Source organism: Spermophilus citellus (genome assembly GCF_964194105.1).
Source record: "Spermophilus citellus genome assembly, chromosome: 10".
NCBI classification, from domain to species: domain Eukaryota; kingdom Metazoa; phylum Chordata; class Mammalia; order Rodentia; family Sciuridae; genus Spermophilus; species Spermophilus citellus.
The window spans coordinates 97,284,692-97,356,780 of NC_138197.1; positions in this window are offsets into that span (position 1 = coordinate 97,284,692).

A 72,089-nucleotide genomic window follows, 5' to 3' on the forward strand; every position below is an offset into this window, starting at 1 on the left:
AGAAAGAGTAGAGAAGATAGAATGTTATAATTATTCAGGATTTAGGGTACTATTATTTGTATGTGTATGTTTTTTTAGGCAGGTATAAATGATTTTTCTTAAAAAAAAAACAAGGTCATAGGGTAGCAAGAGTAGTTGAAGTCGCAAAAATAATACTAAGAGTACATGGCTTTTGAGAAGATTCAAAAATTCCAAGAGAAAGCCACAACACTAGTTTTTCACATGAGCATCAAAGTCACTAGGAATTATGTTGGGATGAAAGATGGAAAGATAATCTGGGTCAGCCACTGAAGGCTTCAGTGACTACAAATTTGAGCAAGTTGGCAGATAATAGTATCAAGGAGAGAGAATAATGCTCTATAATTGGATACTATGTATCTCAGTGGAGAAACATCCTTGACATCAAAATATAAGTTGTCAATGAGGAACAGGAGCTAAGTGAATGTGAAACTAGTCCTGTCATTGTCACCACCAAAACAAGGCTAATCGTGATGAGGAAGACACGTGTATGAAACCAAGAACAAGAAACTGGAGTGAGCATATTGCAAAATAGTTGAAGATGTAGGAAAGTTCATTCACCATGAAGAGACCATTCTAAAGGCTAGAGTGGGATGAGTTGCAAGAAAATGTAGCAGTGGGGAAGAAATTGACCCAGGAGAAGATGCTCAGGAATGTAGAGACAAGGACACAAGAGAAGATGGATGTCAGGAAAGGCAGGCGTTTGTGATGATGTTGAAGGGTGAGGTTGAGGTATGTGATTATCACAGAATGTTTTGGTCTACAAGACCCCAAACAAACTTTGGTTTATTTATTTATATTCAGCATTTCTCAGGACCAGGTGGTTCTGGTGGCGAGCTTTTTGCTACAGAGTACAGTGTATTGGTTAGATACATGTATCCTGAAGTCACAGCATCAGTTGCAAATCTTCCTGCAGTGTTTACTAGCTGTGCGACTTTATCAAGTTACTTAATCTCCCTGAGACCTAGTTTTCTTACCTATAAAATGATCAACAATAGCCCTTATGTCATGGAGTTGTAGTAAGGATTGCATTAGATAATGTGTAAGATATTGAGCATTGGACATGGTGAATAGTAAGTGCTCACTAACTGGTGAATTTCTTTTGCTATTAGTATTTTTGCATGTATAAGAAGACGATGACTTTTTTGAATGTTAAAATAGACCATTTAAGAGAAAGTTATAATTTCTTCTTCACTATTAGCAATATTTATTTTAATTAGTTCCCAAATTCTTCCATCAGAATACAACAGAAAAAGTTTTTATAAAGAGAGGATTCAAGTCCCTCTGGTTAAAAAACAAACACACAAACAATCTTTGTGTAAAATGAAACTAGTTTCCAGGATAATTTCCTTTATCATTTGTTGTCTAACAAACCACTCTGAATTTAAAGGCATAAAAAATAACAATTAAAAAAAATTATCTTGCATTGTTCTGTTCTGAATTCAGCCATGTTTTGACCCTTTGGGGTTCTGGCATGTGATAGAGATCACACAATTAATTCAACAGGAATTGGCTTTTATATATATATATATATATATATATATATATATATATATATATATATATATATATATATATTCATTTCATTGATCCCATATGAATAATACAGAAGAATCATCCCATGTTAAGGTCAACTTGTTAGTGACTTTTATTTATTATATAATAGTTTTATATTTACAAAACAATTCCAAAGACAGTAGGATGTTCTTGGATGCCCCATACTCAGTCTCCACTATTATTTACATATTACATGACTATGGAACTTTTATCATAATGAAAGAACTAATATTGGTTATTAGTCCACAATTTATTCAAATGTCTCAGTTTTACCATTTTTTCAGGATTTCATTCAGGGTAATATGTTATATATTACATATATAAAAAATCTCCTCAAAATCCTTCAAGTTTCTCAGGCTTACTTTGGTTTGGATGGCCTTAAAAGTTTTAAGGATTGCTGGTGAGGTCTTCTGTATAATGTGCCTTAATTGTGATTTTCCTTATGTTTTTCTGATGAGTACACTGGCTACTGTGGTTTGGGGGAAGACTACAGAAGTAAGGTTCCATTCCCATCACACAATGTCTGGGATACATACTATCAGTATGACTTCTCCCTATGGGGGTTACTTGTATTTATTGTGTTTTGCTGCTGTAACAAGTTACCACAAACTTAGCAGCTTAAACAACAAAACCAATATATTACAGTTCTTTAGGTTACAAGTCCAACATGGATACTTCCAGGCAAAAGTCAAAATGTCTGCAGAGCTGTGTTCTTTTCTTGAGGCACTAGAACAGCATTCCCTGCCTTTCCAGCACCTAGAGGCTTCCCCTACACTTCTTCTTCTTCTTTTTTTTTTAATAGAAAGGAAGATTTTATTTAGGACTATTGCAAAAAGATAAAAGCTATTACAATAGGGGAGATTGCATTCAACTCAGGGGAAAGAAAAGGCAAGAGAGTTTTTAAGTGCTAAGATAAGCTAGTAGAAAAGCACTGGAGGACGTTAGGAGGGACACTGATAAATGTGCTTAGGTCTTTCATGTTTGCTAATTGGTGTTTATTTTTTTTTAAGGTTATATTGTTTTATTTATTTATTTATTTATTTTTATTGGTTGTTCAAAAGACTAACATTATCAAAATGGAGATATTACCAAAAGTTCTCTATAAGCAATCATGAAATCCATATGGAAAAATAAAAGACCCAGAATAGCAAAAGCAATTCTAAGCAGGAAGTGTGAATCAGGCGGTATACCGATACCAGATTTCAAACTATATTACAGAGCAATAGTGACAAAAACAGCATGGTACTGGTACCAAAACAGGCAGGTGGACCAATGGTATAGAATAGAGGACACAGAGACTAATCCACAAAGTTACAACTATCTTATATTTGATAAAGGGGCTAAAAGCATGCAATGGAGGAAGGATAGCATCTTCAACAAATGGTGTTGGGAAAACTGGAAATCCATATGCAACAAAATGAAACTGAATCCCTTTCTCTCTCCATGCACAAAAGTTAACTCAAAATGGATCAAGGAGCTTGATATCAAATCAGAGACTCTGCGTCTGATAGAAGAAAAAGTTGGCTCCGATCTACATATTGTGGGGTCGGGCTCCGAATTCCTTAATAGGACACCCATAGCACAAGAGTTAATAACAAGAATCAACAAATGGGACTTACTTAAACTAAAAAGTTTTTTCTCAGCAAGAGAAACAATAAGAGAGGTAAACAGGGAGCCTACATCCTGGGAACAAATTTTTACTCCTCACACTTCAGATAAAGCCCTAATATCCATAGTATACAAAGAACTCAAAAAATTAGACAATAAGAAAACTAATAACCCAATCAACAAATGGGCCAAGGACCTGAACAGACACTTCACAGAGGAGGACATACAATCAATCAACAAGTACATGAAAAAATGCTCACCATCTCTAGCAGTCAGAGAAATGCAAATCAAAACCACCCTAAGATACCATCTCACTCCAGTAAGATTGGCAGCCACTATGAAGTCAAACAACAACAAGTGCTGGCAAGGATGTGGAGAAAAGGGTACACTTGTACATTGCTGGTGGGACTGCAAATTGGTAAGGCCAATTTGGAAAGCAGTTTGGAGATTCCTGGGAAAGCTGGGAATGGAACCACCATTTGACCCTGCTATTGCCCTTCTCGGACTATTCCCTGAAGACCTTAAAAGAGCATGCTATAGGGATACTGCCACATCGATGTTCATAGCAGCACAATTCACAATAGCTAGACTGTGGAACCAACCCAGATGCCCTTCAATAGATGAATGGATAAAAAAAAATGTGGCATTTATACACCATGGAATATTATGCAGCACTAAAAAATGACAAAATCATGGAATTTGCAGGGAAATGGATGGCACTAGAGCAGATTATGCTTAGTGAAGCTAGCCAATCCCTAAAAAACAAATACCAAATGTCTTCTTTGATATAATGAGAGCAACTATGAACAGAGTAGGGAGGAAGAGCAGGAAGAAAAGATTAACTTTAAACAGAGACATGAGATGGGAGGGAAAGGGAGAGAAAAGGGAAATTGCATGGAAATGAAGGGAGACCCTCATTGCTATACAAAATTACATATAAGAGGTTGTGAGGGGAATGGGAAAATAAACAAGGAGAGAAATGAATTACAGTAGATGGGGTAGAGAGAGAAGATGTGAGGGAAGGGGAGGGGTGATAGTAGGGGATAGGAAAGGTAGCAGAATACAACAATTACTAATAGGGCATTATGTAAAATTGTGGATGTGTAACTGACGTGATTCTGCAATCTGCAGTTGGGGTAAAATTGGGAGTTCATAACCCACTTCAATCTAATGTATGAAATATGATATGTCAAGAGCATTGTAATGTTGTGAATGGCTTAGAGCTGACTACAAAAGCAGAACATAAATAAAAAGAAACTGAGGACACATGGCTTAACCATGTAATATGTGAAATGAAAAAAAAGTAGTATAGGAATTTATAGGAGGAAATAATTTAGGAAGGCTTTTGCATCTATGTCATATAGACATTGGGAATGATTGGTTGTGCTAACAAGTAAATTACCTAATCTCTCTGGACTGCCTATTTTCTAAATTATTAAATGAGCTAATGATAAAAATTGCACCATAATTTTGTGATAATAGTTTGAAGTACCACATGCGCACAACCTACTTTGGTACCTAGCACATAGTGGGTCTCAATTAATGCGAGTTCCCTGCTTCAAATTTTTCATCTGTATCTTAAAACTGGGGAAGTAAAAAGTAGTTTCTCTGTAATTAAGGAGAGCGTGATGGTCTTGGACAATTGATCGAGTTTTCTGTAAAGGGTCAAATAATATATATTTTCAGTTTTGTGAGCCAGATGACCTCTCACAGCTATTAATCTATGCCTCTGTTACTCAAAAACCACATATGATATATAAACGACTGAGTTCTGAGCAAACTACAAAGTTTGTTTACAAAAACAAGCAGGTGTCCAATTTGGCCTGTGAACCTTGGTTGAGGGCCATAACATTAGCACAGTTGCAGGGGAAGAACCACACAAGTTGTTTTTGAAATAACTCAACAGAATGATGACTTTCGATAGGGACATATGTGGAGCAAGACTGAAGGGAAAGCTGTGAATAGATCCTCCTGGGAGCTGAGAGTTTAAAATTTATTGTGAAAGTGAAGTTACAATACTCAAAAATATTTAATTGGTTATTTATCATTAAATAGTATAATAACAAGGAAAAGAATAATTTAAAAACTAACCATAATCTCATTCCTTCAGTGACATGACTCTGCGCACTCCTGCATTATGTTTCCTCCGTGTTCCCACAGCTCTCTGACCTCCTGAGGTTGTCTTACAGCAATCTGTTCATAGGCCACCTGGTACCTGGTCCTAGAATGGGTCCATTTGGGAAGGAGAAATTTAACTCTATTTTTATATTTTTTTAAATCCATGTGGCTGAGTACAGAATATGCCAATAGACAGAGAAACAACAACAAATACACACACACACACACACACACACACATATGTGTATGCATGTGTGTTCTGGGATGTGGCTTAGTGGTACAATGCTTATCTAGAATGTGTGAGGCGCTGGGTTCAACTCCAGTTCCACAATGAATAAATAAACAAACAAAATATACACACATCTGCATGTATACATGAATGTACATATATGTGTATTTTTACAGGAGCAATTAGTAATAAAGCAATATAAAAAATTAAAAGTTCTATGTAATATTGCAGCAAAAAATAGCCTTATTAAGAATGTGGTATCAATCCTTTTAAATACTGTTCTCTGCTCACCCTAAGTGACTTCATGTCCATATAATATTTTAAAATATGAAAAAATTTCACATACAATATACATCTTGCTTTAAATTAAGTATAACATAGCAAAATTCATCTTATAAAATAGTATAATTAGTTTCATCATGTTTACATCAAATTGCATTGAACTGGTAACTCCTAATTAACTTAATGATTCTTCTATTGTATGGCATTTATTCCTTCCAAATTTGCCATTATTAATAAGGTTTCAGGAGTCTTTAAGAATATAACTTTAAATAAATTTAATTAGTATTTTAAAATATATTCCAAAGAGTTAAGATTAGTTGCTTATAATCAATATCACAAATTGCATTATCACTAGTTAGTTATGGCAGTGTTACACTACTATAATAAGCAGTGCACATATTCACCTATGTTTACAATTTAATTTGTGACTTTATTAATGTAAAACTATGCCTAATTATTATGTTATCCTGGGTTATTCAATTAGTAATGTATACTCTTTTCTTTATACTGGATTGATTTATTTCTCATTTGTGTTTTTCATATAATTATCCAATTCTTTATCACTATTATGATATTCATACACATAAAAATACACTCCTTATATACTATAGGTATTAGTCTTTTTGTGTATTTTATTAAATTTCTTACCATTTGGTATCCTATAAAGTGATTTTTTTGTTATGTCCCCCTAGGAATTTCATACCATGTCCCCATTATCCACATTTTCTGAATACTTAGTTTGTATAGGTCTGACCTCTATTTAATTTGATGCTGGGAGATTATGAATTTATATTCAGTTGTCTGAGTTTTTTCTTTCTTTTTTTTAAATTTTAGGTTCATTTGTGCTACCATCCAAGTTAAGCAATCCTCAACATATTTTGATCTTTATTACTGTAGATAATATTGCTTGTGATTTTTTGCGTGATTGTTTATTAGAACACATTAAAACATTCAATGCCAGTCAGAGAAACTCATAATATTATAATGACTGTGGACACAAGAATGTAATTATTCTATCAAATAGTTAAATCAACATATTTTTATTTGCTAACTTACATAATAGTAATACCAAGTAAAAACAGTAGTAATTATAAATAATAATTTTCTATTTTATTACCCTTAATTTCTAGTAAAAGAGATGATAGATTGTATAATTTGAGGCACATCCTTTTACTTTGAGGCTATCTATTATAATTTAAATATTTTTTCAGAAACATTTTAATTGACATATAATGAGCATATTTATGGGTTATAGTGTATTCAATAAAAGTATACAGTGTATAATGATCAAATCAGGGTAATGAGTATGTGCCTCTCCTTAAGCACTTAGCATATCTTTGTGTTGGAAAATTTCAAACTCCCATATTCTAGTTCTTTATAAAATGCATTAAAAATTGTGAACTGTAGTTACCCTACTGCACAGTAGAATACTAACTGTATTTTCATACCCAAGATCCAGCCTCATCCTTCCTACTCTTTCTACCCCCTTTAAGGACCCCTATTTTACTCTCTATTTCTTTTAAATAAATTTTTAAAATATTTTTACTCATATGTGAAAGACATTGCCTGTTCTTGATTTCATATGAATGATATCATATTTTGTGTGTGTATGTGTATTTATATATATATTTGTTTGTCTTGGTTATTTCATTCAGATATGATTTTTGAGATGCCTCCATATTGTTGTTTATATCAGTAATTCAATATTATTGTTGAGAAGTATCATATTAACATAAACTAGTGTTTATCCATTATCCTGACAAAGAATATTTTAGTTGTTTCAAAGTTTGGACTATTAAAATTATTAGCAAAAATTAGCTACCAAGTTGTTTTCCCCTGTAGTTGAACCATCTCCTTGGCAAATTTTGGTATTGGTAGTCACTTTAATTGTAATAAAACATATAGAGCACAAAATTTGTCATTAGTGACATTTATTGTATTTACAATGTTACACAATCATCATCATTATCTAGTTACAGAATATTGTCATCACTCCAGAAGGAAACCCCATGCCCACTCAGTAATATATTAAGCAGTAATTGCCTCTTTTTGGTTTCTTTCTGGATCTAAGCAATCATTAATCTGTTTCTGGATTTGAAGCATTCTTTAATTTTAGTTCTTTTAATAATGAGATGACATCTATTTGCCTTAAATATTTATATATTTTAATTGGTCACTTTATCTACTGATATAAAGTCTGCTGAAGATTTTTGCCCTTTTTTTTCTTCTTTGTGTTATAGTAGTGATTTGTTAAGAGTTCATTTAATTTTGATACAGGCTACAGGTAAGGTAGAATATATGTATTGACCATGTTTTCTTGAAGTGTTGCTTGCACCAATTTTTCAATACTGTCTTATGATGAACAAGTTTTTAATTTTGATAGTCCCACTTTTAAGATTAGTGTGTTTTTGATTGTTAGAACTATTTGCTACTCCAAGATTAATGAAGATATTGTACATTTCTTTCTAGAATTAATAATGTAACATTTTGAGTATAAGTTTGAGAATCACACAATAGAATACTTCCAGGAGCTCCTTCCCCTTGGTTGTACCATTATCATACATTTTACAGAATTCTATGTAGGTTATAAATATCACAGGAATGCCATCAATATTTAAAAGTTCAGTTGACTTTTAAATAAATAAAGAGAAGGAAAAATATATTACTTCATAATTACCCAGGTATTTACTATTCTGGTACTCTTCATTTCTTATATAAATCTGAATTTCCATCTAATATTGGTTTCTTTAAATCTAAAATACGTTCTTTAGTACTCCTTGATATATCAATCTATTGGTAATTTATAAGTCATATTTTGCCTTTTGAGGAATGTTTTAATTTCACCTCATTTTTTACATTTAATTTCACCTTCATTAGGTATAGCCCCCAATTGCTTTCTTATTCATATATTTTTTTAATTATTTTATTGTTGGTTGTTCAAAACATTACATAGTTCTTAATATACCATATTTCACAGATTGATTCAAGTGGGTTATGAACTCCCATTTTTACCCCGTATACAGATTGCTGTGTCACATCAGTTACATTTCCATTGATTTACAAATTGCCTTTCTAGTGACTGATGTATTCTGCTGTCTATCCCATTCTCCACTGTCCCCCCTCCCCTCCCCTCCCCTCCCCTCCCCTTCTCTCTCTCCATCCCCTCTACTATAAATCGTTTCTTCCACTTATATAATTTTTCTCCTACTCCTCCTTTCCTCTTATATGTAATTGTGTATAACCCTGAGGCTCACCTTCCAATTCCATGCAATTTCCCTTAACTCTCACTTTCCCTCCCGCCTATCATCCCTGTTTAATGTTAATCTTCTTCTCCAGCTCTTCGTCTCTACCCTGTCCTTGGTTACTCCCCTTATATCAAAGAAGACATTTGACATTTGTTTTTTAAGGATTGGCTAGGTTCACTTAGCATAATCTGCTCTAATGCCATCCATCTCCCTCCAAATTCTATGATTTTGTCATTTCTTATTGCAGAGTAATACTCCATTGTGTATAAATGCCACATTTTTAATCCATTCATCTATTGAAGGGCTTCTAGGTTGGTTCCACAATCTTGCTATCGTGAATTGTGCTGCTATACAAAAGAAACAATAAGAGAGATAAACAGGGAGCCTACATCCTGGGAACAAATCTTTACCCCACACACTTCAGATAGAGCCCTAATATCCAGAGTATACAAAGAACTCAAAAAATTAGATAATAAGATAACAAATAACCCAATCAACAAATGGGCCAAGGACCTGAACAGACACTTCTCAGAGGAGGACATACAATCAATCAACAAGTACATGAAAAAATGCTCAACATCGCTAGCAGTCAGAGAAATGCAAATCAAAACCACCCTAAGATACCATCTCACTCCAGTAAGATTGGCAGCCATTAAGAAGTCCAACAACAACAAGTGCTGGCGAGGATGCGGGGAAATGGGTACACTTGTTCATTGTTGGTGGGACTACAAAATGGTGCAGCCAATTTGGAAAGCAGTATGGAGATTTCTTGGAAAGCTGGGAATGGAACCACCATTTGACCCAGCTATTCCGCTTCTCGGTCTATTCCCTAAAGACCTAAAAACAGCATGCTACAGGGACACTGCTATATCGATGTTCATAGCAGCACAATTCACGATAGCAAGATTATTCATATTTTTATTTTGATAAATTAAAAGCATCATTCCACAGTGACAGTATCACTCTATTGTCTTCTAGTTTCCCTAGTGCCCCTCAATCAAAAGTCTGCTGTCATATTCTTCCATATTTAATGTGTTTGTTTAATGATTGGTCTTCAGAATTTGATTATGATATAATAAGTGTAGTTTTCTTCGTATTTATCTTCTCAGAGTTCACAGAGCTTCTTTTAAGTTGATAGTTTTCATTGAATGTAGGGAAATTATACTGTTAGATCTTCAAAAAGGATTTATTTCTTTCTCACCGTGTTTTCTTTCTTGGCTACAAGTATGCAATGATAAACCAGCTGATCTTAATGGATTGGTCACTGAAGCTGTTATTTAGTTTTCAATCTTTATTTTCTTGGATCTTCTCGTGAAATAAATTTTACTAACTTAAGTTCGTTGACTCTTTAGTCTTCAATATGTTGTTCTTCCTACTTATTTTTTTTAAACTGTCAGATATATTAACTTTCAGTACTAGATTTTACATTTGCTTCTTGTTTATATTCCCCATTTCTGTCCTGACATTTTCTATATGTTTATTCATTCTCTCATTCTACTATGTAAATCCTTTGTAGCTAAAATATTTGCCTGCTAAATTCAGCTTCTAGGTTATCATGATGATCTACTCTCTCTGTTTCAGGCATATTTTCCTACTTCCTTAAACTTCTAATAATACCTTGAAACTATATTCTAGACATTGTGGTTAATGTGCTATAGGTAATCTGTATATTTTCTTCCATAAAAAACATCACATTTTGTTTCTTTGTGTAGATCAATCACTGTCAGATAATTAACTTTAATTCATTGAGATGCTGTGTGTCAACAGCTCTAGCCAAGAACCCAAGGGAATCTCTGTGTACAGTTCTATGCTGACCACTTGTGCAGCTCATTGATGTCCTGCTCAGTAAATTTCAGCCACCTCCGAAACATCTCTGACACTGTCTCCTCAGTTTAGCAAGTCTTCTGTGCCTGTTCAGGATCCATTTCCTTGTAGCTTGTTATAGAAAGAGACCACAGGCAGAAAGCAGGCTTAAATGTGAATGTGTCTCTCCTTTCCTGAGAATCAGGGTTTTGTAGTATCTCTGCCTAATGCCTGTAAACAGCTTTCTCAAATATTCTGTCCAGGTTTATAGATGCTTGCAACTATAAAAGGAAGGGCAAATGTGTTAGCTATTACATGTGAGAGAAGTTTTCATTAGGGACCTTTTATCATTTTACAATCACACTGTATTGTAAAATGATAATAATTCATATTTATAACAATATTGCTTTCTCTTTCCTTGCAATGTTTTCACTCCAGAGTGATCCATATTTACCCCAATTTTTTAGCCTTGTTCTCTTTTTTTTCCTATGAAGAATATTGTTGGTTAAAAATCAATTTAGAAAAGCAATTTAGAAATCCCATAAAGGGCTGTAATTATATGCCATAGTAATAACATGTTAAAAGAAATATTAAATATTGGAGTGGTAACTTAAAAACAATTACAATGATAACAGGGGAAGTAGTGTTAAGGGGATTAATATAAAGAAAACCTATTGAAGGGACCATTAAGTGTGTAGGTTATTGCAAGATCTAAATAAGATATTGACATGGGAATAGAGAAAATTAAAGGCTAAGAGATGGGAAGAATCTGCTGGCTCAATATGTTTTTTTTGTACTGCACCTCATTTCAAAGACCTCTTTTACATATAGGTTGTAGAAATGTGAACACGGGCATAGAATAAAAATAGATTACTGAAATAAAGTATAAGGGAAAAAAATGAGGTAAAGAGGTTAAAATCCTAGATCACATGTGAAAGTGTGGCTATGAGATTACAATAGGAAAGAGGAAAAGAGAACACAGTATGCACAATGGCAAATGTAGATGTTTAAGAGACATTATCAATTAGGCACGTCATAATGCACATATCCCAACATCTAAGAAAGACATCTCTGGTGGATTCTCACAAAGATACCACATCTAGGCATATTTCTGATTGTGCCTTTATTTTAAAGTCAAGAATACACTTTGTTTGAATCACAAAATTGCATCTTCTGATGCTTGAGAGTAATATGCTTTTCTTTATAGTGGTCATCCATTCCAACAGAAATATATTCACAAGAAGTATATTCATTATGAAACGATTGGATGGGCTGGTGTATGATTTGCAATATTTTGTCCTCCATAAAACTTCTCAGGGCTCTTAAGTTTTTTTCCTCTTTGCATTTCCAACCACATTCACTCTTGTCCATGTGTGGCAATCTGTAGACCATGTAGACATATGACCTAATGGTTGACTTATTGACTGACTGAAAAAAAAAATGAATGAATGGACAAACAAAAAGATAAATATCCAAATTCTAAACAATACCTTTTCACATTGCAAACAAAAATCCATTCTGTGCAATGACAAGCATTTACTTACTCTTGTGTCACTTGGCCAAATGGGAGATTTGGGAGCAGTAATCTTGTAGAAAAATACTGGATCTAAGCTTATAATTGACCTTTTAAATATGTGTTATAGCTCAAGCTTCTCACTTCCTAGCTTTCTTTAGACTCTGAAATGTTGGGACTGTGCTAATCTCAACAAGAACTTTGTAGCTTTAACCTTCCCAGATATAAGAAATATTTGCATAGTGTGAACTTTATATTGATTCTTAAGATTCATCAGATAAATGTCATTGATGTATTTTAAAATGAATAGGATCCATCTCACAAAAATGACAGGGAAAATTCAAGAAAAGTTTAGATTTTTTTATTCTAAACATAAAAGTCACCATTTTGTTAGAGCAAAACAATTTCAGAACTTCTGGTTCTCATACCTCTTCAGTCATGATCTCTATGTGAGTCATTTTTACATTGAGAAGTAGTAATAAATATTGATTTTGCTCATTTGTCCATGTACTTCTTCTTTATTTGACTGTCTATCACATATGACTATGAGTTATTTTAGTTTATGGAAAGCATTTAAATGGGGACCGAAGTTAAATGCAATAAAAAGATCAGGTGAGGGAGATGAAGGATTTTAGTAACTGAAGAAAGGTTTTCACAATCTTTTTCATTTTTGCCTTTCTATTTACAAATGCGCTTCAGATGATCTCCTGTTCATAATTCTAAGAAATAAATGAAACCTTTTTCAAAGTAGATTACAAAACAATTTATGTCATGTTGAAGTGACTAGACAAGAGTTATAATTCAGTACCACAGTTGATATTGTTCCTGGTTGGATTAGATAGATGTGATTGCTGAGCCATTGTTCCTTGATTTGATAGATGAATTATATGAATGCAATTCATAAAATATAGGCAATATTTGAATGCATGATAAATAACCCTACCTTGTCGAGGAATTTTTTAACTCTGGATATTTTATTTGGAATTAGGTATCTCTAAATGAGATTAGTCTGTAAATTTTATTCTCAAGCCCTTTTGATAGATTATTGTATCAGTGATAAGCAAAATTCATGATGTTAGCTGAGAAGCTATCAATATTTTCTACTTCCTGGAATATCATGTGGTCTTTAAAATGATAGAAAAAGCTATTCATCAAAGGATCTAGGGGCATTGCCAACCTGGATTGTATTTCCTTAACAAGTTTTTTATTAATCCAATTATTATTGGTTCATTTGTTTTGCTTCTTATGTCAATTTTGGTCAGGCATTATTTTCCTAGAAAATCACCAATTTGGGTTTGAGGAGTAAATCTCAGTGGTAGAGTGCATGCTTAGCATGTGAAAGGCCCTGGGTTCAATCCCAGCACCAAACAAACAAACAACAACAAAAACAAAAAGAAAAGATAAGAAAAGAACAAAATTAAGACAATATTTTTATATATCAGAATAAATAATATACCTAAAAATGGATTTTTGTGATATTATATTTAGGAATTATTAACATATATACCCAGAAGTTAAGTATTCCTTACATGCTCTGACAGGCAAATTATAAATCAGCAATGTGCATTAAACTGTTTATTGGAAAATTCTAGCATCAAATACCTCCTTATTTTTGTTTAATGTAGTTATTTCCCTAAAATACTTGAACCTTGGCAAGTATGGTCAAGTATACTAGTCACACAAAATATTCCTATAAATACACTGTAAAGCAATGATTTGTGGGTCAAATATTTAGAAACATCAGTATACAGATAAAAAAGTGATCTATATTCATCTCTTTATCATATATAATTCTAAAATAACAAAATGTATACAAACATAAATGTGAATGCAGGTAGTGAAATTCTTTATATTTTTCCTCAATTTGGGCTTCACTTCATTTACAAAATTTTGAATGGAATATTTTTCACTTTTTTTCTTCTTGATTGATTATTAAGATATAAATTATATTAATTAGTTGCTAGCTACAAATTTTACTGTATCATTTATGTTTTTGTCTACAGTTTTTCCAATTTCTTGTTTTGACTGCATTTGAAACAGTAATTATTTGAGACTTTTTTTCCTTATTAAAAATGGATCGTTATGGTTTGAATGTGAAGTGTTCCCCTAAAGCCCACGTGTGAGGCGATGCAAAAAGGTTCAGAGAAGAAATTATTTTGAGAGTCTTAATCTAATCAGTGATTAATCCCCTGATAGGGATTAACTGAGTGGTAACTGAAGTGTAGGTTGTGGCTGGAGGAGGTGGGAATTGGGGGGATGGCTTTGGGTATATATTTTGTATCTGGTGAGCAGAGTCTCTCTCTCTCTCTGCTTCTTGATCATCATAGGAGCTGCTTCCCTCTGCCACACTCTTCCACCATGATGTTCTGGAATGGAGGAATGGAGCCGGCCTTCTATTGACTAAGACCTCTAAAACCATGAGCCCTCAAACCATTCCTCTCCTAAAATTGTTCTGGTCAAGGTCCTTTAAGTCACAGCAGTGAAAAAGCTGAGTAAAACATAGAAGAAGATTTTTTTTTTAAATTTTTACCCATAGAATCCAATTTGTACAAATGAGACATTAAGAGCTTATTTAAGTATTCTATGTGATATAATCAGGTTTTTAAATGTTTGCAAAAATATATAGTCTTTGTTTATAAAATACAATAATATAAATCAACCTATTAATAATTTATTCACTAAATAATATTTATAAAGCTTCCTTTAAAAAGGCACAATAAAAATGCCAAGGTTGTAGATGTTCTAGGTGAATATATTTTTTGAAAAAGCATCAAACAATTTAAGGTTTGCAAGGAAATATTACAATTGGTAATTTTTTTTAACAATTTCTATCATCTGATTAATTTTTGCCTAATTGGTCTGTGTAAACTTTGAATGGCATTTTGAACAATACAACTACAGTCACTTGCTCCTCAATTTTCTGTGACTTTATAATGAGTTTTTACTTTAGATTGGTTTAGTCATTAATTCTTTCAACAAATACTCACTGAATATCTATCCTATTTCATGTGCATTTCTTGCTACTGAAAGTATAATTGTTAATTTTTTAAAAATCCCCCAAAGTCCCTGCTTTTTCTAGAATCATAGTATTATCCTTGATATTGTGTTATTGACACTAAAAGATGATGAAAGATATGTATTAATTTTGGTTTATCCTTTTGTAAAGATACCTATTCAATGTTAATTTACAACTTTTAATATTTGTACTTGTTCTTCCTTAAGTTTGTATTAACCCAGAATAATTTTACCTATACTTTGAAGTTTTTTTCCTTCTCTCTCCTTTCTCTTTATGGACTGATTCTTTTAAGAGAATATGCCATTTGATATACTGTATCTCATTGTTTGCTCTACTTTTATACTTACTTAGTCCATTCAGTCACTATGTATTATTGGTATATAACCTGAGACAGGCAGTTTCCCAATTTCTAGTTATAGAATTGTGTATGACACCATTGACATTCCTGCTTCCCTGTAATATACTTTTAAGGGGGTAGAGAGTGCTGTGAAGACAATAAAGTTAAATAAGATAAAGGAGGTGTGTGATATTCTAGATAAGTGTGCAAAGAAGAATTCTTTCAGTAGGTGACATTTGTTGATTTCCAAATGAAGATCCAATACTTCAAGAATTTGAGAGAATAGTGTTCTAAATAGAGGAAACAACAGGTGAATAGATTTAGGAAATTTTTAAAAAGCCATCGTAGAGTGGGTTAAGTAGGCAATAGAATTCTAATATAAGACCACTACCATAAAGTTTGACCTTACATCTGAGAATAATCAGGGCAAAGTCTCCTGTCAATCTAGGTAATAGAACTTTTATGTAAAACATGCAAAGAAGGTGTCTCAAACTGATTCTGCCAATTGTTAACCCATCTCTTGCCACAATATCACCAGAGCAAAAACTAAGAATTTCTTAGTGAGCAATTTCATTTTTTTATTAGTTTTTTATTTATATATGAAGCAGAATGTATTACAATTCTTATTACACATATACAGCACATTTTTTCATATCTCTGGTTGTATACAAAGTATATTCACACTAATTTGTGTCTTTATATATGTACTTTGAATAATAATATCCATCATATACCACCATCATTTCTAACCCCAGACCCCCTTCTTTCCCCTCCCACCCATCTGCCCTATCTACCTTGCTCTTGGATAGGCAGAATTAATATTATCAAAATGACCATACTACAAAAAGCACCATACAGATTTAATGCAATTCCAATCAAAATCCCAGTGACATTCCTCATAGAAATAGAAAAAGCAATCATAAAATTCATCTGAAAAAATAAGAGTCCCAGAATAACTAAAGCAATCCTTAACAGGAAGAGTGAAGCAGATGGCATCACTATACCAGAATTTAAACTATACTACAGAGCAATAGTAACAAAAACAGCATGGTATTGGCACCAAAATAGACTGGCAGACCAATGGTACAGAATAAAGGACACAGAGACTAACCCACAAAATTACAATTATCTTATATTAGACAAAGGTGCCAAAAACATGCATTGGAAAAAAAGATAGCCTATTCAACAAATGGTCCTGGGAAAACTGGAAATCCCTATGCAACAAAAAGAATTATTAAACCCCTATCTCTCACCATGCACAAAACTCAACGCAAAATGGATCAAGGACCTAGGAATTAAACCAGAGACTCTCCATCTAATAGAAAAAAAAAGTAGGCCCTAATCTTCATCATGTGGGATTAGGCCCCAACTTCCTTAATAAGAATCCTTTGTAGCAAGAATTAAATCAAGAATCAATAAATGGGATGGACTCAAACTAAAAAGTTTCTTCTCAGCAAAAGAAACAATCTGTGAGGTGAATAGAGAGCCTACATCTTGGGAGCAAATCTTTACCCCTCACACATTAGATCGAGCACTAATCTCTAGGCTACATAAAGAATTTAAAAAGCTAAGCACCAAAAAAAAAAAAAACCCAATCAATAAATGGGTCAAGGAACTGAACAGACACTTTTCAGAAGATGCTATAATATCCTTCAACAAATATATGGAAAAGTGCTCATCATTACTAGCAATTAGAGAAATATAAATCAAAACTACTCTAAGATTTCATCTCACTCCAGTCAGAATGGCAGCTCTAATGAGGACAAACAATAGTAAGTGTTGGTGAGGATGTGGGGGAAAAGATACTCTCATACACTGCTAGTAGGACTGAAAATTGGTGCAGCCAATATGGAAAACAGTATGGAGATTTCTTGGAAAATTGGGTATGGAACAACCATTTGACCCAGTTATCCCTCTCCTCGGTTTATACCCAAAGGACTTAAAAACAGCATGCTACAGGGACACAGCCACATAAATGTTTATAGCAGCACAATTTACAATAGCTAAACTGTGGAACCAACCTAGATGCCCTTTAATAGATGAATGGATAAAAAAATGTGGCATATATACACAATGAAATATTACTCAGCAATAAAAGAGAATAATATCATGGCATTTGCAGGTAAATGGATGGAGTCAGAGAAAATAATGCTAAGTGAAGTTGGCCAATCCCCCAAAACCAAATACCGAATGTTTTCTCTGATATAAGGAGGCTGATTCATTGTGGGGTAGGGAGGGGGAGCACGGGAGGAATAGATGAACCTTAGAGAGCAATTTCATTGAATAGAATAAGGAATTCTATAAAAGAGCTCTAGTTTCCTTGTTCATCTCCATAGACACAAACCTGGCACTACAACCCAGTCAAGAAAGAAATCTTCCAAGAGTATTTTCAGAAAGACTGACAGATGTTCCAGTATTGGGAAGGCACTGCAACTGGTACCTCTGAAGGCCCAAGGCTGGATGGCTGGGTCTGGCAAGGCAGAGGCGAAAGGTATATTGAAACAGACTGAGGTTTGGTAAGGATCCCATGGTTTTCCTGTGGAACACATGTAAGGAGGATAGATAGGTGGGACTCAGACTGGTTGGAAAGACATCCCTGCGATGGATCAGGGATGAGGACTGCCAGAAGGCTGGGCAGAGGGGGTTAGAATTAATTCCAGAGGAAGAACTGTCACCGGGGTGCGACAGGTGAGAGAAGCCAGTGACAAGGACAACCCAACTTGAAGAGAGAGACAAACTTGGAACTCATCGCCTTTCCTCTAGCAAGGTAGGCCAGGCATCAGTAAGAGACATAGGGAGCTTTGGAAGAAAAGAGGACATCGACTTTTGTTTCAGATCCCACTGGACTTTGTTAAATTAGAAAAATTAAGCTTTTTATCAGTATTTGACAGTGACTTACAATCTATGAAATCAGCATGGTATTCAGGAACAAGGATATGAAACTAAGCCTGTTTTTATCATTTCATTCCCATAAGTTAATTTTGTTCAATAAGTTGACTGCCAGGATTTCAATATATAGATTCATTTATTTTTGTCAATGACATATTTGGTCTTAGATTCTGCATGTATGTAGTCTCTGCTTTTGTAGGTATAATATAACTATATTCTTAATATTTTAAATTACGTATCGTTCTATCAAGAATAACTTTTATCTTTATACTGTTTCAGCCATAGGAATCAATTTTTAGACAGAGTTCTATTGACTTGAATTCTTTTGAAATCACCATCTCCTTTTCTGAATTCTTTGTTATATATCTTTCAGTAAATTGGTATATAACCTTGAGTAATTTTTTTGATAAATTATATTGGCCTCTGATGTCTGAGAATTGCTCTCTATTGCATTTGCATAGGAATGACAACCTGGTTAGATAAATATGTTCTTAATGTACAATTTTTACCCTTTAATTGTTTTTTCCTTTCTACTCAGTATTTCACAGATTCCTACTGAAACTCTGCTTTGGGTTTGAAGAATATTTGTAGAGTCATTTGTTTTGTTTTGACAACATCCTTTTTATTACCAGCCCTTGTCTAGGTTTAGATCTTTCACCCAAATTTAAGTTCTTTAGAATAAAGTTCAAGATTTTTTCAAAACATCAAGGACAAAAATGTTTTGTTTTGATATTTATTTGACCACTTCTTCTGATTTATCTATTCTGTTTCTTAATCTGTATTGTCACAAATGTAAACTCCTTATTCTTTGTACAAGCTGGACACATGTACAGCCATCCATTGCTTCAACAATGAAGTGGCCATGGGACCACTCCATTCCTCCAGCTTGCTTCTCCTGTATGTGCACCGTCACCTGAGAAGCCCGTTCTGCTTTCACCCCAATGTAAGATTAGTAAGTTCCAAACTATGGACAGCTCTAGTCTTCAGAGCTGATTCTAGTTTTCCTCCATGTTTTCTTTTCTTTTAGCCATTCTATAGCAGACATGGGGTTGTATTTACCTGTACTCTAGTAAGTAGTGTATACAGACATCCAAAAGCATTTATTTTAGGTAGTGTTATATCTTACACTCAAAGCAGTATTTTTCTTGCAGTCTCATAGAAATGTTTATATTACTGAGTGTGGATGAAAGAATATATGTAGTGTTATTGAAATTTATCAATGCATCTTATCAAAATACTTTCCAAAAATATCAAATTTTAAATCTCCTTTCAGTACATAGTATCTGTCATTTTTGTTTTGGGGGGTTTTTGGTTGTTTGTTTTGCTTTTAACTTTTTATTTTGATAGGCTAAAATCATGTCTCAATGTTTAAGTAAATTTAAATTTAGCTCTAGTGAAGTTAAACATGATTTCATAGACTTTAGTGTTTTGTAAATTATCTATGAAAGACTTTGGTCTTTTTAAAATGGTTTTTAATATATCACTTATAAATTTCAAGGAGTTCTTTGTATACTAAGAATGTATTAGTTATAGTAGGATTAATGCTATAATGAATAGGCCCTTAAAATATTCTTTTATTCCTGTGTATATATTTAATTCACATAGTCATGATAATTTACTGTATGATTTTTACAATGGTCAAATCAAGACTACTAATAGGTTTTAGGAATAAAATAAGTTGTGATGTCTACTATATTTCTAATAAAAATTAGGTTTCATGGTCCATTATTGTTTTCCTAGATTTAAAAAGAAATCACTAAATCTAATGATCAGAATATAAGTGCCTAAATTCCTTCTCAAGAATTTCCTTTTTGGAGAGAGCAAATTTTTCTTTGTTTCCATAGCTTGGCTAGTGTAAGTTGTGCTGCTATAAACATTGATGTGGCTGCCATCACTTTGGTATGCTGATTTTAAGTCCTTTGGATATATACGGAGGAATGGGATAACTGGGTCTAATGGTGGTTCCATTCCTAGTTTTTTTTAAGGAACCTCCCTACTGCTTTCCAGAGTGGTTCCACCAGTTTGCAGTCCCACCAACAATGTATGGGCGTACCCTTTTCCTCACATCCTTGCCGACATTTATTGTTACTGGTACTCTTGATAATTGCTATTCTGACTTGAGTGAGATTAAATCTCACATTGTTTAGTGTGCCATTTGATAATATTTACTCATTATTTTAAGATTTTTTTCCCATTACTATTCATACATAAGATGAGGGTCATTTTTTTATTGGTTGTTCAAAACATTACATAGTTCTTGATATATCATATTTCACACTTTGATAAAAGTGGGTTATGAACTCCCATTTTTACCCTATATACAGATTGCAGAGTCACATCAGTTACACTTCTACTGATTTACATATTGACATACTCATGTCTGTTGTACTCTGCTGCCTTTCCTATCCTCTACTATCCCCCCTCCCCTCCCCTCCCCTCCTCTCTTCTCTCTCTACCCCCTCTACTGTAATTCATTTCTCCCCCTTGTATTATTTTTCCCTTTCCCCTCACTTCCTCTTGTATGTAATTTTGTATAACCCTAAGGGTCTCCTTCCATTTCCAAGCAATTTCCCTTCTCTCTCCCTGTCCCTCCCACCTCTCATCCCTGTTTAATGTTAGTCATCTTCTCATGCTCTTCTTCCCTACTCTGTTCTTAGTTACTCTCCTTATATCAAAGAAGACATTTGGCATTTGTTTTTTAGGGATTAGCTAGCTTCACTTAGCATAATCTGCTCTAATGCCATCCATTTCCCTCCAAATTCTATAATTTTGTCATTTTTTAATGCAGAGTTAATACTCCATTGTGTATAAATGCCACATTTTTTTATCCATTCGTCTATTGAAGGGCATCTAGGTTGCTTCCACAGTCTTGCTATTGTGAATTGTACTGCTATGAACATAGATGTAGCAGTGTCCCTGTAGCATGCTCTTTTTAGGTCTTTAGGGAATAGACCAAGAAGGGGAATAGCTGGGTCAAATGGTGGTTCCATTCCCAGCTTTCCAAGAAATCTCCATACTGCTTTCCAAATTGGCTGCACCAATTTGCAGTCCCACCAACAATGTACAAGTGTACCCTTTTCCCCACATCCTCGCCAGCACTTGTTGTTGTTTGACTTCATAATGGCTGCCAATATTACTGGAGTGAGATGATATCTTAGGGTGGTTTTGATTTGCATTTCTCTGGCTGGTAGCGATGGTGAGAATTTTTTCATGTACTTGTTGAGTGATTGTATGTCCTCCTCTGAGAAGTGTCTGTTTAGGTCCTTGGCCCATTTGTTGATTGGGTTATTTGTTATCTTATTGTCTAATTTTTTGAGTTCTTTATATACTCTGGATATTAGGGCTCTATCTGAAGTGTGAGGAGTAAAGATTTGTTCCCATGATGTAGGCTCCCTATTTACCTCTCTTATTGTTTCTTTTGCTGAGAAAAAACTTTTTTAGTTTGAGCAAGTCCCATTTGTTGATTATAGATATTAATTCTTGTGCTATGGGTATCCTATTGAGGAATTTGGAGCCCGACCCCACAGTATGTAGGTCGTAGACAACTTTTTCTTCTATCAGATGCCTTGTCTCTGGTTTGATATCAAGCTCCTTGATTCATTTTGAGTTAACTTTTGTGCATGGTGAGAGAAAGGGATTCAGTTTCATTTTGTTGCATATGGATTTCCAGTTTTCCCAGCACCGTTTGTTGAAGATGCTATCCTTCCTCCATTGCATGCTTTTAGCCCCTTTATCAAATATAAGAAAGTTGTAGTTTGGTGGGTTGGTTTCTGTGTCCTCTATTCTGTACCATTGGTCCACCCGCCTGTTTTGGTACCAATACCATGCTGTTTTTGTTACTATTGCTCTGTAGTATAGTTTGAAGTCTGGTATCACTATACCACCTGATTCACACTTCTTGCTTAGCATTGTTTTTGCTATTCTGGGTCTTTTATTTTTCCATATGAATTTCATGATTGCTTTCTCTATTTCTACAAGAAATGCCGTTGGGATTTTGATTGACATTGCATTAAACCTATAGAGAACTTTTGGTAATATCGCCATTTTGATGATGTTAGTTCTGCCTATCCATGAACAGGGTATATTTTTCCATCTTCTAAGATCTTCTTCAATTTCTCTCTTTAGGGTTCTGTAGTTTTCATTGTATAAGTCTTTTACCTCTTTTGTTAGGTTGGTTCCCAAGTATTTTATTATTTTTGAGGATATTGTGAATGGAGTGGTTGTCCTCATTTCCATTTCAGAGGGTTTGTCGCTGATATACAGGAATGCCTTTGATTTATGCGTGTTGATTTTATGTCCTGCCACTTTGCTGAATTCATTTATTAGCTCTAATAGTTTCTTTGTAGACCCTTTTGGGTCTGCTAGGTATACAATCATGTCATCTGCAAATAGTGATAATTTAAGTTCTTCTTTTCCTATTTTTATGCCTTTAATTTCTTTCGTCTAATTGCTCTGGCCAGTGTTTCGAGAACTATGTTGAACAGAAGTGGTGAGAGAGGGCATCCCTGTCTTGTTCCAGATTTTAGAGGGAATGCCTTCAATTTTTCTCCATTCAGAATGATGCTAGCCTGGGGCTTAGCATAGATTGCTTTTACAATGTTGAGGTATGTTCCTGTTATCCCAATTTTTTCGAGAGTTTTGAACAAAAAGGGATGCTGTACTTTGTCTAATGCTTTTTACGCATCTATCGAGATGATCATACGGTTATTAATTTTAAGTCTATTGATGTGGTGAATAACATTTATTGATTTCCGTATATTGAACCAGCCTTGCATCCCAGGGATGAATCCTACTTGATCATGGTGTACAATTTTTTTGATATGATTTTGTATCCGATTTGCCAGAATTTTATTGAGGATTTTTGCGTCTAGGTTCATTAGAGATATAGGTCTGTAGTTTTCTTTCTTTGAAGTGTCTTTGTCTGGTTTAGGAATCAGGGTGATGTTGGCCTCGTAGAATGAATTTGGAAGTTCTCCCCCTTTTTCTATTTCCTGAAATAGCTTGAAAAGTATTGGCATTAGTTCCTCTTTAAAGGTTTCGTAAAACTCTGCTGTATACCCATCCGGTCCTGGGCTTTTCTTAGTTGGTAATCTTTTGATGGTTTCTTCTATTTCCTCAATTGATATTGGTCTGTTTAGGTTGTCTATATCCTCCTGTCTCAATCTTGGCAGATCATATGACTTAAGAAATTTATCGATGCCTTCACTATCTTCTATTTTATTGGAGTATAAGGATTCAAAATAATTTCTGATTATCTTCTGTATTTCTGAAGTGTCTGTTGTGATATTGCCTTTTTCATCCTGTATGCTAGTAATTTGAGTTCTCTCTCTTCTTCTCTTTGTTAGAATGGCTAAGGGTCTGTAGATCTTATTTATTTTTTCAAAGAACCAACTTTTAGTTTTATCAATTTTTTCAATTGTTTCTTTTGTTTTGATTTCATTAATTTCAGCTCTGATTTTAATTATTTCTTGCCTTCTACTTCTTTTGCTGTTATTTTGCTCTTCTTTTTCTAGGATTTTGAGATGAAGTATGAGATCATTTATTTGTTGTTTTTTTTTCTTTTTTTAAGGAATGAACTCCATGCAATGAATTTTCCTCTTAGAACTGCTTTCAATGTGTCCCATAGATTCCGATATGTTGTGTCTGTGTTTTCATTTATCTCTAAGAATTTTTTAATTTCCTCCTTAATGTCTTCTATATCCCATTGATCATTCAGTAACCTATTGTTCATTCTCCAAGTGATGCATGATTTTTCCTTCCTTCTTTTATCGTTGATTTTCAGTTTCATTCCATTATGGTCAGATAAGATGCATGGTATTATCTCTACTCCTTTATATTGTCTAAGAGTTGCCCTGTGACATAATATATGATCTATTTTTGAGAAGGATCCATGTGCTACTGAGAAAAAAGTGTAACTGCTTGATGTTGGGTGGTATATTCTATATATGTCAATTAAGTCTAGGTTGTTAATTGTGTTATTGAGTTCTATAGTTTCCTTATTCAACTTTTGTTTGGAAGATCTGTCCAGTGGTGAGAGAGGTGTGTTGAAGTCTCCCATGATTATTGTATGGTGGTCTATTAGACTCTTGAACTTGAGAAGAGTTTGTTTGATGAACATAGCTGCACCATTGTTTGGGGCATATATATTTATGATTGTTATGTCTTGTTGGTGTATGGTTCCCTTGAGCAGTATGTAGTGTCCCTCTTTATCCTTTTTGATTAACTTTGGCTTGAAATCTATTTTATTTGATATGAGTATGGACACTCCTGCTTGTTTCCGAATCCAAATGAGTGATATGATTTTTCCCAACCTTTCAGCTTCAGTCTATGTATGTCTTCCTATCAAATGCATCTCCTGTAGGCAGCATATTGTTGGGTCATGTTTTGTAATCCATTCTACTAGCCTGTGTCTCTTAATTGGTGAGTTTAAGCCATTAACATTTAGGGTTATTATTGAGATATGGGTTATCCTTCCAGTCATATTTGTTTATTTATGTTACTGAATATGGTTTGTTTTCCTCTTTGATTATTTTCCCCCCTTTACTGTCCTACCTCCCACTGTTGGTTTTCATTGTTATTTTCCATTTCCTCTTCCTGTAATGTTTTGCTGAGGATTTTTTGGAGAGATGGTTTTCTAGCTGCAAATTCTTTTAACTTTTGTTTATCGTGGAAGGTTTTAATTTCATCTTCCATCTTGAAGCTTAATTTTGCTGGATACACAATTATTGGTTGGAACCCATTTTCTTTCAGTGTTTGAAATATGTTATTCCAGGATCTTCTAGCTTTCAAAGTCTGTGTTGAGAGATCAGCTGTTATCCTGATTGGTTTACCCCTAAATGTAATCTGCTTCCTTTCTCTTGTAGCTTTTAAAATTCTCTCCTTATTCTGTGTGTTGGGCATCTTCATTCAAATGTGTCTAGGTGTGGCTCCCTTATGATTTGCACATTCGGCATCCTGTAGGCTTCTAGGATTTGAGATTCTGTCTCATTCTTCAAGTCTGGGAAGTTTTCTCGTATTATTTCATTGAAGAGATTGCTCATTCCTTTGGTTTGGAGCTCTGTGCCTTCCTGTATCCCAATGACTCTTAAGTTTGGTCTTTTAATGTTTTCCCATATTTCTTGGATGTTCTGCTCATGGTTTCTTAACAGTCTTGCTGAGCTGTCTATGTTCTTTTCAAGTTGAAATACTTTGTCTTCATTGTCTGATGTTCTATCTTCTAAGTGTTCTACTCTGCTGGTAGAATTCTCAATTGAGTTTTTAAGTTGGTTTATTGCTTCCTGCCTTTCTAGGATTTCTGTTTGTTTGTTTTTTATAACCTCTATCTCCCTGTATAGTTGATCTTTTGCTTCCTGGATTTGTTTATGTATTTCATTGTTGAAGAGATCTTTCATTGTCTGATTTTTCTGTCTAATGTCTTCCTTGAGACTCCAGATCATCTGAAGCATGTATCTCCTGAATTCTTTTTCTGACATTCCATCTGCTGCAGATATTACCTCTTCTAACGTTGAGTTGACCTGCATTGCTTGTGGTCCTTTCTTTCCTTGTCTCTTCATACTGTTCGCGTTTCTTTCTGCTTACTAAGACTGTTGTGTTGTTGAATTTTCCCCCTATATATTTGTATTACTCTTGTATAGTTACAGAGTCTCCCACGCAGGTGCGGGCAGGGGCTCTGCTCCTCCTCCAATTGGGGCACTGTGCCTACCACATCGGCAGGCCGCTGGGCCTGTTCTGCTGGTTGGTAGCAGGTGCGCCTAACTTGCAGGCACATGGGGTGGCTCTGCCACTCCCAGGTTGCTGGGCCTGACCTGCTGGTGGGTTGCAGGTCCGGCTACCTTGCAGGCACGGGGGGAGTGCGCACACCTATTTGTATTTAGACAGTTACGTGAAATGGAGGATGTAATGCTTGGGATGAAAGTTGGGGGGAAGGGGAAGGTAGGTGCTCTTGAAAATAAAGAAGGAGAGGGAGATAGATAGCATAGAGGAGAATGGAAAGAGTAGTAAAACTTGGAAGGGAAGAGAGAGAGGGAAAAGGGAGAGAAAAAATTAAATTGAAATAGGAAATAAAATTAGGTCTTAGAGATCCATTTTCTTCTCTTCCCATAGGCAAAGCTGTGCCCTCCGGGCTGAGTTTTGCCCTCAATGTGTCAACAGCAATCCCTGTAAGGCGGTTCCTGGGAGTCTCTCAATCCTGTTGGTCCAGAGCCGTTTCACTTCTACGGCCCCTCCTCCCCTTCCTCCTGCCAGCCAGCCAGGTGCTGCTCACTGGAGGCAGTTCCCCAAGGATTTGGTTACACTTTCAGCCCCACCGAGTGCTCTATTTCCCTAACTACTGAGCACTCTCACTGTCATTCATCTAAGCCCCAGTGCTGTGGAGCTGTGGTCTGGGGGGTCAATTGTTTAATTTTTCCGGACCCCTTTGGTGGGCACACCTTTGGAATCTGGCAGCTAAGACCATTGGTGTCGCTGCTGGTGGTAATAGGAGTTGGGGTCGAGGATCCCCTCTACTTCCCTCAGCCCCTACAGTCACCAACCACACTGCTGGCGGTAGGAGGAGTTGGGGGTCTGGAGTGTCCTCTGTTTCCCTCCGCCCCTACCCTCACACCCTCTCAGTTCGCGGTTGGGGGAGTTGGGGGTGGGGAGTCTTCTCTGCTTCCTTCTGCCCCTACAGTCACACCCTCATCACTGGCAGTAGGGAGAGTTGGGGGTGGAGAGTCCTTTGGCCCTTATGGTCACGCCCATGGAGAGATTTTGAAGTTTCCCGGTTGTTTGTATCTGGTGTGGGTGGGAGTCACACACCTGCTAAAGTAGATTCCGCTGGGAAGGAATCTCTTTGGCCGATCTTTCGTTACTTCCCCTCTCTGCTATGGCAGGCCCCTGGCTCCTTGCCGGAGTGTCCGAAGGGAGGGGTGGAACTGGCTTGTCTCTGGTCTGACACAATCTCTGGTTTTAGTTCCCAGTTCGCTATTTCATAAAGAGTTGGTTAGATTCCCTTCATGCTGTCTCAGGGGGAGAGCCGTTTGCCGGGTGGGTGGGGCTGTTAGTAGAGCCGGGAGGGCACGGGCTGTCTGCTGGGCCAGGCGGGGACACTTCTCGCTGTGCCGGGCCGCCGGGGGCTGCCTGTAGAGCGGGGCAGCTGCGGCCGCGTGGCTAAGATCCGGGCGGGCGGGGTGGCCGTTCGCTGAGCGAGAGCGGGGCCTCCCGGGACGGCGGGATGGCGGGTGCCGTCTGCGGGTTCGGGCCGGCCGCGCTGCTCGGGGCTGCCGGCAGCTTTCTGAAGTGGCTGGTGGCCGCGGGATTGTACGTCTGCACCCACCGGGGGGCCGCCTGTAGAGCTGGGCAGCTGTGGCCGCGTGGCTACGAGCCTGGCAGGCGTGGTGGCCGTTTGCTGAGCGAGAGCGGGGCGTCCCGGGACGGCGGGATGCCGGGTGCCGTCTGCAGGTTCGGGCGGGCCGCGCCGCTCTGGGCCGCCGGCCGCTTGCAGAAGCGGCTGGTGGCTGCGGGACTGGACCTCCGCGCCTGCGTGGCCGGCCAAGACCCACTTGTCTGGGACAAACTGACACTTCTAATAAACCTACCAATTCCCGGCAGGTCCCCTCTTAACGGAATTTTGCTAGAAGTTCCTCAGTAGGTAGACTGCCGCTGTTCCAATGGGTCTTTCTGATCCCGTTAATGTGGAGACATTGGAATCGCTGCTTCCTCGCCGGTGGCCATGTTGGATCCCCCGAGGGTCATTTTTTTAAAATTGTACCATTAGTAGTAAGGTTGGATTTTAATGATATCGTTTTTCGTGTTCTTTGAAGCAGCAGGTAATATTTGTTAAACACGTCATTTAAGGTTCGGAAGTTGTAGAGTAGAGAATTGTATAAGCCAGTCTTCCTTAGCTCTTTGCTTGTTATTGCTGTTTTGTTTGGTTGGTTGTGTAGAAGAGCTTACTTTGAATAGGTGATTTTCACATTTTTATTTTATTTTCCAGTGCAACAATCTTTTATTACTGGGACTACGTCTTCTTCCTCTTCCAATTGTCATTTTTATTTTTATTTAAAATAAAGATCCAGCAAAACAGAAACAACAAGGAAGAAGAGTATGAAAGGAGAACAGGGTGAAGTATAAAAGAGAATAGAAGCAACACTAAGAATTAAAATAAGAAAAATTGAAGAAATAGTGTAGAAGAACTATTTTTTTTAAGTCAGTGCAGTAACTATTCTAAAATTTTGTTGTTGTTAGAACTCTTGCACTACTGGACTAAGCAAAAGATCACTGGAGAAGATAGAGAAAGTCATCTCTGCTTTCTTTAAGATGATATATTCATGCCATTTTTTTGTCCAAGTACAAATTTTTTTATTAATCTCTTATAGATGTATGTGATGGTGAGATTCACTGTAGTATATTCATATATGTACATAGGAAACCGATTCATTCTACTGTCTTTCCTTTTCCTATCCCCCTTCCCTCTAATCCAATGAATTTTTAATGTTATAATTTGGCATTAATTGAAATGTTATTGACCTTGTGTTGTTGGAATTTCCAAACACATTAATAATAGGTTGAAAGCAAATTGAGAAACTTTGTCATAGATTGCTCACAAAAATTTATATACTAACTATATTATAAAACTGTGGTATTATATCTTTATATTTCTAAGATCTTTCAAAGTAAATACTACTTAGTCTCTTTTGACAAATGACTTTGCTAATCTTGTCTGTCTTATTCAATTGATATTCTAAGTCACACCTAAAAAAGAATCAGATTTTTTTAAATTTGAGATTCTGCTTAAAGTTGCTTAAACTCATTAAGACTTTAAAGATTTAGTTATTCTTACTAGACAAGATCATCATATGCCTCTTTATGATTTCTCTTAAAAACTCTAATATGATTCCATAATTTTAATTATTTTATCATATTGTGTAAAAATATTTTACATTTTGTTCTATAAGGCAGCTATTTACTTTGGTATATTTATTTTTCACCTAGACACTTTGATTTCCAATTAGTTCTAATACATAGAAGTGCACATAGTCAGCAAGCATTTATGAGTATGATGCCAAGTTCCCAAAAGTTGTAGCCAATATATGTGATTTGTAGCTTATTGAATTAATAAAACACCAGGCTGATATTTCTGCTTTTCTTAATCCAAATTGTAATGAGAATATTTTCAGAGTTGCATTTAAATATGATGCTGGCTGTTCTCCATATTACAAAAGAACCTCTCCATTTCTAATTTACTATTGGGAATTTTCTATGATTTCTTATTACTCAGGCTTGCTTTAAAAAGTGGGAGTTCCAACAGATCTCTTTAGGAACACAGTCCAATAATTAATAACTCCAATTTTCAGGAAATATCTTTATTCCACAGTTAAATCCCTGCTGCTTTAATTTAAACTACCTCTTATACTATCCCTCATGAATTGAGGTAGTTTGTTATTCACATTTTTCTCTCTAATAACCCGTCTGATACAATATTGAAAAGGCTTAATTACACCTGACCATACTCTTATCCATGTGGATAAAATGTAAATAAAAATTCTTTCACATAGTACTTACAGTCTCTGAACCAGATTTTTCTTGGATCATGTTTCACAGCAATGTAATTTGTTATATTCTTTCCAAATGCTTCAATGAATCTATAAGTGATATGTTTCAACTGGGATTTTTTTAAGTGATAAAAATAATAGAGAGCTTGAGTAATCTGAAAAGATAATAAGAAAATTCATTCTGTTCAAATATGTACATGTATGAGTTACATATTAATATAGCTAAAAGAAGACCTAGTGATGCTGAATATGAATAGCCTTTGTAGTGTAAATAAAATAAAAATATCTACCAGAAGCAGAACCTGAATAATTTGTTAGTGTCTCTCAATGCAGACACAACTAAATAAAATAAAATAAAAAATGGCTGTGAACAAATAAATTAATAACAACACACCTAACTTTTAATGATTAAAATAATTACATATCAAAATTTATATATTTCATAGTTATATTCTATTATAAACTTCAAATAAATAAGGACAGTTGAGCATTTACCTATGTGGAGAAAAGTTTGTTTTGCTTCACTATGGTAAAATCCTAAACCACACTGCTTATTAGGCAGTTGTATTCCTTTAAAATAACTATTTGGATTCCTGTAATTGTCAGGCATATGAGAGTAGGCAGTTAGTGGAAAGATAAGGATGTCAAGAAACACTGATTTTTATCACTGAGTTCCAGTGATAAATTATACTTTCCTGTATTCATTATTTTTCATTTGGTAATTATTACTCTTTAAAAATTATTTTCCTATATACTTTAAAATATACAGTGAAGAGTATGATTATTTGAACAATTACTGTTATTACATTCAATTCCCTTATCACCATACTTCTCACACATGAAAATTTTTTAACTAGACACTTGACCTGATGGCATGAATTATTTAGTAGTAATTTTTAACCTTTCCATACAGAGAAAATATTGATCAAAAGATAATATTCTACTTTAAATAATCATTAGGCAAAAGGAAATTCTTAGGAAATTGGCTTTCCAACTTGAAAGTAAATATGCTTAGAAAATTAATTTAGCAATATAAAATGATTTTTTAAAGCATGCTGCATTGAAGGCTATACTTCCCACTATCGGTTTCCATGGAGTTTAGATGGCTAAAAATAATATTAGGTGATTAGTCAAAGGTGAGTATGAATACTGCAAAGTATATATGAGTTAGAGTGGATATTATTAAATACTGTCAGGAATTAAATGCACAGCAAGGCAGTAAAAACTCTGGCAATATGGTTTGAGGTTCTTACCTTAGATAATAAAATTAAACTTTTTGTTTACAAAGAAGATTTTTTTTCCTAGACAAATATTAGGAAGCTCACAAAACATGAAAAACAAGACCAATTTTGACATTGTTTCAATATGTAGGCCTATATACATATATAGTAAATTGCTTTCAGAAATAATTCTTGAGATTTGAGACACACATGTACTTTATTTGTTTGCTTGTTTTATCACTAATTTTAATAATTGGTATAGTAAATTCTAAATAAAAGTTTATTGAATTAGTGAATTAATGTATATGTTTATTAAAATCAACTGAAAATATTTTTTGATGGGAACATATCCCGAAATATGCTCTCACAAGGAAAGACTTAGGATTGTATAAATATTTTATTTCTAAATCGGTTAAATGCTCCTTAAAGACCTAGAAACTATGAATGCCTGGATCATGATTTATAATTTTTAAATAAATTTAAAGGGAAAAAATTACTTTTTCTCTTGATAATCTTCCAAATACGTGTATTTTTCTTCAGTGTTTAGACAGCATTTTATAAAGATTCTAGTACTGTCTTCATCAGTCTAAAAAAATGCATTGAAGGGCTGGGGATGTGGCTCAAGTGGTAGTGGGCTCGCCTCGAATGCGTGCGGCCCGGGTTCGATCCTCAGCACCATATACAAACAAAGATGTTGTGTCCGCGGAAAACTAAAAAATAAATATTAAAAATTCCCCCCCCTTCTCTCTCTCTCTCTCTCTCTCTCTCTCTCTCTCTCTCTCTCTCTCAAAAAAAAAATGCATTAAATATAAATTGTTATCCTGAGCTCACAAGTGCTCTCTGAGGCCAGTTCTGCAGAGAACTATTCCATCTTCACAGATTACCAGTGACCTAAGAAAAGATGAGGAAGTTCCGGCAATCAAGTAGAAGAATTAGGTTTTGAACTCCTAAACACTAAGTCTACTGTGATCACCCGTCATGATTAAAATTGGAAATCCTTCAAGTGTCACTAATTTAAATAGGAATTTTGTTGTTTTATAAAATCCAATGAACCATTCAGAGTGAATGAATCAATTTTTTTCCCTTCCCACTGCACCAGTGATCTAATTCAACCATTATAAAGTAATTCTTTCTATTTTCCTGTGGCCAAAGCAAAACTTAAAATATGGGGGCAAAATGGTTACTATTGACAGAGATGAGAAAAGGGTATTTTCCTCTTTTGCTCTTCTTCCTTCTGTTTATCATGGACTTTTCAATGACAATGAATTGAGGAGCAGTTGTTAGTATGTTTATTATTCAGTGGTATAGGGGAAATGCTGATAGAACTGATAACAGACTCTTAAAATTTAAAAGCTTCTTTTGGAAATACTGCACCACTTTCTCAAAGTAAAACCATTTATAGGTAATTAAAACTGAAAAGGCTAGTTTAAAAGGTTTTTTGTCTAATTTCTGAACATTCCCCCCACTCCCCAGGCTTTAGCTGCTTCTTTTAATAGAAGAAAAGAAATATGAAAGCAACTTTCATCTGGGATGTATTTTACATGGGATTTGTTTTCTCATTCCACCAATACGAATTTATTGAGTTCCTGTTATATGGCAATAATTGTTAATAGGCACTTTTGATACAATGATGCACAACACAGATAAATCCCTTGTTTTCATGGAGCTTATAATTTAGAAGACAGAAAATTTTAAAATATAGACATTAGAAAAAGTTCCATGTAGATGAAACTCTAAATTTGACTAAGATGCATAACCTACAATAGACAAATGCTCTACCATAGAACAAAGAACCCTGATATTCTTTTTACATTACAGTTATTGGAGAATTATTCAAATAAGAACTTGGATAACATAATTCATGAAAAACAAGCAGTTGGAAGTTAAGTGAACCAATAATTTGCATTCAGGATTCTAAATAAACAGAGAAACATACAGGATTCTTAAAGAGAGAGAGGGAGGGGTGAGAGGAAAGGTGGTGGGAGAAGGAGATAACTTTCAACAGCACCCTGGTGACAGACACATATAAAAACTTAAAAGGCTCAGATCTCAGGTGCAGGAAATTGATTTAATACCATTTCTGTTTCACTCTACATATTTGTTGAATTTTAAAACTCCATGGGGCATAAGATTTAGAAGTAAAACACTACCATAATGTTGTGATACTATAGCTCTGTAATATAATTTGAGGTCCAATATTGTGATGCCTCCAGCATTGCTCTTCTTGCTCAGGATTGCTTTGGCTATTCAGAGTCTCTTATTCTTCCAAATTAACTTTAGAACTTTTTTTTCTAGCTCTATGAAGAATGTCATTGCTATTTTGATGGGGATTGCTTTGAATCTGAATAACACTTTCGGTAGTATGGCCATTTTGATAATATTAATCCTGCCTATCCAGGAACATGAGAGGTATTTCCATTTTCCAAGGCTGTCTTCAATTTCTTTCTTTAATGTTCTGTAGTTTTAATTAGAGAGGTCTTTTATCTCCTTGGTTAGATTTATTTCCAAGTTGCTTTTTTTTTAGGTTATTATAAATGGGTTAGTTTTCCTTTTTTTTTTTCAGCAGATTCACATTGAAGTATAGGAAAGTGATTAACTTATGTTATGTTAATCTTGTATCCTGCTACTATTTTAAATTTCTTTTTGAGATCTAAAAGTCTTTGGCTAAAATCTCTTTTTCTTTTCTTTTTTTTTTAAAAACCGGGTCTTCTAAATATAGGATCATGCCATCACAGAGATAATAAAAATGACTTTTCCTATTTATATCTTTAATTTCCTTCTTTTGCTTGATTGCTCTGGTTAGGTTTTCAAGGGCTATGTTGAATAAAAGTGCTGAGAGTAGACATCCTTATCTTGTTTCTGTTTTTTAGAAAATTCAGTTTTTTCTCTGTTCAGTATAAGGTTTTTAGCCTTTCCATTGTTGAAGTAAGTTCCTTCTATTCTTAGTTATCCAGTGTTTTAAACATAAATAAGTCCCAAACTGGCAAATGCTTTTTCTGTGTCTAGTAAGATAATCATGTGATTCTGTCCTTAACTATATCTATGGTACATTACATTTATTATTTATTTGTATAGGTTGAACCAACCTTGCATCCCTGGGATGAAACCTACTTGGTCATGATGCACTATCTTCTTGACGTGTTTTTGAATGCAGTTTGCCAATATTTTATTAAGCACTTTTGCATTTAAGTTCTTCAGGAATATTGGTCTGACGTTTTCTTTCCTTGATGTGTCTTTGTCTGGTTTTAATATCAGGGTGATAGCGGCTTCATAAAATTAATTTGGCAGTGTTCCCTCTTTTTCTATTCAATGGAATAATTTGAGAATTGATATTAGTTCTTTAAAGGTCTAGTAGAACTCAATTGAGAAACCGTGTGGTCCTTGGCTTTTCATTGTTGGAAGACTTTTAATAGGTGCTTCAATTTCATTGCTTGATATTGGTTTAAGTTTTCTATATCCTCACAGTTCCACTTGGGTAGATCATATGTCTTTAGGAATTTGTTAATATTTTCAATATTTGATACTTAACCAAAACAGACATAAAGACCAATAGAGTAGAAAAGAAGCACAGAGACAAATCTACATGGATACTGTAATCTGATACTAAACAAAGTTACCAAAAACATATCCTTTTTAATAAATGGGGCTGAGAAAACTGGATATACGTATATAGAAGAGTAAGACTCTCTTACCCTGCACAGAAATAACTCAAAGTGGATCAAAGACTTAGGAATTAGACCAGAAACTCTATGATAGCTAGAAGAAAATGGTGGCACAGGTACTGATATCCTTAACAAGACTTCTAAAATGTAAATGATAAAACCAAGAATCAATAAAAGACCTTCTTCAGAGCCTATAGAACTGGAGAAAATCGTTGCCAACTTCTCCACAAGACCAGGCATTAATATCCAGAATATATAAGAACCTCAAAAAAACACCAAAACAAACAGATAGCCAAATTAATAATTTGAGAAAAGAACTAAACAGACACTTCTCAAAAGAAGAAATATGGCCAAAATATATGAAAAAAATGCTCAACATCTCTAGCAATCAGGGCAATGCAAATCAAAACTGCATAGAATTTTCATATTACTCCAGTCAGAATGGCAATTATCAAGAATATAAATAATAAATGCTGGTAAGTATGTGGGGGGAAAGGTTAAGGTACATACCTATGTTGTTGTTGGGACTGAAACCAGTACAACCATTCTGTAAAGCAGTATGGATATTCTGCAAATGAACAAACACACACACACACACACACACACACACACACATACACACGCACACACACACACACAAAAAAAAAAACCAACTAGGAATAGAACTGTCATATAACCCAGCTATCTCATTCCTTGTTATATATCCAAAAGAACTAAAATCAGCATATATAGTGATACAGCCACATCAATATTCATAGCAGCACTAAAGCCAGTTATTGAACCAGCCCAGGTGCCCATCAACTGAAGAATGAATAAAGAAAATGTGGTATGAATACAGAGTAAAATTTTCCTCACCCATAGAAAGGAATGAAATTTTGGCATTTGTTGATCAGTGGATGGAGCCAGAAATCATCATTCTAAGTGAAATAAGCCAGACCCAGAAAGTCAATGGTTGAATGTTTTTTCTCATATACAGAAAGTAAACCAAAATAAAAATAGTAGTAGTGGTAGTGGTAGTAGTTTTAGTAATGAAGCATGGGGGGGGTGGGTTCCATGAAAATAGAAGAGAGATCAATGGAGTAGAAAGGGATTGGAAGGGAGGGAGATTGGAGGGATGGGAAAAGGAAGGAACAGTGGAATGAAACTGACCAAACTATCCTATGTACATATATGAATATAGCACAGCGAATTTCACCTTTATATATATATCTATAATGCACTAATAAAAAATCATAAATTGGGCTGGGGATGTGGCTCAAGTGGTAGTGTGCTTGCCTGGCATGCATGCAGCCTGGGTTCAATCCTCAGCACCACATACAAAGATGTTGTGTCCGCCAAAAACTAAAAAATAAATATTAAAATTCCCCCTCTCTCTCTCTCTCTCTCTCTCTCTCTCTCTCTCTCTCTCTCTAAAAAAAATCATAAATTAAAAATAAAAGAACTAAAACATGAACTGAAGAATCCAAATTTCCAGCAGTCTTAAAAATAAAAGAATTAAAACATGAACTGAAGAATCCAAATTTCCAGCAGTCTTTGTGCATTAAGGAAATCAAGATTAGTGTTTAGAATTTACAAATGAGTGCTCCAGATTTAAATGGAGAGCTACACTCAATATTGTAGATAAGTCAAAATAGACAAAACCTTAATAATACTGAAATATAGCTTTATGCTTGGGTCTGATTGAATTACATTAGCCAACCCACATTATATAACCTTAGCAAGAGAAAAATTTAAAACTTTTTGGACAGACTTCAGATCTTCAACATTTTTGTATACATGATTATGAAAAACATTTTTTAAAAAGGCTAATCCCCGTCCAAACATAAGAGAAAAAAAATAGCCAATAAAATAAGACCTACAGATGAAATTGATTTTGATTGGCAGACAGGACTTAAAAATAATTATGATTAATATGCTCAAGAAAATAAAGGAAATGTTAGAAAAACAGATTTTCCTGAGATATTAAAAATTTACACAGATAAAGTGCAATTTTAGTGCAAACAGGGTTAGGGTTAGGATTAGGGTCAAAGGAGACATAAGTTCAATGATCTTTCAAAAAAGGACCAGTGACTCTAGTGTGGTGACTATTCAATTCGGTTTTTTTTTTTCCTGCTTCTACTACAGCACATAAGAGATCAGAGGATCAGATTGTATGAATTTTTAGATCAGTTCTGCACCAGTCAGAAATGTTTGCACCATGCACAAACCATTTCTCCTGGACCTGTACCCAGGAGAAAAAAAGAGAAAGAGGACAAACCAGCAGAAGATTGGAAGAAATGAATCCCTCAGAAACTCCTATTAATGCAGGAAAGGGGCCAAGTGAATGAAGGCTACAAGACCCAGGCTTATGTCTGTATATTTCAGAGATAGAATGACCTATGGAAAAATCCTTTTGGTTACTCCTAACAGAATTTCTTTTCTTTTGCTAGTTGTACAGTGTGATATGTGAAATAGTTTATGATTTATATACTCTGAAAATGATGGTAGTTATGTGTTTATGTTTCTTTGAAGATAAAATAGAGCTCTCAGCTATCTAAGAAACATGAAAGAAAAACAAACCTTTGTTGTCTTATGCTTCTGATGTCATTTACTGTGAGGTACTGATCCTGAATGATCTGGCCAGATGTCCACTCTCCACCCATGTGCACCACTTTAAACACACTAGACTTACTGCTCTGGAAACAAATCAGATCCATTCTCATCTCAAGATTTTTGAACTATATATTCTGGAGATTAGTGTTCTATCTGACATATGTGTGACAAAAATTTGCTCCCCAAATGTAGGCTCTCTCTTAACCCCATTGATTGTTTCTTTTGCTGAAAAGAAGCTTTTTAGTTTGAGTCCATCCCATTTACTAATTCTTGATTTTATTTCTTGCGTTCTGGGAGTCTTGTTAAGAAGTTTAGGGCCTGATGAAGATTTGGGTCTACTTTTTCCTCTATTAGGTGCAGGGTCTCTGGTCTAATTCCTAGGTCCTTGATCCACATTGAGTTGAGTTTTGTGCATGGTGATAGATAGGGATTTAGTTTTATTTTGCTGCATGTGGAAACCAAAAACACACACAAAAAAACAAACAAACAAAAAAAGCAACCCAATCAATAAATGGGCTAAGGAGCTCAACAGACACTTCTCAGAAGAAGATATATATTCAGTCAACAAATATAGAAAAAAATGTTCAACATCTCTAGTAATTAAAGAAATGCAAATGAAACTACACTAAGATTTCATCTCATGCCACTCAGAATGGGAGTTATCAAGAATATAGACAGCAATAAATGTTGGAGAAGATGTAGGGAAAAGGCACATTTATACATGGCTGGCGGGACTGCAAATTTGTGCAACCAATCTGGAAAGCAGTATGGAGATTCCTTAGAAAACTTGGAATGGAACCACCATTTGACCCAGCTATCCCACTCCTCCATCTATACCCAAAGGATTTAAAATCAGCATACTGTAGTAATGCAGCCACATCAATGGTCATAGCAGTTCAATTTATAATCACTAAACTGTGGGACCAACATAGATGCCCTTCAATACATGAATGGATAAAGAAACTGTGGTGTATATACACAATGGAATATCACTCAGCATTAAAAGAGAATAAGATTATGGCATTTGAAGGATGGAGTTGGAGAATATCATACTAAGCGAAGTAAGCCAATTCCAAAAAACCAAAGGCCGGATGTTTTCTGAAAAGTGGATGCTGATCCATTATGGGCAGGGAAGAGGTATGGGGAAAATGGAGGAACTTTGATTGGGCAAAGGAGAGGGAGGGTTCCTTGACCTCCATCTTTCTTGATTATTCAACATATGTTTTGTCACTATCTAATCTAACAAATAATATATTTATTTCATTTATTTATTTTTTTCTTCCACTACAACACAACTTCCATCAGGGCACAGCTCTCCCTTTTTAAAAAATTCTTTATTTCTCAGAACGGGTTTAGTTTTGTAGCAAAATTGAGCAGAAGGTACAGAGATAATCCACATACCCTTTAACCCCACAAATGCATAGCCTTTATTATAAACATTCCCCACTAGATTGGTGCATTTGTTAAAATGGATGAATCCACACTTACGCATCATAATCACTCAAGGTCCATTATTAAAATTTGGGTTTTCTCTTAGTGTCACTGCCCTGAAAATGTTCTTTTCATCCCTCCATGATTCCCAACCTTGGAAACTCAGTGCTCTTTTCTCTATCTGCACAGTTTTATCTTGCCAGAATGTTACATACTTGGAATCATACAGTGTGTAGCCTTTCAATTGATTCCCCTCACTTATTAATATTTAAGTTTCTTTCATGTTTTTATATGGCATACTACCTTCTTTTTTTGCTGAATAATATTCTGCTATAAGGATGTTCCATAGTTTATTTACCTATTAACCTACTGATTAACAGCTTGGCCACTTGCAAGTTTTGACAATTATGCATGAAGTTGTAATAGACATTCATGTGCAGGTTTTTCTGTGGACATAAATTTAAGTTCCTTTGGGTAATTTTTGCTGGATCATTTAGTTAAAGCATATTTAGTTTTTAAGAAACTCTTGAACTCTCTTCCAAAGTGTCTGTACCTCCTTACATTCCTGTCCATAACGATTGTTTGTCATACCAGCAATGAGCACTTCCTGTCGCTCCACTTCCTCACCTGCATTTGGTGGTGTTAGTGTTGATTTTGGCCTTTCTAATAGGTACATAATGGTATCTGATTGTTGTGCTAATTTGCATTTTTCTAATGATGGATGATGTGCAACATCTTTTCATATGCTTATTCACCATCTGTATATCTGTTTTGGTGAGATATCTGCTAATGTCTTTGACCCATTTTTAAATCAGATTCTCGTTTTCTTATTAAGGTTTAAGAGTTTTTGTATATTTTGAACAGCAGCCCTTTATCAAATGATTCCTTTGTAAATATTTTCTCCCAGAATTTTTTGTATTCTCATTTTCTTTACAATTGTGTTTTGAAGAACAGAAATTTTTATTGTAATGAAGCTCAGCTTATGAATTCTTTCTATCATTTAGTACACCTTTGGTATTGTAGCTGAAGTGTCATTATTAAACTCAAAGTCCTTTAGATTACTACTGTATTATTTTCTAGGAGTTTTATATTTTTGAATTTTTAATTTAGACCTATGATCAATTTTTAATGTATTTTAAACTGATATATAAAACCATAAAATTTGTATATACCAATGAGGTACTATATAATATGTTTCATACACATACACATGCTATTTTATTTAAATCAGGTTAAACATATTTTTCTTTCCAAACAATTAACATTTCTTTAGGATGAAACTAAAAATAATTTATTTTAGCTACTAATGTACAGTATGGATGAAATGTACAATACATAATTGTTATTTATAGTCACTCTACTGCATAATAGCACATTAGAACTTCTGGCCAATCTTTCTCTGCCCCTCCAAACAAACCCCACTCTCCCCAGCCTCTAGTAACCACCATTCTATTTTCAACTGCTATGATTTTTTTTTAAGATTCTACACAAGTGTAGTATTAATCATGTGATATTTTTCTTTTTGTGCCTGGCTTATTTCATTGAACATAATGATTTCCACTTCTATCCATAATTGTCTCAAATGACAGGATTTCATTCTTTTTATGACTGAAATAGTATCCCATTGTATATGCACACCATTTTTTCTTTATCTACTCATCACTTGGTAGACACTTAAGTTGTTTCCATTTCTTGGCTATGATGACTAGTGCTGCAATGAACGTGAGGGGTGTTTTTTCTGCATTCTGATTTATTTACTCTGGGAATATATCCAGTAATGGGACTGCTGGATGATACGATAGTTCTCTTTTTAATGTTTGAGTAACTGCCATCCTGTTTTCCATAATGGCAGTACTAACTTACATTCCCACCAACAATGCACATCCTTTTCTCTGCATCTTTGCCAACATTTGTTATCCTTATTCTACTTGATGGTAGTCATTCTTACTGACTTACTAAGGTGAGGCATTATCTCATTCTGGTTTTAACTTTTATTTTCCTGATGATTAGTGATGTTGAGCATTTTTTCTTGTACCCTTGTCCATTCATATGTATTCTTTGAGAAATGTTTATGTAAATCCATTGCTCATTTCTTAATCAGGCTATTTGCATTTATGCTATTAAGATTTGGAGTTTTTTATACATTGTAGATATCAACCTCTGTCAGATGTATATTTTGCAAATATTTTCCCTCATTCTGTGTGTTATCCCTGCACTCAGATGATTATTTTCTTTGTTGTGCAGAAGCTTTTTGGTATGAGATAATCCCATATGTCTGTGTTTGCTTTTGTTTCCTATGCTTTGAGGGTTCTTTTCCTGAAATTTCTTTCCCATTCCAGTGTCCTAAAGTTTCCCCCCTAAGTTTTCTTCCAGTAGTTTCAAGTCCTAAATTTAAGTCTTTTAATTCATTTTGAGTAGATTTTTGTAATTGGTGATAAGAAGATGTCTAGTTTTATTCTTCTCCATGCAGATATCCAATTGTCCCAGCTCCATTAAATGCAAAGATTATCCTTTCTCCATGCATGTTCTTATACCTTTCTTGAAATTCAGCTGACTGTAGATTCATGGGTTCATTTCTATCTATTTTTTTTCCCGTCGGTTTCTGTGTCTGCTTTTGTGTTAATATCATGCCATTTTGATTCCTGCAGTTTTGTAGTATGTTTTTGAAGTGACACTGTGTAATACCTCCTGCTTTGTTCTTTTTGCTCAAAATAACTTTGCTATTCAAGAATTTTTGTGTTTCCATATGAATTTTAGGATTTTATTTTCTAGTTATGTGAAAAATTTAATTGATATTTTGATGGTGATTGCATTGAATATATAGAGGGCACTAGATTATATGGGCATTCTGATTATATTGATTCTTCTGAATCATGAACATGGGATATATATCAAACTTTAGGGTCCTCTTCAATTTCCTTTATAAATGTTCTACAGGTTTCATTGTAGAGTTATTTCACTTCTTTGGTTGAATTTATTTCAAGGTACTTTTTTAGAAGATATTGCACATAGTATTGTTTTCTTGATTTCTATTTCAAATAATTCACAATAATATCTCAATGATTCTCTATATTATTGTAATATATACAGAATCCCTAAAATGTATATTCTTTATTTAAAAAATTACTGAGGGATTATATACACAAAATTGTGGCTAGCACTAGTGACTTATGCATGTTGATTTTGTGCCTTGTAACTTTGCTGAATTCATTTATTAGTTCTAATAAAGTTTTATGGAGTTTTCTCAGTTTTCTATATATAAAATCATGTTATCTGCAAACAGAAACAACTTGACTCTTTCTTTTTCAGTTTGCATGGCCTTTATTTCTTTCTCTTGTCTCATTCCTCTCCCACAAGTTCAGAACTGTGTTAAATAAAAGTGGTGACCATAGGCATCTTTGTCTTGCTCCTTGTGAAGAACATTTTAAGCTTTTCCCCTTTCATTGCAATGCTGGCTCTTGGTTTATTTTAAATGGCCTTTAGTATGATATGTTTCTCCTAAAACCTCTTATTTTTCACTGTTATTAACATAATGGGATATTGAATTTTATCAAAGGCCATTTCTGCATCTATTAAAATGACTTTTTTGTCCTTTTTGGGCTAATATTTGTAAGGTCTCTGTCTAGATTCATGGTTTTACATATGAATGACCACTTGTTCCAACAGAGCAGGGTTTTGGACTTGTTTGACTATAAAAATGCTTGGTGTGTATTAGTTTCTCAATATTTTTTTTTAAATGGAGAACTGTTTGACTATAAAAATGCTTGGTATGTATTAGTTTCTCAGTAATTTTTTTTAAATGGAGAATATAAAATTTGGTGTTTTGGTGTATGTCACAATAATATAAACATAAACCAAAAGTTTGTCCTGATTAAGACATGTAATTTTTCAAAGTATGAGTGATTAGGAAATTTATTTCATACTAGAAATCTATTTATTAGTATGATTTCATTTCTTAAACTTGTTATTATTCAAGAACTGAAGCCAGGACTTTGGAGGGGCGGGATATTTAGTTAAGTGATAAGTTTGGGAATGGTTGGAAGAAGGAAAGGAAAAGGAAAGAAAATCTGGCTAGGTAGCCAAGAAATCAATAATTTGAGTCCTGAAAGCATTTATGTGCAAAATATACTTAAGACTCAGCTTTATCTGCTTTCTGGTAAATAAATACTCCTCCAAAAATTTAATCAAACTCTGGTCAGTGAGTTGTAGCTCAGAACTATAGTTCATTGATTTTAGACAAACAAAACAAAACACTGATTTCACTCAACTGTTTTTAGAGCAAATTCATATTCATTAGATAAACTTTGTTGAATTCTTATGTTCCAGAAAAACTAGTAAACACTTTAACTTTAATTATGTCATTTAATCTTCATAAAATTCTTAAAAGAGACAGAGGCAAGTTGAAATTGATCCCTGCTTCCCCTTAGAGCCAAGTTTTACCAGACCATATTTTGAGGAGTAATACAAGTGGATACCCTAATAAGACATTAAGGGCTTTTTGTGTTACCTAGGAAAAGGATGGAGGAAATGCTCTCAAATGTAAAAATATTAGCACGGAACAACTGGAAACATTATTTTTTCCTATTTTAAGTGTGAGAAAGATGATACTCCATTGGCCAAGGTCATAAAGTTTTAAAGAAGTGGAACCAGAATTCTTATAAGCTATCAAATACTAAAGTGCTTGATATTCACTGAGATATAGTGTTAAAATTCAGATTTTGATTCCTATAAGTCTAAAGCATTTCCAAGAGTCCTCATTTTTTAACAAACTCCCGGGTGATATCAGTGCTACTGGCTATGTATCACACTTTGAGTACAAGGTCCTACAGAGATGAATGTGGAGATACTGAAAAGGTGACAAATGCATAGGTAGCCTATTGAAAACACTATAAAAAGAGTAATTATGCTCTCGCTTTCCATTTTTTACTACAAGATTGCAAATCTTCATAGGCAGCGAGCACCTTTATTACACCGCCACTAATACAGCAAAACAGTCATTATGTACAAAGATAAGAGAAAAGGGAAACAATCAAGCAGATGCTGTAGATCATGTCCATCAGGGGAGCAGAATTTGTGGTGGAAAAGCCCTTGGGTTCACCAGGCTTTTCCATATGGTTTCTCTGTCAGTTTGGGTTGGGTTTGGCCACCATCTTTATAACCGTAGATTAAGATGTTACATTACTTCCTGGGGAGGAAGGAAAACCATGGAAAAATCAAAATTTTTCTTTATTTCTGCAAAAATGGAGCATGTTAGGTGGGACTGCCTAAATCATCATTCTGAATTATGTTTAAAAGATTTTGAATTTAGTTAGGTATTATTCCTTACTCGTCTTCCAACACCCTCAACCCCCACATGTATATCTGCCTAGAAAGTGCCTAAATAAATAAGCAGTAAGTAGAGAAAGATAAGGGAAAATAAATTATTTTCTTTCTCATACTTATCTGAGATATGCCACAGGTTAAATTTTGTGATCTTAGTGTATCAAATATTTGCAATGAACATATTCATAACCTAATACCTGTGTTTTAGTAGTATCATTAAGTTTTACTGAATTATTTTGCTTAAATGGAATGATATCCATTTGATAATAGCTGATGAAACATAGGTGTGTTAGAGAAAATTTTAAAATAATTTGAAACTGATTTTATGAGAGTTTACATTATATTGGCACTTCATTGATACTTGATTTTCAAAATTGTATTGAATTGTATTCAATGATTGCTTAACAATAGACATAATCAAGGTTTTAAGAAGCGTATATAAAATTGAAAAGCAAAAGTAATCTTTAAACAAAAAAGAAACAGTGACTGAATTATTTGTAAATTAAGGACTATATTTATAGTTTCTTTCTTTGAGATATTCACATGCAACTGAAAAATCAAATTTTACTTTCTTCTCCTGTTTTTTATATGGTCCAAACCACAAAGTCACTGTTTTATTTTTAATTGTGATCTTGGAAATTTCCTGCATTACCTTTCCCTCAAAGCTTATATTGTTCACTCTGTTTTTGCCTCAGGGTGACAGTCTCATTTTCTGAAACTTCTGGAAACTCATGAATTCTACTTCTTCATGAGTTTTTAAAATACTATTTTCTTTTGACCCACCATGTGACAAATATTGGACCTTGGTAGTAATAATAAGCCCATTTCTATGGAAATGGTGCAGATATTATTTAATCAGTCTTGCTGGATACTGAACAATTCATGAACGGCTTGTTGAAATTCAATAAGCCGTTCATGAATACTTGAATTGAGAGATTCTGGTTTTTAAGAAAAAAACAGAAGCTGGTAAATATCACTGGGGACAAATACTACTTCGTCAAATTCAAACTGGCTCTGAAACATCTCAGTTTTTAAATCCTTCCTGAATATATCTGCAGCAAGGAGAAAGATGAGGTATGACCACAAGGTAAAGAAATGCATTTTCTTAGGTGATTTATAAAGCCAGCTCTCCAAGTGCAATTCAAGACAAGGACTTGCAGAAATGTTTGAGGCCTCAGCAGCATCATTGCCACCAACATACAGTCTCCTGGGCACATTCTAAGAAGGTCAACACTCATTGCGGTATTTGTTCATAATCGTCCTTGTTATTTTATTGTCACACTTTGCAAGTTGGTGTCAGGCACTTTGAAACTGAAGGAATGCCTCTCAAAGGCCCTTGGAGATCATGATGCAAGGAGCTTCGTTCATATCTGAAGAGGGCTGGAAAAAGAAAATAAACTCATATCCCTTCTACTATCAGTGTACATCCTCATCCTGCCACGGATACATTTTTAATTGCTCTCCTTAAAAGCATGATCCAAAAGCCTTTGAAGTAAACAGCTCTCTACCATTATCCCATTACCAGTGAACAGCCTCTCAAATCCTGTCCTGATTTTCAGAGAGAGAGAGAGAGAGAGAGAGAGGGAGAGAGAGAGAGAGAGAGAGAAAACATTTAGAAATTGTTCTGAAACATGGTTTCTGCTAACATTTTCCTGTGGGTGATCTTACTGGCCTATTAGACATTTGTAATCACAAAGAGCTTAAAATATGGGACTGCAAGCATGTTAGCACAGTGTGTAGCCTCTGTGCTGAGAAGGTAGCCAGCAATCACAGTGAGCTTATTCCAGATCTGTAGCTGCACCAGCTCTCCAGGGAGCCAGAGCTGACAGTCCACCCTCCTATCTCCCTTGGAAGAGAATAGGTGGTAGCAACAATTCATGTGGGCGGAAACTGAAGAAATGAAAGACTCACGTAGAGGAGGAGGGGAAGGTGGCACAGGCACCGCTCTGCAAAGGTGGAATAAATGACACAGCTTGAATGCAACGCTGCTTCTGTTCCTGTTTTTAGACTGATGATGTGTGTAGCTTTTACCCCTCCTTTTTAAATTAGCAAACCTAATCCTTACTAAGCACCTGGCTGCCTTGCTCCTGGACCGCATCCCTGTCTGTCTCCTTTCATATGTCATTTCTATACAAAATATGAATGCAGTTTCACTGTGTTCAGGGATTCACTGGGATCCAACTGCTCCTCCCGCACCCCAGGATAAGAACACTTAAAAATATTTCTTTGATCAGAATTTCAAGCATTAGAATAATAAAGTGGTGGTGGTGACAATAAATAAGTGGCTTAGGAGAAAATCGTTCTCGACTTTCCAAAAGTAACCATTTTGAGAATTTTGTTGTTGGCATAATCATGATTAAAATGAAAAAAAAAAGAGACAGTATTAACTATCAGCTTTTCTTTCTGTTCCTCCAAGGGAGGAGAAATTCAAGATGTAGCATGATTTCTTCGGGAATTCATTTTAAAAATATATATTTTTTAGTTGGTTGGCTGAATTTTAAGAATTGTGTTAAATCAATACATCATTATGTCCTTTTTCTCAACAGCACAAATGTTTAAAACCCCTTTGCCTGTGTGAATTTAGTCTTACACTAGTTCTATGCCTTATTGGAATTAGCTGTAAAAACACTAACTCCCAAGGTAGAATGTTAAAGCCTGCATGGAGAAAGTGTCCTTCATATTTCTTAGACAATCAGGTAGGTCTGTGAACTTTTCCACACAGGACTCTGTATAGCAGTGACTGTTTCTGACAATAGCTACATTCTTCGTAGAGATAGTCTGCTATCTGTGCTATCGGTCATTATTTTAGTTCAGTCTGTACACAAAGGAAGTTGTGAAGGCTTTAAATGCTCTAATTCCTTTAGGATCCTTAAGGCAATTACAGAATGGCAGCACAGCCAGGTCTGTGTCACTGACCTATGGATCAGAACCATAGACCCTCTTCTATAGTGAATTTTAATGCTTGCATACAAAAAAAGGGGGGGCTCACACCTATGATGCCTTCTCCAGGAGGTCAAGGCAAGACAATTGCAATTTCAAAGACAGCCTGGGCAACTTAGCAAGATCTTATCTCAAAATAAAAAAATAAAAAGGATTGGGGATATAGCTTAGAGGTAGAGCACCCCCTGGGTTCAATCCCAAACACCAAAAACAGGTGAGGAGGGAACAACCACATAGGAAAGATGACAGGTAAATATAAACATAGAAAGGTCGCCAAGTTGAAGATATATCTTATGCTTCTAGAATACCTTGTAATGGAAAAATTATCAGAATGTGAAATTATGCATGAGAGAAAATATTCAATTATGTGGACATTTTAGGATACTTTTGAAAATTCTCCATCACGAGTGTGGGTGTTGACACCACCTTCTTACACTTTTGATAGCATTTTTTTCAAGTTCCACATTGTAAATGAATTCTAAAGCTGTATTACAGAGCTGATGTGAAAATAGCTTGGTTCTAAACGTGTACTCCTGTTGCGATTATATAGCCACTTTTGAAAATGATTAGATTGCTTAGTATCTTGAAAATTTATGTTGAGAAATCTCATGAATAAAATATTCATCAGGATTGCCATTTGACAATGTGTGAAATAATGGATCCTAGTTTGACTTTTAGGTTATAAAAATGCAATTTCACATTTGATGAGTAATATTCCAAATACAAACAAAAGATCTGTAGTTTGTCTCATTATTTTAGCTGTATTGAGCACCATTGAGCCAACATATATTCTGGTAAACCTTACTCTGTTACAGGTCTAGCTCTTTATGTAAAAGATTTGAGTTCACTCACCTAAGCTGTTTAAAAACTGAATGTTCACAGAAAATATAGTTTTGGTTTACATGAAGTTATCTATTTCAAAGATGATCTAAATACTGTTGTAGCTTTAGCCAGTAGGGTGTGTGTGTGTGTGTGTGTGTGTGTGTGTGTGTGTGTAAAATATACACTATTAGCCCAAAGCATGGAATATGGATTCATAAGGATTCAAATTTCACCCTATGTTCTACCCTTACTTGCTTTGGGTGCCTGAAAAATCATATAAAGTCACAAAGTCTTGGGTTTTATACTTTCAAAATGAAGATGACAAAATATTTCTCTCACACAAGTTTTTGTGAGGATTTGAATAATATAAATAAATTACCTATGAAAATATCGGGTACATATGAGATGCTATTATTATAAATTAAAAGTAAAGTTTAAATTAGAGTAATTTGAAATCTCAACAGAAAACATTAGATTGATTGCAAACTCGGTATAGAATAGCATTGTACTATATTGAAAAATCATAATACCTCTTAATAAACAGTGCCCAGATTTTTAGGATGTCCAAGAATTAAACAATACTAATTAAACCTTTAGGGAATGGATTAACTGCCAAATGTCTGAATTGAACTACTGGTCTCTGGCCTTAACAGAAAAATTGACCTAAAATCAGGAAGTTAAACTGTTTAGGCTCAAAAAGAGATTGAGTCAATCTAAGATGTAAGAAAAAAATCAAGATATTATGAGAAAACAACCTATTTTTATGAAATAAAAATTTCAGATGAGGTCTTACTTATATCCTCCACCATTAGAGAAGGTAAAGAGAAAAGAATTGAGGTATTCCATAATTTAGCAGTTTCTTATTGGAAGTTTTCAGTCTTTGGATTAGTAGATCCGATATGATCTCAGGCAGTACAGAAGACAAATATACCCATTGTTTCTGCTGTGGAAAAGACAGTGTGATTAAGCTCTCATCCCTCCCAGGTGGACACCAGACTCAGCTCACCCAACAAAGATGAGTCATGGCTCTCATGCTGTGATTGCCCTGGGTAGAGCCAAAGCAGTGATTAAATAGCTCAGAGCTTTGGAGCAGGAGGGAACCTCTGAACTAATTCTACTTCATGCTTAAATTGAAGCTGATTCTGGAGAATAGCCAGTGATTGCTAGGGATTTAGGAGGATGGTCTTCTGCAAACCATCCATAGGATTCATGCCAACAGACTCTTCACTGAACAGATGAAGTGCAGGCTGGGGAGCTCTTGGGCTAATTTGTTTTTCATATATGGCAAATGTTTTCAAATATAAGTTATTAATTGTGCTTTAAAAGTTGACCATATATAACATAAAGCAGATTGGTTGGTTGTTTACGCACTAATTCATTTGAGAAAGTTATTAAAAATTGTAAAGTTCAGGACACTGCTGTAGTTAATGTTACAGATAAAACATCAAACAATAAGTGTATAATAGAAAAAAAAAATTGACCAGATAGAATGAATTTTTAACCTATATCCTAAATGTCCTGTGACAAATGAACAATTAAAATACAAAACATTTCTCTATTCAATATATGATTATGCTATTCTTTTGAATAAAGCATTACTTTTTTTCCCTGGACTCTGCATTGTAATACTTGCCACTAATTTTGTCACATAGGAAGATATTATTGTAATGTTCCAAATAGATGCTTTCTGAAATACTCAAGATAAGGTTTTCCAAATTAATTGGCCCAGTAGGTTATGGTAGATGGTGTTAGTTTCATTGGTTCAGGTTTTGATGGTGCCACCAGGGTCCCTGGCTTAAGTACATTCTATGTATTGAGTTTTTCCACAGACATCCATATATTTATGTTCAGATTATCCTGGAATATCCATGTACTACATACTCAGCTCTACATATAGAAAACTCAATTTCGTAGCCACATTGGTGCAGTTTCACAACTAACATGAATTTTGAAGTGTTTAGCACTGTATATTAAACATATGAGAAGAATTTTATTCAACCCATCACCAACGTGAAACATTGTTCAAGACTATTGTATTTTGGGGAGTTATGAGCACAAAATGCATTTCTGTACAAAGTGGCTCAGATACAAAAGTTGGATTCAGGACTTCTATAGGCTTATAATCAAGAATAGATTGAACAAGATAACTTTATATGCCCAGTATATATTATTATCATGATAAATAAAGTCATTAAATGTATTGAAGAAGAAGAATTTCATTTTCAGTTATAAGATTGCTAGAAAACACTTTCCTTCCAGTAGAAAGGGCACTTCAGTAAAAGACATAGATCATCATACTTAAAATCGCCCAGTCTGGTACTGTGTGCCTCTGAGATCTTCATGGTTTCTATTTCTCCAATTTGCTTCAGGGGGTTTGCGCAGTGAGCTCAAGTGATAGCCGTCGAGTTGAATTCAGATCACAGTTCATGCCTTTGGAATCCACATTTCAGTTATCACTGGACCCACATGTAACTCCCCTGAGCCTTAGTTTTCTCCTTGGGGAAAGCAGTTTGTAAGCTGCAAGGTATTTTTTAAAAGAAAGTAGAAGTGTTCCCCGAGCTCCCTCATGCTTAGCACAATCTCTAACACCCAGTGAATGCTGATTACAATCCATGTTTGTGTATATGTGTGTGTGTATATATATACACACACACTGGGGATTGAACCCAGAGCACTCAAACACTGAGCCTCATCACTAGCCCTATTTTGTATTTTATTTAGAGACAGGATCTCACTGAGTTGCTTAGTTCCTTGCTATTGCTGAGGCGGGCTTTGAACTCCCTATCCTCCTGCTTCAGCCTCCCAAACTGCTGTGATTACAGACATGGGCCACCGTGCCTGGCTCACATTATTTATCCTTTTAAGTTGGATATTTAAAATTGTCTGTTATATTCCTTTACCTTAAAAAAAATCAAAAGTAGATATTATAAACTATCTAAAGTGAATAGTATAAGATAGAGTAAGTAAGAAAGCTTAAAGGAAAATTTATTTCAATGATTAATGAAAATTAAAGTTTTATTTTCTTCATCTGATATATAAATTTTAAAACCCCTTCTAACCACTATTTCACTTTTTGTGATCCAATGTTTTGACAACCATGATAAACTAAGAGAAAAATTCCAATAAAATTTCCAAAAAAAATCAGGAACAGATTTTCTTTCTTTTCCTGATATCATTCAGCACCAGATAATTTCATTTCTATCACATTCAGCTGTACTGCAAATCATTTTTATGAGTGAATTTGCATGCTTTAGATCTATTACTCTTTCTGTCCCTGTATGCCGTTCAACAGAAAGGGCAAACTTAGTTGGCAGAAATTGATTTATTAAAAGAATGTATCATGTATTTTTCCTAAAATTTTCACTTTTCTATGAGAGCTCCAAAATTGGAAACAACAGATATTTTTCCCTAATCATCTCTAATCACATAGTATATTGTAAAAGCAATATTAACTTGCACGTCACATCTGAAATGCAATCCAAATTGGATAAACATATGGAAAATTTATCATTCAAATTAAAATATACTAATAAATTAAAATACAAAAGCTATGAACATATGACTTAAACTTAATTATTTTGGGATATATAAAGAATGCAAATAATACACTAACAACTCAGTAAAACACTATAATTGGGGAACATTGATGTCTTTGGAACTTAAAAAAAATTTGTAGCCACCTTTGGTTTGTATTTATATTTTTGTGTTATTTTTTTCTTTATTCTCTTATATTATTTGTTCAGATGTCTGAGTCACCAGAAGAAACCCTGTATTTCTCCCTGGTTATTCCCATGTGGTTCACAAGATAGTGGGGGCCGGGGGGGGGGAAGCTTTTTGTTTTGTTTTTTACAGGATTGATAGAGAACAAGATAATATTTTTATTTTATCTCTTATACTTAATTTGGGCCTTAAATAAGTTCACAGAACTCTTCCAATTTTTATATATTTTCCTTTGTGAAAGTAATAAATGTTGAAAGTTTCTGTAAAATACAAGTACCTCTTGATACATTGATAAAACAAAGCCACAAAGGAGCATACTGCACAGCCAAGACCCAATTGAGCATGAGTTTTAACTGTAATCACAGTTGACATTTATCTAAAATTGTCTCCTACTTTGTCATTACACTATTACAGGTACAAGTTTGAGTGGCCCATAAATCAGAAGTTCTCTAATTCTGTCTGAAAAATCAAGGCTGATTTATTTAAATTTATCTGAAATCCCAAGGCCCTTAGAGAATGGATTATTAAATGGAGATGTATGGCTCTCTAAGAGGTGGCAGACATTGCCCTGTGATCTATAAAAGCTCTACTTGCTCCAGACTTTCAGCTTATCAAGGTTCTCTATTTCAGAACAGAAGGAGTGTGTGTGTGTGTGTGTGTGTGTGTGTGTGTGTGTGTATAAAATCTTCTATGTATATCTATGTATATATATAATATATATTATATAATCTATGTATATTATATATAATATATGTATATAATATTTATAATATTATATATAATCTATAATATATAATCTATGTATATATTATATATATATATATATAATATTCACATTATTGAAAAATTTCAATCCATCCTGTTTCACTCATACAGAATTTCTCTTAAAATGACCTTGAAATGCTAAGAGAATACATTGTCTTTTTCAAATGTGAAATCTTCCATTCAAGAAGTCTACCCCAGAGGTTTACAGATGGGCTTCTTTCTTATGTACATGGAGTTTCTGAATGGTTAGGTAAATTTTCCAGTCATTGTATGGATCTGTGCCAAATCTCTGTCTCTCAATTTGCTACTCTAATAGTATTTTCTCATTCAGCATGCATGGTTGTAAGAGGAAAATGACATATATTCACATACATTAAATTACTGCCAACCTTTATTATATTTATAGCTCTAAGGGTTTTCATTTTAAAAACAAAGGATGTATGCCTTTTAAATAGCATCTAAAAATAAAACAAGAATTACAGTACTCTAATTTTAACTTAAGCTAGGAAAAAAATCTGAGGTTGTATAATTGTCTTCATGGCTTCTGTTTTGCCTGACATATTCCTATCTGAATTTTTGATCCAAATTTAATATCTTATTACACAAGATTTATATAAAGAGTAATTTCAGTTGAGTTGCTCTGCAATTCATTTAATATCCCAGTGATAACAAAATTTACCAACTTCAAAGCCTCCAGAAAGCTTTGTACTTTCCTCTTCCCCAATGGTGTCTTTATAACATAACTATTTTATTCATGTGAAGGAAAATATAATTTAAAACTTATTTATCAAGATTAGCTAATAAGGATAATATGTTGATAAAATAAACACATTTTCATGAATCTAAAATATATTTCAGATGAAATTGCAGAATTTATGAAGATAACCATGAATTATTTTTATTAAAATAACTCCTATGAAATTATTCTCACGAAGGTATAAAAATTATATTACCTGTAGGAAACTTTTATAAAATTGAGGTTGACTTAAAGTCTGTACTTTATAGGAATATAGTCAGGACTCAAAAAATGATAGTCCAAGGTAAAGGACTCAGAGTATCCTCAAAAGCAAGTGTCTGACCTTCCCATACCCTTCTGACCTACCCTCCTAAGCCAGAGATACTAGAATTCCTCCTCCTCAAAGGGAGGATCATATTATTACTCAAATCCAGTCATGAAACCTAAAAATATTAATCACACTTTTCTGTAGGACCTGGTCATAAAGAAATTCTCTGACCTACCATGTTTGATTGTAAGTAACAAGACACCATTCTAGAAAGGGTCCTGCCCCATAGCAGGAGGGAAGAAATTGCACAGAGACTAGGAAGAATCTGAACAAAAGGTTTTGCTGCATTCCCCCCAGTATATTACTATTGGATCATATTCTTTTTTGCCCATGTCTACATGGCTGTCCAAGCTGCTTTCAATCTAAGCAGCCTTCAGATTGAAGACTGAAGACCCACCATCAACAAATTATGGGAATCTCACAAATTCAAATTGCCCATAGAGTACCAAAGGTGACAAATAAGAAAAATATGCAATACTTGAAAACATTTTGGGAAATTTTAAAAATTCAAAATGCAGAGGCAAATTCATAAAGCATACAAATGAATATATAAAGAACAAAATCAATTTACTATATGAATGTTTAGATTCCAGTGTAAGTTAGCAATGGAGTTGTATTTTTAATATGACTCTAATATTCTCAATTGAGTCATATTCTCAATAATTTTCATTGGGAAAATTATTAGAGTTCAAAATTGAATATCTAGTCATTCTGTCATTCAACTCTGTCATCATGGTAAACTGGAAACAGTTTTGTATGCAATAAAGGAGAAAAAGGATAAATATGGGACATGTTGCAGGACAAAAATAAAGATAAGTGATCAACTCTTACAAATATTATTGCCTTAAAAATATTAGAAGACTAAATAAATAAAAACTAAATCTAAGAGCAGAGTTGGAGCAAGGAGACCAATAAATCAGAGTGTGCTAAAATTCTTATGAAGGTTAAAAGTAATAAATAGTATTTTTTAAATGAGAAAATTAAGTTGTAACAGAAAAGGCGTTGCAAACTGAACTACAAAATAAAAAGAGCAACCTCAAATCAATTATAGTAAATCTCAATGGAGTAATCCACGAAGACAAATAACTAATACATATTTTAAAAATGAACAAAATCTAAATGCTAGTTAAATGCAAGAGAGAAACCTAATTCCAAAAGAATCACAACTGAAAATAAATGGATGAAAAAAGATATACCAGACAAATGCCAATCAAAGAGGGAATGGATTGTTATATAATGATAAAAATTCACCAAATTATCATACCAATTTTAAATATGTAATACACTAATAAAATAGCATCAAAGTAAATACTATTGATATATCATAAGAAGTAATTTAAAAACTTTGTCATCATACCTCAAGATTTCAATAACTTCTCTCAATTATTAACATGCCATAAAAATGAGGGGCTGGGCAGGTAAAATATAGAAGATCTAACAACTAATAAGACAACTCATAATCTTCACCTAATGGAGTAATGGAGTAATAGGTAGAGATAGAGATATATCCTCTAGGTAAATTAGAGGGTTTAAACTTTATTCAAATGTTCATTAAACCTTAAATATTAATAGTTATTGAATACTGGACTATAAAAAAGGACAACAGTTTTTAAAATACAGGATATAAAGATCATGATTCACTCAAATATGTTCTAAAGATAAAAGTTCCAATTAAAATAAAAATTTAAATTCCCACATTTTTAGAGATAGTGAGGAAAGTAAATTGATAAGGAACTCTTCAAAGAGCAAGTTATAGAATTATAACACTAAAGCTGATGAATAATCAAAACATGTCTTATCAACCTGCAGATTAGGTAAAATGTCATAGTTCAGCACTTTCTAAAACATTAGTCATCATTCATATGAGTCTATATTTGAATTTAAATTAACAAAACTTAAATAGGAATGTAAAATTCAATTTCCCAGTCTCACTAACCACAATTAAAGTGCTCAATAGCCACATATGAAATGTAAGCTAGGAAATGAGAGAAAATATTGAAAACATATAGGAATAATAAAATATTATAAAACATATAAAGAACTATTAAAACTTGCTAATGAGAGCTCATCTGGTTTGAACAATAGGAAAAGTTCTAAATATATATTTCATAAAAGAAAATATGTAAATGTCCAATAAATGCATGAACTATAATGATATATCATTTTAAATAAACTAGAATGGCTAAATAAGAGAGAATGGCTGTATCAAGAGCTTCTAAGAGTGAAGGAAGAGATGAACTTTCATATACTGCTGGCATGAATTCCACATTAGAATATACTTTGGCAATTTCTTATAAAGGTAAATACACACTCACCATATGATGCAGCAATCCCACTCTTAAATATTTACTCAACAAAAATGAAATATATGTCCACTCAAAGGATCATGCAGAACATTCATAAGGTTTTATTCATGGTGGTTCCCAAACCAAATGTCCCTCAGTAGGTGATTGTATAAGCAAATTGTGACATGGTCATACAAAATAAAAAATTGCTTAGAACAATAAGGATGAATACTAAAAACATTGTATGTTAGGTAAAATAAAACTAAAACAATAAAGAAAAATATCTTATAATTTCACTTACATGAAATTATGGAAAAAGCAAATTTAACAGTAATTGTCAGTATTGTAATGAATGTGTGTACCAGAATATTAAGTGACCTTTTGGGGGCAATATATCTTTATTGTAATGGTAATTATATGGCTACATTTTATACCTTTATCTCAAAATTTGTCATGAAACTCACTTAAAATTATGATTTTTACTGCTTGTAAAGTCTACCTCAATTAAACTGATTATAAAATTCCTAGAAATTAATGATTGTGAAAACATCTTGCAAAAACCTATAAGATGCAGCAAACCAGTATTTTTGGAAAATGGGTAGCCACAAATATTTATATTAGGAAAATAGGAAGCATCATAATTAATAATTTCAACATGTGTCCATAGTAATTTTTAAAAATAGTTATAGAAGAGACCCAAAAAAGTGGAATTAAAGATATAAAAAATAAATATCATAACATTGGAAACAAGTATAATTATGAAAGCTATAAAACAACTACAACAAAATGTAGACATACCTGATAAGATGAATTGTGTTTTCAGAGGTGAGTTTGCTTATTACTCTATTACATTTATTGAGACAAATAACTAAACAAATGTGTTAGTTGAGTTTAACAATCAAATATTACTTTTAATGTTGCTTATAATGTTAGCAACCAAGTATTATTTTTATATGTGTGTATATTTAAAGGTAACATTAAACATTTGGATTGCTCTCTTTAAGCTCCCAGCTTTTCAAATTTTCAGGAGAACATTTATTTAAGAAAATATTGAGGGCTGGGGATGTGGCTCAAGCAGTAGTGTGCTCGCCTGGCATGCGTGCGGCCCGGGTTCGATCCTCAGCACCACATACCAACAAAGATGTTGTGTCCGCCGAGAACTAAAAAATAAATATTAAAAATTCTCTCTCTCTCTCTCTCTCTCTCTCTCTCTCTCTCTCTCTCTCTCTCTCTCTCTCCTCTCTCACTCTCTCTTTAAAAAAAAAAGAAAAGAAAATATTGAAATAAGTAAGCATATTGCATTTTAACACTATGTCATTAGAATTTTTGAAATATAAGGGAAAAATCAGAAAGTATGTGTGTATGTGAACACTGCGAAATATTTCTGCCTTGGGAAGTGTCTTGTACCATGCAAATATGTGAATACACACAAGTATATTATAGGTATTATAGACAGCAATATAATATGTATATATAGATATACATTTAAATATGCCTTCATTGCTCATTATAATAGTAGAAACCAATTTATTTTATTTGATGATATAAGCACTCATCTCTATGACTATAGATAAAAGTGGCATTTAAAGAATTCATAGCTTATGAAGAAAAATAGGCTAAAGTATTTATAAAATAAAACTCTTAGAGACACTGATATTAGACTATTTACTCTTTCAATGTATGTGATTTCAAAAGTGGCAACATACACTTATTGCAACCCTTATTCCTTGAGAAATGTAATTGATTCTTCATTTATCAGCAGTTTCATAGACAGATAAATAAAAGATTTTACAGGGGCCAATATGAAAAATATAAAAATCAGAGCTTTCTACATCTTACCCTGGTGCTCTTTATATGAAAATAAGTATTTAAAACTTCTTATTTTTTAGTATAAACTTCTTATTTAGTAGTATAAACTTTAAACCTTCTTATTTATCAGTAAGGAATAAAATATTCCTTACTAATAATACTAATAAAATAAATATAATTTATTTTAATGACATATATATGACAGCAGAATGCATTTTCATTCATTTTACACAGTTGCAGCACAACTTTTCATTTCTCTGGTTGTACATGATGCAGCATTGCATCACATGTTCAGTCATACATGTACCTAGGGTAATGATATCCATCTCATTCCACCATCTTTCATGCCCCCATATACCCTCCCCATCCCTCCCTTCTCTTTGCCCAGTTAAAGTTCTGACATTTTCCCCACATTTCCCATTATTTATCAGCATCCAGTTATCAGAGAAAATATTCAGCCTTTGGTTTTTTGGGATTGGCCTATTTCACTTAGGTGATATTCTCCAACTCCATCCATTTACCTGCAAATGCCATGATTTTATTATCTTTTAATGCTAAATAATATTCCACATTTTTTATCTATTCATCTACTGAAGGGCATCTAGGTTGGTTCCACAATTTAGCTATTGTGAATTGTGCTTCGGTAAACATTGATATGGCTGTGTCACTGTAGTATGCTGATTTTAAGTACTTTGGTTTTTTTTTTTTTGGTTGTTCACAACATTACAAAGCTCTTGACATATCATATTTTATACATTAGAATCAAGTGGGTTATGAACTCCCATTTTTACCCCAAATACAGATTGCAGAATCACATCGGTTACACATCACATTTTTACATACTGCCATATTAGTGACTGTTGTATTCTGCTACCTTTCGTATCCCCTACTATCCCCCCTCCCCTCCCCTCCCATCTTCTCTCTCTACCTCATCTACTGTAATTCATTTCCCTCCATGTTTGTTATCCCATTCCCCTCATAACCTCTTATATGTAATTTTGTATAACAATGAGGGTCTCCCTCCATTTCCATGCAATTTCCCTTTTTTTCTCCCTTTCCCTCCCACCTCATGTCTCTGTTTAATGTTAATCTTTTCTTCCTGCTCTTCCTCCCTGTTCTGTTCTTAGTTGCTCTCATTATGTCAAAGAAGACATTTGGCATTTGTTTTTTAGGGATTGGCTAGCTTCACTAAGCATAATCTGCTCTAGTGCCATCCATTTCCCTGCAAATTCCGTGATTTTGTCATTTTTTAGTGCTGTGTAATACTCCATGGTGTATAAATGCCACATTTTTTTATCCATTCATCTATTGAAGGGCATCTGGGTTGATTCCACAGTCTAGCAATTGTGAATTGTGCTGCTATGAACATCGATGTGGCAGTATCCCTGTAGCATGCTCTTTTAAGGTCTTCAGGGAATAGTCCGAGAAGGGCAATAGCAGGGTCAAATGGTGGTTCCATTCCCAGCTTTCCCAGGAATCTCCATACTGCTTTCCAAATTGGCTGCACCCGTTTGCAGTCCCACCAGCAGTGTACAATTGTACCCTTTTCCCCACATCCCCGCCAGCACTCATTGTTGTTTGACTTCATCATGGCTGCCAATCTTACTGGGGTGAGGTGGTATCTTAGGGTGGTTTTCATTTGCATTTCCTTGACTGCTAGAGATGGTGAGCATTTTTTCATGTACTTGTTGATTGATTGTATGTCCTCCTCTGTGAAGTGTTTGTTCATGTCCTTGGCCCATTTGTTGATTGGGTTATTTGTTTTCTTATTGTCTAATTTTGACTTTGAGTGTCAACAGAGGAGTAGGATAGCTGGGTCAAATGGAGGTTCCATTCCAAGTTTTCTAAGGAACTTCCATACTGCTTTCCAGACTGGTTGCACCAATTTACAGTCCCACTAGCAATTTATGAGTGTGCCTTTATCCCAAATCCTCACCAACACTTATTGTTGTCTATATTCTTAATAACTGCCATTCTGAGTGGCATGAGATGAAATCTTAGTTTTGATTACTAGAGATTTGAACATTTTTTCCTATATTTGTTGATTGCATGTATATCTGCTTCTGAGAAGTGTCTGTTCAGCTCATTAACCCATTTATTGATTGGGTTGTATACTACAAATCTATAGTAACAAAAACAACATGATATTGACACCAAAATAGACATGTAGTCCAATGGTATAGAATAGGAGATACAGAAACAAACCCATATAAATACAGTTATCTCATACTAGACAAAGGTGCCAAAAACATACATTGGAGAAAAGAATGCCTCTTCAACAAATGTTGCTGGGAGAACTGGAAATTCGCATGCAGCAAAATGAAACTAAACCCCTATCTCTCACCATGCATAAAACTCAACTCAAAGTGGATCAAGGACCTAGAAATTAGACCAGTGACCCTGTGCCTAATAAAGGAAAATGTAGGCCCAAAATTTCATCACATTGGACTAGGCCCTGACTTCTTTAACAAGACTCGCAGAGCACAAGAAATAAAATCAAGAATTAATAAATATGATAGTCTCAAACTAAAAAGCTTCTTCTCAACAAACGAAACAATCAATGAGATAAAGAGAGGGCATACATTTTGGGAGCAAATTTTTACCACTTGCACGTCAGAGCACTAATCTAAAGAACTCAAAAAAACTTAACACCAAAAAAACCATATCCTCACTTTTGAAATGAAAACTTTGAGAGAGTTTCCCCTCTCCCCTAGTCTTTCTGCAAAGCACCTGTATGGATTTTACTGGAACCAGCAATTTGGGCACTGACATATTCTGATTCTGAGGAGTCTTTGAGAATTCCAACTGAGATAAAATGAAAAGCAACAAATTACCAGCAAACTTTTAAAAGTCAAGTTCAACAGTTGTTTATTTGTTGCTCACTTACCAGTTCCAGAGATAAATTCTATTCCTTAAATAGTAATTAAGAGACACAAGATTAGACCAGCCAGGGTCCCCACTATATCTCAGAGCCTCATTATCATTTGCATCCATCCAATGGAGGGAGAAAGGACAGAACTGCCCCTTACATCTTTAAACCTTTGTCCCAAATATAAGTGCAGGCATTTAGCACTTCCATTTCATTTCATAGGCTAAATTCCCAAAGACATGTGCATACTTAACTGCAAAGAAGGCTGAGGCTTGTAGTCAAATTGTGTGCCCACGAAGAAAGCAAATAGATTTCAGTAAAAATCAGTTTCTGATAAAGCAGTTAATTAATTTTGTATTGTATTTCAATATATGAATACTGTTAAGTTTAAAAGCTGAGTTCCCCTGGTGGAAATTTTATTTCTGTTTTGTTGGGTTGATAGTTTTTTGTTACTGGGGATTGAATCCAGAGGTGCTTAACTACTGAGCCACATCCCTAGCCCCCACCCTTTTTTAAAAAAAAATTTTAGGGACTTGCTAAATAGCTGAGGCTGGTCTCAAACTTGCAATCTTACTGCCTCAGCATCCTGAGTTGCTGGGATTACAAGCTTGTGCCATAACACGTAGCTATAACTATTTTTATAAGAAGAGGATGAACTAAGCATCATTATACTTGAGCCCCAGCTCTCTATCTCCCCTTTAACAACAAAGTAACCAGGCAAACTGTTCAGCTTCTGTGAAATTACATTATGAGAAGTTTCATAACTGGATTATTTTAAGATTAGTAATAGATTTAAAGGGCTACAATTGCACTTCTAATAAGTTCTGAGGGGTTGACTGAGTCTTAAATGTACAAAACTCCAGCAAATTGAAAAAGAGTGAAAATACTTTCTGAAATGAATATTGAGGTTCATATGGATGATTTTTATTACATATAAGAGATTATCTATTCCTTTTATAAAAATTAAAGTAAAAGTCAGTAACTATATCATATACCCATTATGTTAGTCACAGTTTTTTAAATTACAATTTTTAAAGTTAACATACAATTATACATATTTATGGATTACACTGTGATAATTTGATATGTATATACCATCTATAAAGATCAAGTCAGGGTAATTAGCATTTCCAACTCTGTAAACATTTAACACTCCTTTGTGTTAGGAATATTCAAAGTCTTCCAGTTTTTTTTAAAATATGTAACAAATTTTTGTAAACTGTAGTCATCCTACTGTGTACAGGACACTAGAACTCATTTCTCCTATCTCAGTATATTTTGGTAGCCACTGTCCCTTCTTCCTCTGTTCTCCTTCTGGTCACTCTTTCTTGCCAGTAGTTTTCATTGTCCCACTTTCTTCTTTTGAACTCAGCAATTTTTAGCCTACACATGTGGCACTTGTCTTTCTGTGTCTGGTTTGTTTTGCTTAATTCAGTGTCCTTCAGTTCCATCTAAAAAAATTATATGTTTTTAAATCACTCTATGCTGATACCATTCTTTCTGGTACATATAGGTGCTTGGTAAATATAGGCTGAATGAATAAATGCATGAAAATGGATTAAATTAATTAAAATTAATTTAGCTATTATGGCCTGACATTGTATCAAAAGTACATCTTACCTTAGATTTTATCATCTGATTAAATTAAAAATGTATGTATGTATGTATATATATATATATATATATATATATATATACACACATATATTCTCTAAATTATTTAATACTTAAACCAATGCTAAGTCTTTTTCTTTTTCAGAGAATATTTTAAATGAAATTCAGAATGGTCTAATTATTACACTAAATCTAACAAAAATATAAAAAAATGTAATTCCACTAGTGGGACCAGTAAATACCTAGACATTATGTAGTTCAAATGAAAAAGATTGCATTTTCCATAACATATTTCATTCCAGAATTGATATTTTTAGAGGAATTTCCTAAGGGAACAAACCAGAGAAGAAAATGTAGTATGTACATGTCAGACTTATTTTCATTTATTATATCATTTAAACCAAAAAATGTAATAGCAATGGAGTGGTAAATAAGTGAGAAGACCTAGATTCTGAAGCTGGCAGAAAGCTTCTAAATAGTATGGGAATGATTGACACATTATAATCCTGATCCTCAACCATCATAGAAACTATTTTTTTCTTTCTTCCATGCTTATGAGAGAAAAAAAATTCTTATATAAATGCAGGCAGATTTTCACTATAACTTTGCATAATTAATTCTTACATTTGTTCATTTATGCACCAAATATCATCAGTATTTACTGTGGGGCATTCACAATTTGAGATTTGAGTACATACTGAGATAAAGACACAGTTTTGTTTTCATGCAATTTATAATTCTCTAATGCTAAATACCTCATTACAGTATTAGATTGATAAAAGGAAGAAATATCTTGGTATTCACCAATTACAGAAAAGTAAATCATTCAAAAATTAAAATTAATATAAGGAAGAGATTATTTTGTGTATCAATAAATGAAACAAGGTAATGGAGAATTAAATCCTAATTCCTCTGTTTTTTAGTATTCAGAAGTGTGTGAAAATGCTAGAAAATACTTTAGATCTAAAAATGAAAACAAGCTACTTTGGAAGATAGATATCGTACATTAATTTATATATTTACTTTGCAAATTCTCAGTTCTTACTCTGAGCCAAATATACAAAAGTTTAAAATACAGGCCAAGTATAGTATTGTTGTGTAATGGTAGTGTTAGAATCACTTATATATTTTTTAAAGTAAGAATACTCTTGGTTGTTTCATATAAAGAAAAACACAATGGCAAAACCAAAACAACAATATTTTATCAGATTATTTATTTAACAGTAACAAAAATAACAATAATAACAAAAATAACAGATTAAATATTTAACAATATTTTATCAGGTAGGATGTGAACCAAATGAAGAAAAGATTACTAAAGAATCACACCAGGGAGGTAGAATGGTAGAAATTTGATAATTAAGAACATGTATGATACATAATAAGGAATGATCCCATAATTAGATTTATGTTATAGAAAATTATTCTGGTGGCATATAAAGGGTGAACTGGAGATGAAGGAATATTTCAGTTAGACTAAATAAAAAATATTCAAAGGCACACACCCACTCAGGTATGACGATAGGTGGTATTGAGACATAAACAAAGAGATTGTGCTTTCAAATCTAGGAGAGAAGTGATGAGGCTTGAAATGAAGTGGAATGAGAGGGAATGAAGAGTGAGCAATACATTTAGAAGAAGCTGAGGAAGTATAGTCGACAAGAACTTGTGGCCAAGTAGATATGGGGTATGAGGGTTGGGATGACTCTGAGTTTCTGAGAGTTATTTAAAAATTTAGAAATTAATTTTCCTAGAATCAGTAAATTAAATCATTACAAGGGTTGGATGTTGCCCTATACCTACAGGATGTGCTGAATGGTCTCTATGTATGTCATCTTTCCCACATAGCCACAACCCCTGTGCCAGGCTTCCTAGCATGGACTTTAACAGGCTTTCCCATGGGAAACTTAATGGTTCACCTGAATTTTTAAAATCAAACTTAAACAATATCTACAAATTAAAAGCTAATACTGTTGCATGCTTTGGGGCTCCTCCTAAAGAGGTAGGAGGGTTATTTTGGATGATGGATTTGTTCCAAAGAAAAATGAGTTAAGTGTGCTCACTCCAGGAATTTCCCTTTGTATTCCTTCATAGAGACCTTCATATTTGTTACCTTTCAATATTATTTTAATTTATTTATTCATGTTTCATGTCTATTATATTGCTATCCAATACAAGTTGGATCGCTAGAGCCTAACTCCCACAAAGATACTGGTGGCCATCCTTCCAAGTTGAAACAAAACAAGACAAAAATGATATAGGCCAACTTGTGGTTAAAGACATGAATTAGTTTAATGAATGAATTGAATGAATGCATTAATTAAAATAGCAAATTGGTAATGAAACTAAGAAGTCATAAATATCAACTGTGGCCCCATAACAAAAGAAAATTTGACTACAGAAAGAGAGAACCATTACCTCAGTCTTTGTTTTCTCTTTCTTCTACTTTTCTTCCACTTGTACTTATACAGCATTTTTATATATTTAAGGAAGCAAAAAATGCCACTTAGAATTTTGAGCTTATGGGGCTGGGGTTGTGGCTCAGAGGTAAAGTACATGCCTACCATGCGTGAGGCACTAAGTTCGATCCTCAGCACCACATAAAGTAAAATAAAAATCTGTGTCCACCTATAACTAATGTGTGTGTGTGTGTTTACAATTATATTTATATATTTATATATTTTTAAAAGATGTTTGAGTTTATGACTGACTGCAGTAACTGAAGAGATACTTTGGAGTGGCAGCAACATAGAGTTTTCATCCAGCCAGCTCATAATGAACACATACCATGAGCAGGGGATATATCTTTATTTTACTGTTATTGACATTTGGGCAGTCTTTTCCAATCTATCCAGCCTGACACAAATCTCTGAGGTTGGAACTATTATTATTCCCATTTTACAGATAAGAAAAAGGACCATAGAGGGTTAAGTATCTTAGATAAGGTCTCATAGAACTAAGTTGCATACCCAGGATTCAGACTCAGATGCTGGCTCCACAGCCCATTCTCCTAAGTGCTATGCTCTGCTGCCTTTCTAGAATACTATCTATAAAGGATGGTTTTGTTGTCTGTGCCTCCAGACTTTCCCTGCTCCTGTACACCTTCTCCGTGAGCTCCCCATTATCAGTGTGGGAACTCCCATAAGTTTAACTTTTCTTTCTGAAAATAGAGTTGGTTTAGTGCTTATAACCAAGAACTCTGAAAGAAACATGTATATGCCTATATGGCTTTCTTTCTAAAGAGCACCTGGGATTCACTGAGCAAGTTTAAGAAGAACGAAATAATCTAATTGTGTTGAAATAAGTAAGCCAAATTCACTTTATAGTGATATTATATTTCTAATTTTATAAAAGAGAAATGTAATAAAACCAGTGCATTAAAATTAGAATAATCATAAAATATCTTAAAGTTCCTAATGAATTGAGTCAGAATCTCAGAATTTCACATATTAAAGACAATCTAGTGATACTTGTTCTCATTATGATGCTAATCTCAAATAAATCCCGACTCAGATACAATACTCTATCCAGTTCTTAGAAACTGGCTTCCATAATGGCTGATGAAGGAAATATACTCTGAAAGTTCCACATAAAGGCTTTCCTTTTCATTATTGACTTTAAAGTGTTTTCAAAAATTCTGGTGAAACATGTAGAACTCAATTTCAAAGGTAACAAAAGAAGCTTTGAAAAACTAAGACTGTATTATTTTACATTTGATAAAATTCCAATTACTTTTCATCTTGTTAGTTGAAAACTACTTGGACAGTAAATTGAGAATTTTATACCTACCATTAAAAAGTTGTGTTTGCCCCCAGAATTTCTGAGATAGAAATATGTAATCATGCAGAGACCTAAGAAAATTTTCATTTATCCTGGCTATTTCCTAGAACTGAAACAGTACACATTGTCAAATTTATCTTTCACTGTTTCCGTAATTTTTATATTCCTCTTTATACCAGGTTTTTGAAATATGAAAATAATAAAAACAAAATAACAGTTTCACTCATTATACTTGAAAATTGCTCAGATACTTCCTTATATTTGTACATGATAAACCCTTCCTAGCGACTATAGTACTAGATATTATTGTAGAAAACTGACTATAATTTCCAATTTGGGGGCTCCCAAGATAATAAAAGACTAATAGAACACAGGAAGGCAATTTCATTTGAGGCCATTGAAAAGACAGAAGGTACACCTATAAAGATTTTTCTTCTTCTCCTTTTTTTTTTCTATTTTAATGGAAGAATTGGTATATTTGTTATGACATGTGCCCATTGACTGTGATTTGGTATAATGGTTAGGATATTTTTCCTCTTTTCCCAATTGCTATGATGTCTTACTGCATGCAAATAAAATATTAAATTTAAGGCCATTCTTTCTAGGTAAGGTTTACCAAAAGTCGATATATTCTTTTTGGTAAAAATATATTTGCATACATACTTTCTGGAAAAATGAATTAACATATGCAAATCAGGTGGCATTTTTATCACAGATCTTGCTGCCTGACCCTGTTGTCTCAATCTACTTAATATGAGGTCTTCCCCTTTGTTTAAGGTCTAATTAGATTGCTCAGCAAGACCTTTGCCTAGTAAGTTCTATTGGGAACAAATCTCCAGGATATTGTGAATGATTTTTTTTGTCATTAAGTTTGCCAAATTGTGCTGTAAGTTTTCATCACAACTTTGTCCAGTGATGGAGTAGAATGATATGGAATTTCCTTGCCAAGCTAAAACTATTGGCTAGGAATTATGTAACTTTCTCTTGGTATGTTCCAGCTCTGGGCAGGCCTGTGAGCTTAGAAACCCAGAAACACTAAGATGTTAAAAATGTTAACTATCAGTAGAGGGAGGGCTGAAAGCTAATCATGATCTGGATATTATGTTTTGCAAAATATATACTGGACATGGCATGACTCAGCAGTATTCCCATATTTAGAGACCCACCTACTGAAATGGGTTAATGGTGTTTATTTAGAATTCAGAAAAAGACACCTGAAATGTAAGGAATTAATATGATTTTTATATTTGTGTACTATATTTCTCCAATAGCAAATATGAGACAGCAAGGCTTTTATTGCTTGTTCTGGCAATTTTTCTGTTCTCTTATTATCTCATTCTCCATCTAAATGCTTGCTATGAGACCATTATATGGACATGTATGTGAAAATGAAAAGCATAAGCATTAGTTCCAAACTAAGGTTATCTTTAAAGTCTATCAGCCATATTGTTTCTTTGTCCCCTAAGGAAAAAAAAAAGAATATGACATAATAATAATTATTATTTACTGAAAGAGCAGGAATCTATATTAGCTAAACCTAAGGTTCAAAGTCACAATTAGATCTCTTCTTGCAGTGAGCTCAATAATCCATGACAATTTGATACCAAGTGGCATTTGGCTAAAATCTATGATGGCAGGGGAAGCACATTTTCATTGGAAAATAAGTAAATAATCTCTAATAATCTTGAAACACAGTCTAAAATGTAAGCATTTCTAGATGACAATAAGTTCATCTTGCAGAGCTTTCCTTCCTTTGAATTTTCAGCAAGCCCATAATCTACAATGGTCCCTTGTAGCCCTTTCTTTTTCTCCTATGCACTTGCTTATTTTTTCTTGAAAACTCCCCAGTGACTGCAGACATTTTTCTTAACAGGTGATTTTTCAATGAAATGTCATTTTGGCTTTGTAAGTATCCTTAGTGGCATGTACCAAATGACTCATTTCATTTGTGACCAGAGCCAAATTCAAATTTAATTTTCCAGAGGGGACAAGTTAATGTATAACCTATTGTGCCACATGGCATCCTAAATTAAATTTCCTGAACTGTTTTCACTGAGAACAGAATCAGGTATATTGTTTTGTAAAGGCATTTCCAAGTGTCAGCTGTGACTTCAATCACTTTTACAGTTACATAATTAAGCCAGTGATTTTAACTAACAAAAGATAAACACCAGAATTCTTAATTTTGAAAATGACAATTGGCTTATCTGGTCCTATGGAACAATGATCCTCTACTCTGAACATTTCAGAAATAATAAAACCTCTCATCTGAACTTTCATCATAAATCATATACCTGGATGATATGCCTTATGAATACTATTATCAGCAAAATATTACTTTGAGATAGATGAAAACCAAACAAATTTAATTCCAATGATTCCAAAACCTCATGTTATTTCTACCACATAATGGTAGGTATCAAGTTAATTTTTTTTGAAAGTGTGAACATCATTAAGTTAATCGAAAAGAAAAGAGTTTTAGGGCTGGGGATGTGGCTCAAGCGGTAGCGCGCTCGCCTGGCATGCGTGCGGCCCGGGTTCGATCCTCAGCACCACATACCAACAAAGATGTTGTGTCCACCGAGAACTCAAAAATAAATATTTAAAAAATTCTCTCTCTCACTCTCTCTCCTCTCTCACTCTCTCTTTAAAAAAAAAAAAGAAAAGAGTTTTAAAACACATTAAAATGTCTACTAGACACATAGCCTTAGTTTTATTGTATACATATGTAAAAAAAAGAAGAGAGACTGAATAAGGCTTCTGTATGAAATTCTGATCTATTAAGGCTGCTGGCTTCCTGTCTAGAGGAGCCTGACATGTCACCAGAATACAGTAATTATTTCCAGCATAATGTATAACCTATAACTAACCAATTTACATTCCAATACAACTTGCTTATTTTTGTCCAAATATTCCATTTTTCTGTATACATTTGTCTAAAACCAGAATGAGCCATTTCATATAGCTAACAATTCATTTAACCCTACTTTGTTTTTAGAAAAATAACTAAATAAGATATGAATTTATAAACAAAATGACATCCCCTTCATTCTTATTTTGGAAGCCATTATTCCTTTCCTTTTTCTTAAATGCAACTGAGGAATATATACCTGAGTCAGATAATAATTCTAATTCCAGGTCCTTCACTGAGCTGGGTCACATTGGGAAACAGTGAACTCTTTGGGATATATCCAGAATATGGAGATCACTGTCATCATCATCATCATCACCATCCCATTTCATTAAGCAATTATGAAAATTAGGTGAATTCATTTGAATTAAGCACTACAAACAATAGCTTCATGGAGCACTTAACATAAAGTACTATTATGAGTTGTTAAAGATTTCATTTTTACTGTGCTTTAGCACAGCAGCTGATCTATTTATAATACTGAGTCACTTCTATATTTTTTCCTTTTGTCTTTTGCTTCATTTCATCTGATAACAAATGCAAAATAATAGTAGGTAAAAATTCAGGAAAGAGAAAACAAAGACACCCGAGATGTACTCATCCAAGCACAGGTACTATTTATATTTTGAGATGTTTCATCCAAGTCTTTCCCCACCTTGGGTATATAGATACACATTGTTATGACATGTTGCAGTATGAAGCTAAATCTTGCTCTATTCACATAATGTCATAAAAATAATAACAATCCCTGCTTACTAAAAAATATGTAGACATCATTCTAAACATCTACATAACTATTCAAGTCATATATATGTACTAAGTTATTCAACCGTCTTCATAATTAAGGATCATTTATTTCCATCTTTTTTTTCACCATTTATAGTCAATGTTGTGATTCATTCATTTACCAAATAAGTCTTCTCTGGCCAGGAAATACAGTAGGGAAGAAAAAAGGTGGAACATTTGCCCTGGAGAAACTAATGTTCTAGTTGGTGAAGGGGTAACAAATACATAGATAAAATCCTCTATGTAAGGATAATGGAATGGCAGATACTACTTGGAACATGAGGGCAAGTACAGGTTTAGAAGGCAATGAAGAAGTTATCTTTTAAACAAGGTAAATTTGGAAAACCTTTCAGTGGAAGATAATTAAACAGACACCTGAATTAAATGATGTGTGAATTATAAACATTTTGATATATACTATTTTATTATAAGCTGTTAAATGTTTCTCTACTTATACTTAGAAAAAAGTCAATAAATGAAAAAATTCCAAATAATTTCATGGTATATGTTAAAGTGATTTCCAGCAAGCATTTAAAATTAAAAAAAAAAACCTAGCAACATGATACCTTCTAACCAATCACATAGTCAGCATGTTCAAACACTGGTTGATCAATAAGAGGCTCAAAATATGGCTCAGAGAATTAGATAGTTGCTTAGACCAATTTTCTTGTCTGATAGGTTATAAGTTTTATATATGAAAAGAAACTTTAGTTTTATATTCACCCACAAACTCTTCATCATCAGTTTATAAAAGAAAGTATAATCAACAACCTGGCCATGATTCTAACAGGCCAATTTATTTGGATCCAAATATTGGCAGTGGAATACCTACATAGTTTTATACTTATAAAACAATTCAGAATCCCCTGTGGAATCCCAGTAGGCAGAAAGCTGTTACATTCAGCAATATGTAACCTGCTAAAGATTCCTAGCAGTCTGGGTGCATAATGGTGGTTGCCTTTGCTCTCATCTGAACAGAAGTTTACATAATCACAGTCAGCCTTCCTGCAAAAGTCCCTACATTCAGCATTACAATGCTTTGATCATAATGCAATAGGACAAATGTCAGGAAAAATATTCCCATAAAGTGAAATAAATCTTGTTCTTTAACCCAGAAATGACTATAAACATTACTTTCATGGAAATTTCACTCATATGCATATTTTTAGCTACTGTAAGAAGAACACAGAATGAGAATTATAAAATGGTGCTTTTAATTAAGGACAAGATTAAAGCTTACTTATCATATTCTCACATAGTACAAGCCAATAATTTTCATCTGTATACTACAGTGAAAACATGACAATTTGACCTCAAAACATTTGAGCTTTTGCAAATTTTGATTGCAAAAAAAAAAAAAAGAAAGAAAGAAAGGAAAAGAAAAGACATTGTAGGTAAATTCTGTTGATCAGAAAAATCCATACTACATCTATGTATGTTCTTCAATAGTATATTCATACATTTAGAGATAAACACAGCATTTCCACTAAGTTTCCCTTCTTTTAATAATACAGCATCATAGGTTGCCATCTCACATAGATGGGGATTTGCAGAGCTCAAAAAAACCCTAAACAGAGCTGTAAATACACATAGTCTCAAATTTGAGAAACATCGCATTCAACAGTGGGGAATGATAGGCCCTGGACAGGAATGAATCAAGAGCAGGCATGAAAACACTAGGAGAGAGTGTGGTGAGAATAGGTAGATAAAGGTCAGAAGTGCCCTGAGAAGGAGGAAGTAGAACAAAATAGACATGAAGAATGGACAGAAACAAAGAAGCAAGAGGAGAGGAAAGAGAAGACAAGTGTGAACAGAGAAGAAGGTGTCAAGCTCCAAACAGCATTAACATAAGGATATTAGAAAGACAAGGGGGAAATAAAAGATGACCTAGAGAATCAGGCAAAGGAGAGAGAAATTGCAAGTCAAAATTATTTTTCACAAAAGATACAGAATCTCACCATAACTAAGTTAAAAGAAATAAAGAAGGTAGAAAGTAAATAAATAACCTGTCTCATAAGGATGCACTAATAGAATACAAAATGAGGGAATTGGGGCAGGTTTTTCCAAGGACTAGCACCTGGCACTGGAAGGTTAACAATTTCAGCATCTCTCTTTCTAGACTTACATTTTGTATTTCCTCCATTCTTCTTTTCTGCATATTGGCTATTGGTTGGAAGTTTGGTTTTCTCACAGTTGTCAGGTTTTTTTTTTATCCATTCACTATAATAAACTTCAGTGACTGGCTAGAATTTCTGCATTTCAGCCTCTTAAAGGCAATGTATTTGATCCAGTCGGTACCTAGGATCTACCTCAGGTATAATCTATTTAACCACTCTACACCACAAAATGAA